This window comes from Dipodomys ordii, unplaced genomic scaffold (assembly GCF_000151885.1).
Source record: "Dipodomys ordii isolate 6190 unplaced genomic scaffold, Dord_2.0 Scaffold22, whole genome shotgun sequence".
NCBI lineage: Eukaryota > Metazoa > Chordata > Mammalia > Rodentia > Heteromyidae > Dipodomys > Dipodomys ordii.
Genome location: NW_012267238.1, coordinates 4,893,314 through 4,946,777, shown reverse-complemented (window position 1 = coordinate 4,946,777; position 53,464 = coordinate 4,893,314). Strand labels below are relative to the sequence as shown.

The 53,464-nt window shown below is 48.3% G+C and overlaps 1 protein-coding gene across 1 annotated transcript; it reads right to left on the bottom strand.

Annotated features, from left to right (window-relative positions):
- Positions 1–11,505: 11,505 nt before the first annotated feature.
- Dgat2 (diacylglycerol O-acyltransferase 2) lies at positions 11,506–46,372 on the bottom strand. The gene is made up of 8 exons (XM_013014204.1): positions 46,061–46,372; positions 31,940–32,068; positions 23,992–24,099; positions 23,584–23,654; positions 16,168–16,372; positions 15,496–15,670; positions 13,440–13,642; positions 11,506–11,815 (listed from the first exon to the last, which is right to left on the bottom strand). The coding sequence occupies exons 1-8, from the start codon at positions 46,179–46,181 to the stop codon at positions 11,661–11,663; spliced, it is 1,167 nt and encodes a 388-aa protein (XP_012869658.1). The 5' UTR covers positions 46,182–46,372; the 3' UTR covers positions 11,506–11,660.
- Positions 46,373–53,464: the final 7,092 nt, after the last annotated feature.

Genomic DNA, 53,464 nt, shown 5'->3' with positions numbered 1-53,464 from the left:
CGGGCCCCCGACCGACGCTGAGGCGCTCATCTCGACCCGGGAGCCGCCGAGCGGCGGGGCGGACCCTCCTCTGGCATCCGCCTCCGCTTCCGAGCCACGACCCGCCAAGCCCCAGCAGCCTAGAAACTCCCCGCCCGAGCGGCACGACCGCTCGGTCCCCGCGCTGGCCGTCGCCGCTGGCTAAGGAAGAGCCATATTACCGCAGTGCAACCCCCCTCCACCCGGCCGAGAATTAGCTCACTCATTGGCTCCTCTCATATAGGGGCGGGACCCAGAAGCAGCCAAGGGACACGCTATTGGGTAGTAGGTCAGTCCATCGCCACCCGCAATGGGCTGGAGGCGGAGGGACTGGAGGCTGGCCTCAATTGCGTCTGTCAAGCCGGGGTGAAACCTGGGGCGTTGCTTCTTTTTGTTCCAGCCTGATTGGTTCTTCCTCAATGAAGGGGCGGGGTCTTATGATGGAATCGCAAGGGCTATTGCTCGAGATCACTGTCAATTGTCAGTGATAGGAGGAGAGGTGGAGTCTTGATTAGACTGAGGCGCGCGCCTAGGCTCTCGTGTCACGTGCAGAAAGCTGGAGAGTCACCTGATTCGTGAGAATTAGTCTTCAGAGCCACTTCCGCCCTAACCTAGTTGCCTTGGTAACAGGCCTCCGGGGCAGGGCGGGGACCCCCTTGGCACCCACTGGGTCTGGATTGGTATAGTCTTCCCTTGCAAGCTCCGGGAGGAGTATTTTTCCCCCCGAACTGGTCTCCTCAACGAAACGAGCACTGAAAAGGAATGTTCTATGGCTCAGCAGAGAGCACCACGCAGGATGCACTGAGACCCGAGGACCTGTCGGACGGTCACGTCCGCTCTGCCGCCGCCACCTCCAACCCTCGAGTCCTCCCTGAACACTGACAGGCTGCGCACCAGGTGTGCGGGCGCCCGCGAGGGCGTCATCGCTGTGGGTGGGTTGCTTACACTAGTGTCTCTAGAAAGCCTTTCCATTCTCTCCTCCAGACTAATGCTTGCTTGTCCCATCAATCTCGGGCTAAGATATATCTATCTCTATCTCTCTCTTCCTCTCCTCTCCCCCTTACCTTCTCTTTCTCTCTCAAGCACAAGCATATAGACGGAATTCCTCAAGCAAAATGACCTGATCTGATTCATCACCATATCCCCACTGCCTGACTGAAGAAAATTTAAAAAAAAAATTGTCTTCATGAAAGACTTCTTTGATCATAATAATAGGATTGATAGCAGTTGCTTTTATTTCTTGTGCCAGTCAGTACTCAGGGCCTTGCTCTCTCACTTGGCTTTTTCCACTCGAGGCTGCTGCGCTACAAATTGAGCCACAGCTCCCCTTCCAAGCAGTTGCTTTTGTAAGTAGCACTAACTCTGAGTCATTTTGAAGGATATTGATCTGTGCGAGACACAGAGAGAGAGAGAGAGAATTCTCCACCACCAAAACTGATTTAACAGAACACAGCTTTCAGAGTCAGACACAGCAGGACTCAGGCATTTCTGTAATCTACCTACTCTGTCTCCTTTGGCTCTGTGTCTCTGCACAAATTAGCTCCCCACCCTCAGCTTTAGTTTCCCCATCTGTAAAATAGTAATAGCATTACTGTGGGAATTGAGTGAATCAACAGATATGCAGAATCGATGGATTAGAAACATTTTTAGTGGGCTGAGGGTATGGTTCACTGGTCATGTGGATGCTTAGCATTCACAAAACCTTGAGTCAATCCCTAACACAAAGAAAGAAAGAAAGAAAGAAAGAAAGAAAGAAAGAAAGAAAGAAAGAAAGAAAAGAAAGAGTGAGGGAAGGAAGGAAGGAAAGAACTGAACTAGAGCAGGAAGGTGGCTCAGTGGTAGAGTGGTTACCTTATATACATGAGGTGCTGGGTTCAATTCCTCAGACCACATAAGCAGAAAAAGTCAGAAGTGGTGCTGTGGCTCAAGTGGTAGAGCACTAGCCTTGAGCTGAAGAGTTGAGGGACAGCACCCAGGCCCAGAGTTCAGGCCCCACGACCAAGAAAAAAATCCTAGCTACTCAGGAGGCTGAGATCTAAGGATCGCAGTCCAAAGCCAGCCACCGAGGCAGGAAAGTCATAAGACTCTTAACTCCAATTAATCACCAGAAAACTGGAAGTGGTGCTGTGGCTCAAGTGGTTGCCTTGAGCTGAAGAGCTGAGGGACATCACACCAAAAAAAGTGCTATTTTTTTGCTGGTCCTGGGGCTTGAATTCAGTGCCTCGGCACTGTCCCTGACCCACAACTGACCCACTCCGCCCCCCAAAAAAAATTTATATATATATAGCCGGGCACTGGTGGCTCACACCTGTAATCCTAGCTACTCAAAAGGCTGACATCTGAAAATCCATGACACTCTTACCTCCAATTAACCACGAGAAAACGGGAAGTAGTGCTGTGGCTCAGTGGTAGAGGGCAGAGAGCTAGCTTTTAGCACAAAAGCTCAGGCCTGAGTTCAAGCCACATGACTGACAAAAAGAACAAAATCCTAAGTAGCACATAAGCATACTAGCTTTCAGAAAAGCACCAAAAGTTGGATCTGATTTCATAGCTGGATCATGTGAATTGTCTCGGGTTCTGGTTCTGAATGGCCCCTCCTGGCTGGCGCCCAGGAGGTGAGGTCAGGTGTTTTTGTTCAGACAGTAGCTGGGAAATCCCAAATCACCATCTAGCTCCATTCATGTGGTTCAGATCTAGTGGAATTTCACAGAAAACACCTTTCTGTGTTTAAAATGTCTTTGTTTCCTGAGACTGCCGAATCAAATTACCATGACCAAAGCAGCCTAATCCAGCATACTCTGGAGGCCAGGAGTCAGAGACCAAGGTTTCAAGAGAACACTTCCATAGGACACCAGTAGCTCCTGCCTGTAATCCGTGCTACTTAGGATGCTGAGGTCTGAGGACCAAAGTTCAAAGCCAGCTCAAGCAGGAAAAGTCTATGAGACTCTTCAATTAACCAGCAACAAGCTACAAGTGGAGCTGTGGCTCAAGCAGTAGAGCACTAGGCTCAAACAAAAAAATCTCAGGGACAGTGCCCAAGCCCTGAGTTAAAGCCTCAAGATCAACACACACACACACACACACACAACTTTTGGTTTTCCTACTAGTAGTGGCTTCCAGAGTTCCTTGACTTATGACTGCAGAAGTCAAGTGGTAGAGTGCTAGCCTTGAGCACAGAGAGGCTCAGAGACAGAGCCCAGGCCCTGAGTTCAGGACCACACACACACACACACAAAAAAAACTGTTTTTTCTTTGTCCGTCGTGGGGCTTGAACTCGGCTTGGGCGCTGTCCCTGTGCTCTTTAGCTCAAGGAGAGCACTCTACCACTAGTGTCACAGTGCCACTTCCGGTTTTCCAGAGGTTTATTGGAGATAAGAGCCTCAAGCACTTTCCTGCCCAGGCTGGCTTTGAACCACGATCCTCAAATCTCAGCCTCCTGAGTAGCTAGGATTACATGCTTGAGCCACCGGCACCCAGCTTTAGCCTCTGTTTTCACAGAGCCTTTTTCCTCCTCTTCCTGTGTCTTTTATTCCTCCTCTTATAAAGTCTTTTAACATTGGCTTTTAGAGCCTAGCCAGATAATCCAGATTTCATCTTAGGATCCTTCACTTAATTGCATTGACAAATGCCCTTTTTCCGAATAAGATCATCTTTACAAATCCCAGGGGCTAGAATTACAAACTGGTGGAACATTATTCAAGCCTCTATACAAGTTAAGAAAAAAGACCTAAAGAGAAAACAAGAAATCACTTCTCCCTCCTGTTTATCAGCCAAATTTATTACTTTATTCACAAATGTCCACTGAGGACTCCTTTATGTCTAGCTCCTTGCTAGACGCTAAGAAATTATACCAGATCATCCCTTCCATCCCCATTAAAGCTACCCACTCCTTGTCAGAGGACCCAAACAATCCTGTACCTCAATGCTGGGTCTGAAGGAAGCCCAGGGACTAGTGAAGCCAGAGAAAATAGCTGAGAGTCAGATTTCACAGTGTGACATTGAAACAGGATATTGAAGAAAGTTCACTGGGGGAGGGCATCAGCAGAGACAGCTGGACCCATTCTCACCACAGTTCAGTTCTTCAGAAAGTGACTGCTGCAAGCTGTGCTGAAAATGCAGACCTAAGTCCACACCCACCTTAGTCTTCTCTGACACAGTATAAACCCTAGGAGAACTGGAAATATGACCTCTTAGAGATAGGGGAAAACTCAGCCTGCTGTTTGTATTCAAGAAAATGTATGACAGGTTAGAATGTGGCTTAGTAGTAGATTGCTTGCCTAGCATGCATGAAGCCCAAGGTTCAATTCCTTAGTACCACATAAGCAGAAAAAAACCAGAAGTGGTGCTGTGGTTCAAGTGGTAGCTTGTTGGCCTTGAGCAAAAAAAGCTCAGGGACAGTGCCCAGGCCCTGAGTTCAAGCCCCAGGACTGGCAAAAAAAAAAAAGAAAAGAAAGAAAGTATATGTCATCAGGCTGCCCTGTCTCATACCTGTAATCCTAGCTACTCAGGAGGCTGAGAGCTTAGGATCAAGTTTTGAAGTCAGCCCAAACAGAAAAATCCAAGAGACCATCTTTTTTGTTTGTTTTTAAAATTTTTTGCCAGTTCTGGGCTTGAACTCAAGGCCAGGGCACTGTCCCTGGGCTTCTTTTGGTCAAGGTTACCACTCTACCACATAAGCCACAGCACCACTCCAGCTTTTTCTGTTTATGTGGTACTGAGGAACTGAACCCAGGGCTTCATGCATGCTAGGCAAGGACTCTACCACTAAGCCACATTCCCAGCCCCAAAACTTCATCTTAACCAAAAGCCAGGTATGGTGTTGTGGCCCTATTATCTCAACTCCATGGGAGGGTGAAATCGGAAGGCTCATAGTTCCATCTGCCAGCCCAGGTAAACTCCAGAAAGCAACATCTCAACAGAAGAAATTGGGTGTGCCAACACATACCTGTCAACCTACCTATAATGGGAAGATAGGCCCATGCCCCAGCAAAAAAAGCAAGACTCTAGTTTAAAAGTAACCAGTACAAAGCCACACACCAGTGACTAATGCCTGTAATCCTAGCAATTTAGGAGGCTAAGATCTAAGGATCAAGGTTCGAAGCCAGCCCAACCAGGAAAATCTGTGAATCTCCAATTAACTACCAGAAGAAGCCAGGAATGGAGCTATGGCTCAAGTGGTAGAGCACTAGCCTTGAGCAAAAATAAAAACAAAGCTTAGGGACAGTGCCCAGGCCCTGAGTTCAAGCCCTGGGACCAATACACATACATGTAAGTAACCAAAAAAACCAGGGTACCATGGGTCAGTCCTGTAATCTTAGCTAATCAGGAGGATGAGATCTGAGGATCCTGGCTCCAAGCCAACCTGGACAGGAAAATCTGTGAGACTTAGTGACTCATTTCTAATTAACCACCAAAAAGCCATAAGTGGGGCTATGGCTCAAGTGATACTACCCTTGAGCAAAATAAAGCTCAGAGACAACACCCAGGCCCTGAGTTCAAGCCCCAGAACTGGTGTGCGCGCATGTGTGCGTGCACACACGATTTCTTGGTGGGTTTTTGTTTTGTTTTGTTTTAATAAGCAGTCGGGGAAGAGGACTAGAAGCTGAACCAGTACCTGGCAGGGAATGTCAACCACAATGGAGTCTATATTTGTGATGGTATAGACATGAAATAATTTATGTTTTGGCTGCTGCATTGAGGGGATTCAGGGCCAGTGGGAGCAGAGAAAATGGAGTAATAAATCATGATGCTTCTCACTGAGTTTGAGGACAGTTGGAACAAAGAACTGGCTGAGTCCATAGGAGTGAAGGGGTAAATGGTTCCTGCTTTCCTTGGTTAGGCTGCATCGGTGACTGGGGTCTCTCTCAGGCAGGCCTGGCATTCCCAGGACCCAGAGAAGAAACACCTCAAATGTAAAATGGGGTGACTGGGGCAATCTAAACTGGGGTCAGACGTTCAGGAGCAGCCTAAACTGGCAGCTTAGGAGCTGCTGTGACTTTGGGCAAATTAATTCCTCTCTGAGCCTCCAGTTTTCAGGGGCAAGAGTGAACTAACATTTGCCAAGGACTTCCCGTACAAATGTCATCTGGCCAGTTCCCCTGGGACCTTGCAAAGCAGGTATTATCCTCTCTGTTTTATAAATGCCTGCAAAGGGACTCTGAAATGAACGTGACCTGGGGCTGGGAATGTGGCTTAGTGGTAGAGTGCTTGCCTAGCATGTATGAAGCCCTAGGTTCGAGTTTTCGGTATCACATAAACAGAAAAGGCTGGAAGTGGCGCTGTAGTTCAAGTGGTAGAGTGCTGGCCTTGAGCAAAAGAAGTCCAGGGACAGTGCCCAGACTCTGAATTCAAGCCCCAGAACTGGCAAAAACAAAACAAAATAAACAAGGAATGAACATGAAAGGGATTGGTGTATGTACATGGAGGATCTAGACATTCATGTCCGCCTGAACTGCTTGTGGCAGTAATATTTTGTACTTTGCGAATATGTTTTCTGTAACGCACATGTTAAATAAAGGTTATTAAAAAAAAAAAAAGAAATGAACATGACCGGCCCAAAGTCATGTGTTCTTAGTAGTAAATTGGTATTGTGAACCCAGGACTCTTGTCTCTCATGCACTAATTAGGATATGTCATTTAAGACTCAGCAGTTAAGAAAAGAATGAGTAACTGTAACCCCTCTTTACAGCACCTTTACAATAAAATTAATTTAAAAAGTTTTTAAAGAAAAGAATGAAGGCTGGGAAGGTGGCTCAGTGGTACAGTGCTTACCTTGCATGCATGAGGCCCTGGGTTAGATTCCTCAGCACCACATAAGCAGAAAAAGCCAGAAGTGGCACTGTGTCTCAAGTGATAGAGCACTAGCCTTGAGCCTTGAGCCTTGTGCCTTGAGCTGAGGGACAGGGCTCAGGCCCAGAGTTCGGGCCCCACAACAGACCAAAAGAAAAAAAAAAAGAAGAAGAAGAAAGAAAAGAATAAGAAACTCCCTCCCATCAACAGCAGAGGGTAACTGAAAAAACCCAAGTTTAAAACTATCTAAGCAGTGCTTCTTCCTCTTTCTCAACCTAAATAGTGAAGTCTAAAAATCTGAAGGGAAGGGCTAAGAATAAAGCAGTGTCAGCTCCAGGGCAGTGCAGGGAGGGCTTTATAGCAAAAAGAACCAGCACAGTGTGAGAGGCAAATCGAGTTGTCAGGAAGGGGGGTAGGAACTTGAGGAGAGGAGGATCTTGGGAGGGGTTGATTGGAAACAATTGGCAGAACTCAAGCAAGATGAGGAGCAAGACTGGCTGCATAATTTGTGGCCAGAGTCCATAAATGAAAATGAAAATTCACAGTCTACTCAAATATTATTAAAAGTCCAGCCAGGGGAGTAAGGTTTGGTAGTTCATGCCTATAATTTCAGCTACACAAGAGACTGCGAAAGGAGGATGGCTATCTGAGGTGGGCTCAAGGCAAAAGTGCAAGGCCCTCTCTGAAAAATAAACAAAAAAGGAATGGAGGTGTGGTTTTTGTTTGTGGTTTAAAGCCCACCTGGGCAAACCCACAAGACTCTGTCTGAAAAAACAACAACAATACAACAGCCAATTAAAAGCAGGACTGGAGGTGTGGCTAAAGTGGTAGATCACTTAGTAGATGCAAAGACCTAGTTTAAATCCCAATGCTAACAATAAAAAATGATGAATTCCAGCACTAGTGGCTCATGCCTCGAATTCTAGGTACCTAGGGGGCTAAGGTATGAGAATCATGGGTCAAAGCCAGCCCAGGCAGACAAATATGAGAAACTTTTATCTCCAATTAAACAGCAAAAAGCCTGATATAGAGCGAGCTTTGGCTCAAGTGGTAGAGCACTAGCTTTGAGGATAAAAAGCAAAACGCTTCCTAATCACATTGCAAACACCTAGGAACAAGGAGTATCAGGTTTGAAGAAAGCATGCAGTGAGCTGTGTAGCTAAAAGCAAATCCCATGGCTTTTGTGTGTGTTGTGTGTGCCAGTTCTGGGCTTGAACTCAGGACCTGGGCACTGTTCCTGAGCTTCTGCTTCTTTTTTTGGGGGGGGAGGCCCGGAAGCATTTATTATTATTATTATTATTATTATTATTATTTGGGTCCGTTCATGGGGCCTGAACTCTGGGCTTGGGCGCTGTCCCTCAGCTCTTTAGCTCAAGGCTAGCTCTCTACCACCTGAGCCACGATGCCACTTCGGGCTTTTTTCTTTTTTTCTCATGTGGTGCTGAGGAATTGAACCCAGGGCCTCAGGCATGCAAGGCAAGCACTCTACCACTAAGCCACCTTCCCAGCCCCATGAATGCATTTATTATTATAACATCATTAGCACATTTGTGTTCTAGGCCCAAGTCCCACAAATTGAACAAGGCAGTTCCTTCAAGCAGGTGCTGACACCTTCCGACCTGGTTCTCCTGAGCTTCTTTTGCTTAAGGCTAGCACTCTACCATTTGAGCCACAGTGCCACTTCCAGCTTTTTCTGTTTATGTGGTACTGAGGAGTCAAACCCTGGACTTCATGCATGCTAGGCAAACAATCTACACTAAACCACATTCCTAGCCCATCCCATGGTCTCTCTCTGCCAAGTTTCCTAAATATTTGATCTAGATTATTTCTAAGTTTCTGTCTAGTCCTGAGCACTTATGAGTTTGCAATTTTTATCCTAGCTGCTAGTCCAGGGCCAGAATGGATAAAGGTCAAAATGTGAGAAGGCTCTTGGAAGCCTTATGACATCTGCCTAAGAACCATCCTCAGTGCCCCCTTGTGGTCATGTCTGGGAACAATAGGCAGAATCATGTAAATGATAATCAGTGGGAACCACCCCATCCCTAGAAGTAAAGTCTTTTAGTAAGAAAGTTCTAGTTCCCTCTCCAATGTAACCCCTCCTCCGCCAGCATCCTCTAAAGTCCTTCAGGCAACACTTAAAAGAAAAGTTGGTTCACTGTTGTGGTGGGGGTATCCTCTAGAATTTGGGCCCCAGTTATTAGTGATGCTTTCCACGTTCACATAAAATTAACGATGGAGAATAATGGCCTCCCTTGATGGGATGACCTAGGTTAGGGTCAGGGCTCGGCCTGAAGCCAATGGCAGAAGCTGCTATCAAATATGGGATCAGCCTCAGACTTGGGAGCTAAGAGTGGGTATGGGGCTGAGCTTCTCTTTAAAAGAAAACAAAAACCAGGCTTTACCTCTACTCTAAAAGAAATGAGCAACTGACCTGAGCTCTCCTTCCTGAGGCTTGTCTGCTTCACAGTGTGACAGAAGCCAGGTCCTGTCAAATCCTATAGAACATTTTCCTTTAAGCCCAGCATGGTGGGGCATGCCTGTAATCCCAGCATTCCAGGTGATGAGGTAGGAGGATTGAGTTCCAGTGCAACCTGGGCATGTATGAGATTGTCTCCAAAACAGACCCTCGCAGCACTTTTTCTCTCACTGCTTTGCTTTCCTCATTACCTAGCAACTCTGAAGAAACCAAACCCCTGCTCTTCCAAGCCAAGCTGCACTACAGACCCTGCCTCTACCACCACTTGTTCTTTCAAATCAGCAGTGCTGATCCAGGAGGATCTTTGCACCTGCCTCTCTGCCCTGGCAAGCTTCCAGCTACCCTTATCTCCTCAATGAGGCACTCCAGATCAAACTCGAGGTATCTCTGTCACAGCTTCTACCACCCTGAGTATTCTCAGCTGTTTCCAGCATTTGTCTCCGCAGCCCACTCCCAGTTTCTGGCATGGAGGAGCTATTCCTAAGGCAAAATGGCAAGGATAGACAGTGGACATTGGAAGGAAGTTGGTGGTCCTTTGGTCTTAGGTGGGAAGTGGTTCAAGCTTAGTACTTAATGTTCTTAGAACCCACCAAACTGAGTAGAACAAGAACAGACCAGCATGCTGGGTGCTGGTGGCTCATATCTGTAATCCTAGCTACTGAGGAGGATGAGATCAGAGGACTGCATTTCAAAACCAGCCTGGGCAGAAAAGTCCTCATGAGACTCTTATCTCCAATAAAACACACAAAAACCATAAATGGTGCTGTGGCTCAAGTGGTAGAGTGCTAGCCTTGAGCACAGAGGCTCAGGGACAGTGCCCAGGCCCTGAGTTCAAGCCCCACAACCACCACCACCACCAACAACAACAAAAACCCAGAGCAGTAGTGTCTCATAACTTTGTGTCTAGGGTGACAGTAGTCTAGGTGGTCCCTTTTTGCTACAGCTGTGGTAGGGAACATGGTTTGGGTAGCCCCTCTGCCATTCTGCAGAGCCATCCTTTGAGAGCTTGCCTTTTAGCATTCATCCCCTCCTCTTTTGTGTGGGATGGACCTACACACTCCAGGCCCTGCCTGAGACATCACTCCTGGAGGCTAGTTACAAAAGGCTGTGTCCTAGAATCACTTCACCCTGGCTTTTCTCATCTATCCTCATGAAGCCTGTTTTCACTCCACCTCTGTGGGAGTGCACTCATGACAAGGAACCCAGAATGGCCTCTGGTTGATAGCCCAGGAGGAAGAGATAATCTCACCACTCACATGAGTATCTTGGGAAGTGGTTTGGGCTTGAGCCACCTGTGGCCTGGGCCAACACTGGGACTGCAGACTTGGGCAGAGACCGAGCAGAGGACTCTGTCTCAGGGCTGGGAGAATAAATGTAAAAAGCTCCTAAGTTTTGAAGCCACCTGTTACACAATAGACAAGCAGAACCCCAGAGGGTCCTGCAGGCAGCCCCAGCCCCAACGATGACTCATGGAGGGTTCTAGTTTCTGTTTATTTGTCTAGGAATATACAAAAGTCTGACATGGTACAGCAATCTCATAGAGAGAAAACACACAGGAGGGACCCCAATACTCTGAGGAAGGCACACATATGGAAAGCTAAGGATTGGGGGCCTCCTGTCCTGGACCCAGTTTATGAACAGAACAGGGGCCGGTCCTCTCACCAGACTTTGGGAGGCTCAGGAAAACCAAGGCATCTGGGAAGTATGTGCTTCTCCAGGCCAAGGCTGAGCTGGGCGAAGTCCAGGCTGTCAGCCTCTGGAGCAAAACCAGTCACTTCCAGTCTGTGGTGAGTGAACAGTGCCTCGGGGAGAGAGCCCCGTCCCCAGCACAATATCGCAGGGGGCCTGTTCGATTTGGACAGACTTGTGGGAAAGGTGAGGAGGCAGAAAGAACACCCAAGCTGGAACATTCAAGATGCTTCCACTGTCCTCCCCAAGTGGGAGAGGTGTGTCCTTTGTGTCCTCCCCCGAGTCCTGCAACCCCATGAGGGGGGTAGGAATGGAGGTGTTTATGGCTTCTACCTTGCAGCTCTGAGGAAAAGAGTGGATCATTTAACCAGCTTGGGTTTCTAAGGGCCCAATCAGGGCGAGCTTTCTCTATCATTTTGGGGAGGAGGAATCATAAAGGGGCTGTGTGCTCATCACCACCAGGAACAGGACACACTGAAAGTGAGAGAGCTGGAGATAGTGACTTGTTCCTTCTGAAAAAAGACCTAACATTGTAATGGTTTAACAAATTATAATTTCTTTTAAATAACCCACAGACACCCATCACGCTTCCAAATTTACAGAACAAAAAGCACTTGAGAATGCTCGGTAGAAAACGATTTTGCCCGCTGGTTCCTTCCAGGAGCTGACTTCTCAAGGGCTGGATTGGTTAGTTCACCTCCAGGACCTCTGTCTCTGGGAGGCCGAACTTGGTCTTGTGCCTGTCGAAGAGCTTCACCAGGGCCTCCATGTACATGGTGTGGTATAGGTCAATGTCCTGCTGGGTTGGGTGCTCCAGTTTGGGGATGGTGATGGGCTCACCCACTGTTGAGGAAGGATGGAAAAGGCATGAGGTCAGTAAATGCCATCAGCTATCCCAGGGTCCAGGGTGATGCTAATCACTTGGCAGGGACTATGCTTCATCCCAGACCATCTCCTTCTATGATTGAGAAGACTGAGGCTCCAGAGCATGAGAAGGAAGCAGCCTAAGATCACACAGCAGAGAAATTAAGAGAAGATGAAATCAACTCACTGTACCCAGCCAGAAGCTACCGTGCAAGGCATGGAATCAAGTGAACCACTCTACTTTGGCTCTGCTCAGGGAAAGCTATGTTTCCTCATCTGTCATCTGGGGAATCCTCCTCATAGGGCTTAACTAAGGATTGTCTGAAGAATGGAATGTGCTTTGAACAGTAGGGAAGGACAGAAGTATGTGTGGGGGGGGGGGGGAGACCAACTCTCCCCTTCTATGCCTGTTTCTGTTCTCTTATCCTGCTTATCTCCAAACCAGCCCATCTCTAGGTCAAATGCTCTTTGTGAGGTTTCTCCTCCAGCTCCCCTGTCACTCTATCCATCCAAGATACAGGCCACCACCACCAAGAAAGCCTGGAGACTGGTTCTGTGGCTTCCCATCAGGCCTGTTCTAACTCATTTGCTGTTCAGCAGCCCCAGGGGTCACTTTAAAATGTCCACCAGAACCAGTCTTCCCAGCTTTATACCAGATGAGAAGCCAAGGCCTTCCTCTGCCCCAGGACCTGTCCCCTCTCCAGCCACACCTGTGCTGTGGGGGAAGTGTGTGCGGCTGCCTCCACTCTGTCTAGGAGAGCTTTGGTCTTTGAAGTGCACTATTCTGATCCACAAGCTCTACTGACATGATCTCTGGCCTGTGATCTTCAACCCATGACTACATACACGTGCCCAGCAGGTGATAAGACTGAAATTCTCTAATATGTCCCAAACACACCCAAAACAGCACAGCCAGTGTTTTGCCACACTTCTAATGGGTCTATGCTCCAGTTGTTTTTTTCTTTCTTTTCCTCAAAAAGCCACAGAATCCTGTTACTGGGACTTCTTTTAGGCTACTTTTCTTTTCTTTTTCTTTTTTCAATTTTTTTGTAGTATTAGAGTTTGAACTCATAGTTTCACTTGAACCAGTCCTTTTTTGTTGTAATTTTTCTTTTCAGATAGGGTTTCTAATTTTTCCCTAAGACCAGCCTGGACATGATCTTCCTACCTATGACTCCTAGATTTACAACACCAGCTTACTGGCTGACATAGAGGGGGAGGGATGTCTCCCTTTTTGCCAGGGCCAGCTTCAACCTATGATCCTCTTAATTTGTGCCTTCTAAGTTTCAGAGATCACCACAGTGTATGTAGCCCAGCTTCCTCTAGGTCATTCTTTTTGATAGCACTCTCTTCTGCCCTTTTGTGAGTACATAAATCCTATTATTACCTAATAATGCCAGAGTCACCTCCTTGATAGGAGCTACTGCAACACCCCCTCAACTTGCCTGCAGGGCTTTCCTCATGTGACTTTATGCTTTTCACTCCCCACTCCCACTGGCCACCTCCTACCTCCACTCCTAGTACCTAAGCGGTCAGAGCCAGGTAGCCTCCCAGCCACCCTGCTGTGCATTGGATGGCCTTCTGTGTGTGGGCTGGGACTCACCTACAGTGGTGATGGGCTTGGAGTAGGGCACTAGCCCCCAAGTATCAGATGAGAAGAGGCCTCGGCCATGGAAGATGCATGGGGCAAAGCCAATATACTTCTGGAACTTCTTCTGGACCCACCGTCCCCAGGAGCCCTCCTCGAAGATCACCTGCTTGTACACCTCATTCTCCCCGAAGGAGTAAGTAGGAACCAGGTCAGCTCTGCAAGAGAGAGGTCAGGGTCTGTCACACCGAAGAAACTGGCTTTAGTTCCTATGGTCACCCTAGAGGACCTGGACACCAGGCAAGCTGTCCCTTGATTCTTAGGGTAGATCAGAACCTCTGGTCCTTCATTCCAGATTAATTTTCTTGCCAGTCCTGGGGCTTGAACTCAGGGCCTGGTGCTGTCCCTGACCTTGCTCTAGGACATCTCTCTATAACTTGAGCCACAGCTCTACTTCTGGCTTTTTTTTTGGTAGTTTGTTGGAGATAAGAATCTCAGGGGTATGCCAGGTGGTAGTGGCTCACACCTATAAACCTAGCTACTCAGAAGGCTGAGATATGAGGATCTTGGTTTGAAGCAAGTCTAAGCAGGAAAGTCCACTCATCTCCAAGTGCCAAGTGGCAACTATGGCTCAAGTGGTACAGCACTAGCTTTGAGCAAAAGCTCAGGAATAGCACCCAGGCCCTGAGTTCAAGCCTCAGATCAGAGAAGAAGAAGGAGGAGGAGGAGGGAGGAGGAAGAGGGAGGGATGAAGAAGGAAGAGGAGGAGGGAGGAGGAGGAGGAGGAGGAGGAGGACAGGAGAAGGAGGAGGAGGGAGGAAGGAGGAGGAAGAGGGAGGGATGAAGAAGGAGGAGGAGGAGGACGACGAGGAGGGAAGAGGAGGAGGAGGAAGAAGAATCATCATCTCATGGGCTTTCCTGCCTGGACAGGCTTGGAACTAGGATTACAGGTATAGGCCCCCAGCGCCCAGCGTCTTCACTCCAGATTCTTATGCCTCTCTGCTCATCACACAGGGATACCTGCTCTGGAAGGCCACACTTGCCCCCATCAGTCAGGGCCTGATTCCTTGTCCCAGCCTACCTCAGGCAAATCTGAAGTCACCCTGGAGCCACCCTGTGTCACAGACTCAGCACACTGTGTTTTCTCCATGTGTCCCTCCACTCCCACAGCTGCTGCTGTTCCCTAAAGGCAGAGACTGGTCGGCCAAGGGCAGACTTAGGGCTAAGTTCTGCAGAGAAGCCTCTTCTAAAGTCCGAGATGTGTCCTGGGAGGGCAGAGAAGAGATGCTCTGCCTTGACCACACTCCTACACAGCTGGAGCCTCCTTGGCATGGCCAAGTGTCCTCTCTAACTTGTGACTGTAGGCTACATCCCAGCCTTTGCATAGCTGCAGGTCCATCATCCTAAGAACTGATTTGGGCCCAAAGCCCCAAATCTGGGAGGAAAGCAGTAGATATGGACAGCAAACACTACTCTGAACTGGCTCTGCCCCCCACAGACTAAGCAGGTGGGGATGCAGTCTCCTTGTACAGGCAGTCAAAGAGAGCCACAGCAGCAGATGTGTTTGTCAGAGGGTAACAGGGGATAATGCCAATGTGTCACAGTTCAGCTCCTCCCCTGACCTCCAAGTTACCCTCCTATGAACCTTCCCTCTCATTTCTAACCATGCCAGCTCCTTTTGGCCTTAGGTGTTTTTTCTTTCTTTTTCCTTTTTTTTTGGGGGGGAAGGGGAGTGTTAGGGTCTAAAGCCACTGACAAAACATGCTAGGCACTTGCTCTCCCACTGAGCCACAGCCTGGCCCCTAAGTTCAGGTTGTAAGTCTTTACACACCCTACTTATGAGCCTGGCCACTCGCTCTACCTACAAGAACCCAAGGGTCACAGGCTAAACCTTTTCTTCACCTGTACTTGAGCACACTTGGCCCACATTACGCAGGCCAGCTTCCAACTTTCCCTCCCTTCTTTGCTTTCTTAGAGCACGTACCCTCCTCCCTTCCAGAGGCCTAAAGGCCTGTTGCCTAGCCTGAGGAGATCACTGGAGGTGCGTGCTTGCATGCACAGGCGCGCTTACCCATGGCGCAGGGCCAGTTTCACAAAGCCCTTGCGGTTCCGCAGAGTGACTGCATTCTTGCCAGGCATGGAACTCAAAGACTCAGCTGCACCCCCTACTACGATGATGATGGCATTGCCACTCCCATTCTTTGAAAGCAGGTAGTCTATGGTGTCCCGGTTGACAGGACAGATGCCTGGAAGGGCAACAGGGACACAGATCAGGATTGCACATGGATGCACTCACTACCCACGTGCACAAATAGAAAACAAAACCTATCCTTGAACTCCATACCTGTATGACCCTATGATAATTACCTTTTGAGCCTCAGCTTATCTGTAAAATGAGGAAAATGATAGGAGGTAGGTGGGGAATTCAACTGAACAAACTTTCTCTGGGGTCCTAACTCTGTCAGGCTGGTGCTTGGTGCTGAAGCTCTCATGAGTCAGGCAGTTGTGGATCATGGCAGGTAGACAACGACCAGGTTGTAAAACACACAGTACAAGGGTTGGTATGTTCAGAAAAGGGAGCCAGCATGACTCCTAAAGACCCCATGAGCCGATCTCCCTAACCTAGGTGTCTGTAGTAACTTGCATCTCCCCACAAGGCACCAGCACCAGTGGAACAGTGTTTGTTTCTGTGTGCCATCCTGCTTGTAGGCTTTGGCAAGGGTGAGCAGGGTGAGAGTCTCACCTCCTGACATCAAGTACTCCCGCAACACAGGCATCCGGAAGTTGCCAGCCAGTGTGGCCAGGTAGGGCCTTATGCCAGGGAATTTCTTGCTCACTTCGGTGGCCTCTGTGCTGAAGTTGCAGAAGGCTCCTAGGCCCATGATGCCATGAGGGTGGTACCCAAAGATGTAGTTCCTGGTCGTTACTAGGTTGTGCGTCTTCACCAGCTGCAAAGAAAGCCATGGGTCAGAGACCAATGTCCAGGAAAAGGGTACCGACCAAGGCATGTCTAAAAGGTGGGGAAGGGACTCTGTGGGCCCAACAGGCTGTAGTGGCTATGCAAACTTAACCTCAGACTCTCATCATTGGGGCCATTATGGGGACTCTCATTCCCCTGTGCTTCCCAGCCCGCCCCCCACTCCCACCCCCCTGCCCCAACACAGGGATCATTTATTCACATCTGGCCATCCTCCTGCCTTCTTGTCTCTGGATTCATCTTCCCCACCTCAACCAGAGTGATTTGCTCTAAAATTCAAATCCAACTTGGCCCACTCAGACTAAAAAGGGTATCCGCTCAGGGGAAGAGTCTTGTTTAGCAAGAGGGGACTCAGCGGCAGTTCTGTCAGCCACAGTCAGCCTTCCCTGCCTGGGAGCTCCCTGGAAGAAGGGTCTGTCTGGCTTGGTACCCTAAAGACTCATCAGTAGCTTACAGGACAACAGTGACTAGTAGCCCACCTCCTACTTCTCCAGTAGCCAAGGAACAAAACAGCTGGCCTGACGGAAACTTCCTGTCAGGCAGCCAGGCTCTGCTCAGGTTCTGAGGCAAGAAAGACAGGACAGAGCAAATGTCAGCCCTGTACCAGCCAGTCCTAGGGGGTGGGGGATGGGGGGGAAGGTGCATAGCTGCAGCAGCTGACAACCTGACCTGTGCCACTGTCAACACAGTTGTCCTGGGATGCTCCAAAGAACAGTGGGCTTCCTCAGGACCCATGGCATGCCCTGAGGCCCCTGGGGCAGTACAAAGTATCCCTGACCAAGCAAAGGCTAGACACGGGACTGGGCTGAGGAGGGAGGGGTGCCAAGTGGAAGGGACAGTAAGAGTGCTCAACACCCATCTCCTTCTGATTAGAAAAATAATACTCAGGAAGAACACATAGACCACAGGAAAATAAAGCACGACATGACCTCCCTCATTTCTACCAGATACAGCCTTGTACCTATCAGACAAAGCTATGCCAGTGTAGCAGCACTGCCTCATGTCCAGATTGATGGCCATTTTTAGTGTTCAAATTTCCTATGTGAAGCTATGCTTCAATAAATACCTTCTCTTTGTGCTCATTCCTGTTTTCATGAGATAAACTTCCAGAAATCTAACTTTCCTGAGCCAAAGCAGTGCATGTGGGTCTGGGCTGCTTGTTTAGAGATATTTGGGAACTTTTGGGGCCAAAAGTGAAAGCTCTTGCACTCAATTTGGGGAGCAGAGTGCCTGGTGATAGCCTCAGAAAAATGAAATGCAGGTGCTGGTGGCACTTGCCAGTAATCTGAGCCACTCAAAAGGCTGAGATCTGAAGAGCAGAGGTTTGAGACTTTTCTGAATACATAAATCCAAGAGAGTCATATTTCTAATTAACAAGCGAAAAGCCTGTCTGAAATAGAAGTATGGCTCAACTGGTAAGAGTGTCAGCTTTGCCGGGCGCTGGTGGCTCACGCCTGTAATCCTAGCTACTCAGGAGGCTGAGATCTGAGGATCACGGTCCAAAGCCAGCCCGGGCAGGAGAGACCGTGAGACTCCTATCTCCAATAAACCACCAGAAAACCGGAAGTGGTGCTATAGCTCAAGTGGTAGAGCGCTCGCCTTGAGCAGAAGAGCTGAGAGACAGTACCCAGGCCCAGAGTTCAAGTCCCACGACCGACAAAAAAAAAAAAAAAGAGTGTCAGTTTTCTGCAAAAAAGTCAAGCAAGAGCAAGAGGTCCTGAGTTCAAGCTCCATTACTGGCACACAGAAAGAAAAGAAAGAAAAAAGAGAGAGAGGGAGGGAAAGAAGGAAAGGAAGGAAGGAAGGGAGAGAGAGAAAAAAAGAGAGGGGAGGGAGGGAGGGAAAAGAAGGAAAAAAAGGAAGGAAGGAAGGAAGGAAGAGAGAAAGGAGGGAAGGAGGGAGGGAAGGAAGGAGGGAAGGAAAAGAAGGAGGGAGGGAAGGAAGGAAGAAAGGGAAAGAAAGCAAGTGCAGCTATTTTTCTTTTTGTCCTGTTTGTTCATTTATCTGTCTTTGGGAGGGTAAGAGGGACCACAGAAATGAAGGGACAAAGGGTGAACAAATGTAGCAGTGGTACTCACTAGACACTATATACTAAACACTATACAATTCATGGGTGGGGATGGGAGGGGAAAGGTGACATTGTCCAAAAGTAAATTTTTTGTGCTGGTCCTGGGGCTTGAACTCAAGACCTGGTGCTCAGGACCTAAGCCTCTCTGTGCTAAAGGCTAGCGCTCTCTACTACTTGAGCCACAGCGCCACTTCCAACTTTTTCTGAGTAGTTTATTGGAGTTAAGAGTCTCATGGACTTTCCTGCCCCAGCTGGCTTCAAACCATGATCCTTATATCTCAGCCTTCTGAGTAGCTAGGATTATAGGCATGAGCCACCAGTGCCTGACTATAAATGTATTCTTTACCTGACTTCTGTAACTGTAACCTCTGTATATCACCTTTATAATAACAATAAAGAGGAAGGAAGGGAAGGAAGGAGGGAGAGAAGAAGGGAGGGGAAAATGAAAATGGAATGGAGTGGTAGATACCCCTCCCAGCTCTGCTGAGACCTGTATTATGAATGTAAACCAGGAAGTGGTGGTGTGGCTCAAAGTGGTAGAGCACTAGCCTAGAGAAGAAAAAGCTCAAGGACAGTGCCTACACCCTGAGTTCAAGCCCCATGACTGACAAAATAAAAAAATAAAATTAAAAATATTCAAAAATGAATGTAAACCAGATTCCCTTAGTGTCACCCCTAGTGTAAGGTATTCCATCTCTTTTGGAGGTGAGGGCAATCCTAGGACTTGAACTCCGTAACTGAGTGCTGTCCTGTCCTATCCTTGATCTTTTTTTTTTTTTTGTTGTTGTTGTTCAAGGCTAGTATTCTACCATTTTAGCTACAGCACCAATTTCAACTTTTTGGTGGTTAATTGGAGATAAGAGTCTCATAGACTTTCCTGCCAAGGCTGGCTTTGAACCTGACTCTCTTATCTCAGACTCCTGAGTAGCTCAGATTACATAGGCATGAGCCTGGGACTTCCCGTCTTAACCTGCCTTTGGCAAACAGATCGAAGCTGCTTGAGAACTCTGATAGCTCTCTGCTGTCCACTCAATGACTATGGAAGGCCAGGGCTGGAAGCAATGAGGGCTCTACAAGGCTGTGTAAAGCTAGGGGTGTTGCCTTTGCCAGACAGGGCTGCCCACCTACCTAGTCCTCAATAAAGTCAGAATTAAAAGGCACCTTGGGACAGTTCCCACAGGAAGGAAAGCATGAAGAGAAGAGCCCAAATGCCTCTTCTTCCTAGAAGAAACCCAAGTCTGGAAACTTGTTCCTGATTGACAGCCAGACCCAGCCCTGTTACCTGTAGCTGAAGCAAAGAATGGACCACAAAGCCTATAGATCTGGCCATTCCTTGGATGCCAAGGTTGACACTGTGGCCTACAGAGAGGTACTGCAACTGACCCCAGGAGGTCACCTCACTGTACTTCTTCCTGACCTCTGTGATGAAAATGTGTTACCTGGTGGGCTCTATCTGATGGGCCAGGTGGCTCCATGAGGCTCTGCATGATGCCCAATAGGTTAATGCCCTTGGTACCACTCCCAGAAGAATGGAAACATCTGATAGAGCTCTCATCTGTGGCCTGGTCACACTCCCCTCACGTAGCAGTGGACAGAACGTCCACTCCAGAGGGAGGAAGGGCACTGCTGCTGAGTTCTGTTGACAAGCCTGTTCTCATGGCCAAGTCCCAGCCTAACAGGGTGTCCATGCCAAGCCTACTGGCCAATGTGAGACTGGGATACATTCCTGGCAGGTCACATACCCTGCCTCCTAGGACAGAAAAGGTGCTCAGGGAGGCTTGTCCTTCCCCAGCTCCACACCAAGGAAGGCTCTGAGCCTCACATGGGGAGAGGCAGGGAGAGGCAGAACACAGAAGTGGAGCAGCCTGAAGCAGGCAGCCCTGGCTCCTAAGCCATTTGCCATTGATTGGTTTCATGACTGTGCAGGCAAGTCCTTCCTCTCTGAGCCTCAGAGTGCCCATCTGTGAAATAAAGCAGTTGGACAGACAAATGATTTGAAACTTAAGAGTCTTTCCAAGCCTGCTCTCCAAAGGTCCTTCATATATCTCAAGGAGGGGTGATCCAGGACACCTCTTCCAGGTGGCTGCTGCTGACACTTGAGCACTAATCTATGCCAGGAAAAGTGTTCTCCAGGCCAGCTGGGCTGCTTTGGAGGCAGAGAGCCAGAGCCTCACCAGGAAGGAGTGGGGAGGGTGAGGAGGTAAGTGACAGATCACTATACGAGCATAGGACGACAGGATCACACTTGGTTTTTGTCCTGGTGCCAGCTTGCGCATACCCTGGCTTCAATCCCAGCTGGCTTCTCAGAACACAGAAGGGACAGAGGACATGGGGTGTGTCTAGGTTCTTTTTTTTTTTTTGGTCAGTCGTGGGGCTTGAACTCCAGGCCTGGATGCTGTCCCTCAGCTCTTCAGCTCAAGGCTAGTGCTCACTGGGAAGTGGCTCAGTGGTAGAGCACTTGCCTTGCATGCATGAGGCCCTGGGGATTCCTCAGCACCACATAAGCAAAAAGAAAAAAGCCGGAAGTGGTGCTGTGGCTCAAGTGGTAGAGCGCTAGCCTTGAGCTGAAGAGCTGAGGGACAGCGCCCAGGCCCAGAGTTCAGGCCCCATGACCGGACCCAAAAAAAAAAAAAAAGGCTTGTGCTCTACCACTTAAGCCACAGCACCACTTCCAGTTTTCTGGTGGTTAATTGGAGATAAGAGTCTCACAGACTTTCTTGCCTGGGCTGGCTTTGAACTGCGATCCTCAGATCTCAGCCTCCTGAGTAGCTAGGATTACAGGTGTGAGCCACCAGCACCTGCGTGTCTGGGTTCTTTTGGAAGGGTAGAGATGGCGGGGGGGGGGGGGAAGGACAACTGACTAACCATCAGGTCTGACCAATGGCCATCAAGTCACCCTGATCTGGGTAAGAGGGCTTCCAGCCTCCAGGAAATCTTCTGGGGATGAAGCTACAGCCACAAGAGAGAACACTGTAGCCTGACTCCTAGGGCAGGAAAGAAAGAGACAAAAGAATGGAACCCATTATTGTCCCTCTCAACTGTGACACAAGGGTATGTCACTTAACAGCTCCATTGAGCAGAGGAAGCAAGTGACTCTCAGTGAGCTTGAGAAAGTCTGTACAAAAAGAGACAGTCTAGAAGGATTCATCAGACAGTGAGCCCATCCCAAAGGCAGGCACAGGGCTCATTCTTCTGTGTCTGCAGGGCTAGCACAAAGCCAACAACAGACAAACTCAATGGCTTGTCAGTGAATAGGAGGACAACTAACTCAGGGACTTAGACCCATGTCTTCAACAGCAGAGGGAAAGAAGGCAGTGGAGATCTAGGGACTGAGTCTCTCTTGGGTGGGAAACAGGTGATGGGAGCTGGATTCAGGAGCCTGGACTCCAACATTCCTGCTGTATAGAATGGATAAGTCCTGACCCTCTGGGACTCAGAGGCTTAACCTCCAAAATGAGAGGCTTCCTCCAGCTATAGCAATCTCAGACCATTCAGACATGGGTGTCAGAACAGGGAGGAGAGGGAACTGTGACCCTGAGAGACAGGAAGGGCCTGGTCAGGACCAGGTGGGCAGAGGGAGTGACCCTAGAGGGCCACCCCAAAATTGCAAGCAGTGCAGGAATGCACCTCCAGGCAGCAGGACAGGAGGTCTCTGTGTTGACTCACAACCCTGGTACACCTCCCTGCATCATGCATAGGACACTTTCAGGTTCACATGCTACCTCCACCTTTAGGCCCCTGCTTTCTGCTGGGCAGCTTTGGGGCTTGGGTGTGCCAGGGCTGGGTGCTGAGGGAGGCTCTGCCACGACAGTCCACAATCCTCCACTTGTGTCAGGGCCAGGCAGCTCTGCTTTATCCCTCAGCTTGCAAACCCAGCAGGGGAACAGATAGAGCCAAGGCATTCAAGTGCTCAGAGGAGCACCATGGAGGCCCTCAAGCAGCCTAGGGTGTCACAAGAAGGAAATTCAAGGACCATTTGGGTCTAAACTTGCTTCCTGGGGTGGGGGTGGGGGCTGCTGTGTCCTGAAAGACAGGCTCCCACTCTAGCCATAATAGGCTCATCCTGTATCCTGTCTCCATACCCCCAGTGTGGGAAGCCCAAGTCACTCCTCCAGCCGACCTCTCACAGCTCTGATGTACAGAGAGGCCTCGTCCTAGGCTGGGAGAAGCCCAGGCTTTCAAGCAAGATGGCAATTGTAATCTCAGGAAATCTTGGCGACTCTCTGACCCTGCGGCTCTTCTTCAGGAGAAAAGGACAGAGTTCAGGGCTGCCTTCTAGGCTGCCATGAGAAAAAGTGCTGGCTCCTAATAAACAAACTCTCCATCTTCTCTGTTGTCTTTACCAACCAACACCCCCACCCTGTTTTTCAAACCCAAGACCTCTGTTCTCAGTTTCCCCTGGCTCCTCAGTACCACACATCCTCAAAGCAACTCTAGACCAAACCCTTCCAAAACTACTTTCCAACCTTGGAGGCTTGTCCTTTGTTCACTGCTCATCCCCATGGCTATGACCCCAGTGAATGAAAGAGAGAAGTGACAGTTCTCTAAGACCTTTGGAAGGAAACAAAACCTCTCACACCACATATGTAACTTCTAGACCTAGTTCAGGCTAGATAAACTTGACATACCTTGATACTGCTGCTCGGGATAAACCACCCTCATTGTAAACTATGTTCTGAAGTCACAGAAAAGCAAACAATGCCCATAATATATGCAGCTGTATCACCCCGCTGGATCTCTCAGATCCAAAAGCTAAAACAAGTCTTGTTTCCCCAACAATAACAACAACTAGAAACTTGCCTTCCCCAAACAAAGTCAATGACTATTATGTTTCTCTTTTGCCTTGACTGCCAGGAAGCTCAAAGCTGAATGTGAAGTTCAACTGAAGGAACTTACTTATAGCTGACATACTAGAATCCTCCTGCTCCAAGTCTTTCTCCTTATCTAGTATGGCACTACGTAACTCAAAAGGCAGGAATAACATAACCTGATGCTCATAGGGGAAAAGCTCACTTCAACACCCAGATATGGTCATTGTACAGGGGTGGATTAAGTCCTGAGTTCAAGTTTCCTTCCATTCCCACCCTCCCAAGTTACCACCCACAAGTCTTTACCTGGATGGGAAAGTAGTCACGAAAGTAGCGCCACACAGCCCAGTTCCGTACCCACTGTGATCTCCTGCCACCTTCCAGGGAACAAAACACAGTGTTAGTAAGAAGTGAAGGTGTGGGACATTTGGGTAATGCAGACAAGAGAGAGCTAGTGTGAGCCCCTGCAGGAGGCACCCCTCAGGCCCATGCTGCATCTTCCTCCCTGCCCAACAGGCTCCTTCCCACACACATTCCCAGGATTATGAAAGCCTTGATGGAAGGTGCTAACTGGACCTCTGAACCCCCACCCAAGGCTGCACACTGCCCTGCCCTGTGCTGTCCGTAAAATAGGTGTGTTACATAAAACAAGGCTGCACCCATGAGGAAATGAGGAGGACTAGATGTGGCTACGCAGGGGGAGTAGGAGCTTACCTTTCTTGGGTGTGTTCCAGTCAAATGCCAGCCAGGTGAAGTAGAGCACAGAGATGAGCCAGCAATCGGTACAGAAGGTGTACATGAGGATGAGGCTGCAGGCCACTCCTGGGGGGGGTGGGGGGCAGCCACAGGTGAGGCTCAGTCCTCCTACTGTTTCCTGGAGCACTTAGCCTGGGGAGGAGGCAAGGCCATGGACTCCAGCGTGATCTAGATTCTGCCAGGCAGTCTTGGTGCTGAGGGGGGGAATGGGCTCCGTGGTGTGTGGGCAGCAGTATCAGAGGAGGGAACAGCCTCCTGTAGAGTTGTGCCCATGGTCCCTCCCCACAGCTCTCCCTGTGTTGCTGGCTCAGCAAAATCACTGTGGATCAAGGGAGGAGACAGCTCCCAAGTGCCTCTGTACTTCTCAGGCCTGGGTTAAGCCAGTGACCTTTATTCTCATTTTAGAGATGAGAATATTGAGGCTGAAGGGGAGGTGACTTGCTCAGGTCCCGCAAGAGGACAGCAGCAGAGCTAGCATTCAAACTGGGATCTGATTCTGAAGTGCACACTCTGCGGTAGGCTTCAGAAGTTCACAAAAGACGAGATGTCTCAGAGATGCGCCAGAGGGACCCCAATAGGAACTTGTGAAACAGGAAGAGAGCTGGCTCTGTCCAACACAAGGGAGGGCCAGGCAATCCCAGGCCAAAGCCGGAAGTCTGCTTCCCCTCCAATCCCAGCAGAATGCTTGAAAGACTCTTCTGCAGATCTCTGGGTCCTGGGCCTGCTGGCCATGGGCTGAACCCAACACCAGAGGGAAGGGAAGTGTGAACCTGCATGGTTTATCTCATGGTGTGCCTGCCCCTAGTTGCCCTTGTCAGGGCTGCTTTCTCTCCAGTGTTTGCTTTGCCTTTCAGGCCTAGCTCAGGATCAATCTATCCCTCAGAGGGGATCTGGCCCCTCTGAGTTCTTCATACTGGGGTGGGGAGAATCTTTGTCCTCTGAAACTCAGCGGAGACCAAGGGACAGCAGGACCCATGCTTGGTAGAAGAGGTGTGGGAGAGGCCTGGCCCAGGAATTCAGTGCCCTCTTTTACCATAATGAGCAGTTCCTCTAGAAGGCCGGGGAGAGGACAGGCTCTGTGAGCCTAAGGGCAGAGAAATGGCACCCTTGTCGCATCTCTTCCCAAAGCCAGTGCTATTCTGGATGTAAGAGCCATGCTAAAACCCAGAACCATCTGGATAGAGTGACCAAGTATCTGGTTCTGGGGGCAGTATGGAAGGGACATCACACATGGGGAAGGTGAGTCCTGGAAAATATCTGCAGGTCACATCCCCTGGTACAGGCAACTGTGGCATTCCTCAGGCAGCTGGGCAAAATGCCACATCTATGTTTAGGCTGCTTACAAAGTCACATTGTTCAGCAGCTTGCCTCAGGTCCCCTTGCTTGGGGCTGGCAAGGCTCCACACCATAGCCCCACACCCTGCAGGGACTGCAATCCCTGTGGCAATTGGTGAGTGCAGAAGGAGGACCAGAACAGGGTCTGTGTGGTTCACACTGGAGTGTGAGCAGCATGAAGACCTAAATGCCAGTAAACCCCAGCTCTCTTAGAGGTAGCAGGCTGACGGGGCCTATGCATGGAGGGCTGGTATCCCTGAGAGGGAGCTATTCTTACTATGTAGCTAAAGCAACCTAGACAAAGAATGAAAAGATGGATGAGGCCAGGAACCAGTGTCTCATACCTGTCAGTCTAGCTACTCAGGAGGCTGAGAGTTCAGGATTGAGATTCAAGGACAGCCTTGGCAGGAAAGTCCATGAAACTCTTTCCTCCAATGAAATACCAAAAAAGCTGGAAGTAGAGTTGTAGTTCAAGTGGTAGAGCATTAGCCCTGAGTACAAAGGGTCAGGGACAGTGCCCAGGCTGTGAGTTAATGCCCCAGAGATGGCACACATTAAAAAAAAGATAGGATCCCAAGGAAAGCATTTCAGTTTCAGCCCTTCTCATTTCTCTTATCATCTGCCCCTCTTATCAGATTCCCTGTAGTAAAAGCTTCCCTGAACTCCTTGGGAGGAAGAACCCAGCCACCAACATGGAAAGTTTTATTGGACAAAATGATCAGATCTGGGGGTGGGAGTGTGGCTCAGGTGGTAGAGCGCTGGCCAATGACTGAAAGCCTCAGATACCAAGTTCAAGTTCGGGTCTCTGACAAAAAAAATTAAATAAAGTAAAATAAAATCCATCAAATCTTTCTTTCTCAGTGTCTAGTCCTTGTTCTCCTTTGGAAAGGCTGTCCCTTATTCTGCTTTCTTAGGCTGCAGTGGGAACTGAAGTCATGAGACCCATGAGACGTAAACACTCTCAATGCAGTGAAGAGCCCACTCACTTCACAGCCTGTCTTCCTGTACAGCATGGGATCACAAAGCACCTCGTGTAGTGAGGCCTGTGGTGCAGGGCAATCTGTGATGCTCAGTGTCCATGCAGACAGGACAATAGTGAGCACTGTGGTCCTGTCACAGACTGCCACTGCTCAGACCTGAGCTCTACTTCCTTCCAGGATGTTGAGAAAACAAAATGAGTGTAATGTACAGTCTGGCAACACAGTATTGATGGCCAGGGCTAGGGTAGCAAGTGACATGTAAATCTGCACTCATCTCTCATGGAGGCTTAGCCCTTATGGGTATAACAAACTGCAGAAGTCTCAGCACTGTCTGTTGACAGGAACACCAATGGATGACAAAAGTTTTTTCACATCATGTTATAGTTGTTGCAGATATGTTGGGAACTCATTTTGCATCACTACTTAAACCATTAGACTTGTGTGCATGCACGCATGTATCTGCATGTGCGTGTGTGTGCACATGGGTCAGTACTGGGACTTGAATTCGGGGTTTCTCACTTTAAAATTTTTTCATTTGTGTGTCTGTAGGTCCTAAGGCTTAAACTCAAGGCCTGAGCACTATCCCTGAGCTTTTTTGCTCCAGGCTAGCACTCTACCACTTTTGAGCCTGAGCTCCACTACTAGCTTTTTGGTGGTTAACTGGAGATAAGAGTCTCATCAACTTTCCTGCCTGGGCTGGCTTCAAACCACAGGTCCCAGGCTCCCGAGTAGCTAGGATTACAGGCATGAGTCTCTGGAACCCAGCAAAGCCATCAGAACTTATATACGAATACATGCACATAGTGCTTAAGTGCATATGCTTTCAACTTAAAACAAAAAAGTCTATGAGCTGGGTGCTGATGGCTCATGCCTGTAATCTTAGCTACTCAGGAGGTTGAGATCTAGGATCATAGTTTGAAGCCAGCCCAGGCAGAAAAGTCTGTAAGACTCTTATCTCCAATCAACCTCCAGAAGTGGCACTGTAGCTCTAAGTGGTAGAGTGCTAGCCTTGAGCAAAAATGCTCAGGGACAGTGCCCAGGTCCTGATTTCAAGCCCCATGACTGACAAAAAAATTCTGTAAATAGATGAAACACTAGAATAAGGAGGAAGCTAATGCTTCAGAGGTGGTTTCTTTGCTTCCTTACATTCTTCAGAGATAATTACAGAAATTTGTAGGTTTGGAGGGGAAATGAAAATACCTGGTACTGGGTAGAGAAGCTTCCTGTTTTTGTAACATGGTGATTGGGTTGAACACAATCAAAGGACAGTGATAACTGTTCTCCCTTTTCCTGAATACATGTGCTGGTGATTAATGTCAGCATCCTTGAACACATCTAAACGAGTGGTGTTTGACTGGTGCTTTGATTGTGGTCTGAGGTGTTTTTTTTGTTGTTGTTGTTGTTTTTTGGGTCCAGTCATGGGGCCTGAACTTTGGGCCTGGGTGCTGTCCCTCAGCTCTTCAGCTCAAGGCTAGAACTCTACCACTTGAGCCACAGCGCCACTTCCAGCTTTTTTCTTTTTGCTTATGTGGTGCTGAGGAATCGAACCCAGGGCCTTGAGCATGCAAGGCAAGCGCTCTACCACTGAGCCACCTTCCCAGCCCTGGTCTGAGGTTTTGAAGCGCTACTTGGCATCTCCTTTTACAAAACCCTTACCATTCAAAGATTCCCCATGATTGATTTGGTAAAATACAGTTATGTTGAATCCTACTTGCCTTCATTTGGCTATGTATGAAATTCAGTTGTGGGTTTTTGTTTTGCTTTTGGGTTTGTTTCTTTTGGGGAGGGTTCCTGGCTTTTAATTTTTTTTTAATGTTTCTTAGCTGGTGTTCATGAAGAACGTGAGAATTGGGTGGCTAATGAAAGGAAATCTTATCTAAGAACATGACATTTTTTGGGCCCTCCGCTAGAAAAGGAGAGTCAAGTTTCAATCAGTGCCTTTTTCATTGTTTCCCCTAGTATTAGAGATGTAGGAAAGGGCTATATCATACCTCTGTACTAGGAAAATACCCTGTACTAGCTTTATGATACCCACTAGTGACTATACCTTATCACAGTTATTTGTTTATTTTCCAGTCCTGGAGCTTGAACTCAGGGTCTGGGCACTGTCCCCGAGCTTCTTTTGCTCAAGGCTAGCACTCTATCACTTGAGCCACTGTGCCACTTCTGGCTTTTTCTGTTTATGTGGTACTGAGGAATCGAACCCAGGTCTTTCTGCATACTAGGCAAGCACTCTACCACTAAGCCACATTCCCAGCCACAGTCATTTTTTAAAAAATAATGTTACACTAGAATGTTTCTTTCCAGAAGATGATTGAAAAGCTAATTAAAAAATGCTTCCAGGTCTCACAACAGTTTAATAAAAAGAATTAGTAAGTATTGGGCTGGAAGGTGGCTCAGTGGTAGAGTGCTTGCCTCGCATGCATGAGGCCTTGGGTTTGATTCCTCAGCACCACATAAACAGAAAAGCTGGAACTGGTGGTAGAGTGCTAGCCTTAAGTTGAAGAGCTGAGGAACAGCACCCAGGCCCAGAGTTCAAGCCTCACAACAACAAGAAGGAAAAGAATTACTAAGTATTATACTTGTTGTTAGATTTTTTTAAACTATGAATGCCTATAAGTTTAATACTTTTTTGGGTGGCAATACTATGGCTTGAACTCAGGGCCTCATGCTTGCTAGGCAGGTACTTTTACCACTTGAGCCAAGCCCTGGCCCTTTTTCCTTCAGTTCTGCTTTTTTTTTTCTTTTTCTGCTAGTCCTGGGGTTTGAATTCAAGGTCTGGGCAATGTCCCTGAGCTTCTTTTGCTCAAGGATAGCACTCTACCATTTGAGCCATAGCACCACTTCTGGCCTTTTCTGTGTATGTGCTACTGAGGAATTGAACCCACTAAACCACATTCCCAGCCCCCTCAGTTATGTTTCATATAGGATCTTGCAGGTTTTTTTTTTTATTGAAATGGCCTGAACAATGATCCTCTTACTTATTCCTTGTTTGTAGCTCAGATTACAGAAATGACCACCACATCTAGCTTACTTGTTGATATGGAATCTCAGTAACTTTGTTGACCAGGCAGGCCTTGAATCTCCATCCTCATTTCCTTTCCTTTAATATCTGCACTACAGGCACAAGCCACACTCTCAGGCCTACTAACTCCATTAGATCCTTATTTCCACATCACTTGTTTCCTTTGAAACCCAATGTTCTTTGTACAGTATTATTACAAATTTAAAAGCAAAAAGAAAGAACTGGATGTGTGGCTTAGTGGAGTGCCTGCCTGGCAAGTGTAAGTAAAGTCCTAGGTTCAAACTCCAGCACCAGCAAATAAAAATAAATAAAACAAAGTAAAGCCTAGCCTTAGTGACTCACACCTCTAATCTTAGCTACTCAGGAGGCTGAGATTTGAGGGTCACAGTTGGAAGACAGGCCAGATAGCAAAGTCTATGAGACACTTATTGCCAATTAATCACCAAAAAGCTAGAAGTGGAGCTGTGGCTCAAGTGGTAGAACAGCAGCCTTAAGCAAAAATAGCTTGAATTCAAGCCCCAATAGTGGCACAAAGGAGGAGGGGGAGGAGGGAGAGAGAGAGAGAGAGAGAGAGAGAGAGAGAGAGCACACAGCATTCACTGAAATATCAGAGTGCTCCACGCACAACAAATAGTAAAACCTCTGGTCCAGCCAGAGGGAGGCTAGGGATAGATGGGGCAGCCTTTTCAATACCAGGTAAGCCTCTGCAGGCAGGTGTGGGATGCTCCTGGTGGATAGTAATTAGCAGCAGCTTAGCAGACATGCCCATCCCCACCTAGGCCTGACTCCCACTTGCATAATGATGTTGAGAAGACTCGCTCAGGCAGGTTTCTAGGCTGTGGTTGGGCATGATTGTTAACCTACAGCTTGGGGCCAGACCCCATTGGGTGCTGCTGCGTGGGTTGAGGCTATACATGCTACTGAAAACCTGACCCACTAAGACGGAGAGAATGGTGGCTTCTGAGTGCAAGTGGGGACAAAGGGGAGCTGGTAGAGCAGTCTAGTCAGGGGGCTGGGAAGCTGGGGTCCTAGATTTAAGTTGCTCTATTCTCTAAATCTCTGTTCCTTCTTTTTCTGAGGCTGTGTGTCCCTCTAAGAGTCTTAGGACAGCTATGGACTTTCTCCACAAAAAATATCGAGATGATTTTGCATATAATCTGGCATCTAGGAAGTGAAGCTGTGGCTCAAAGTGGTAGAGTCCTAGTGTTGAGCACAAAAGCTCAAGGACAGCACCCAGGCACTGAGTTCAAGCCCCACAACCGATAAAATAGATATATTAAATCTTGCATCTAACTTTGGGGGTTCAATGACTCTCTAAAGAGTCATTGGGAGCTGGGTACCAGTGGCTCATGCCTGTAATCCTAGCTACTCAGGAGGCTGAGGCCTGAGGATCATGGTTCAAAGCCAGCCTAGGCAGGAAAGTCCATGAGACTCTTACTTCCTATTAACTACCAGAAAACCATAAGTGGCACTGTGGCTCAAGTGGTACAGCACTCGCCTTGAGCTGAAGAACTCAGGGACAGCACCCAGGTCCAGCCCCATGACTGACAAAAAAATAAATAGTCATTGGGTTTCCATTCAAACCTCCATTCATCATTTAATGAGTATCAGCCTTGGGCTGCCACTGAACCTCTATGAGTTTCCCTTTAGAGGGGACACATCCAGGGCCTGGCACACTGTAGGATTTGTCTTTCCCACTGTAGTGTGTTTACCGAGTGTCCACGCCTGCTGTGCATTAACACAACTGAGCATCAGTAGCCTGGATAGCAGGAAGAGCAAGTGGCCCAGAGGGCCTGGCCACAGACACAGGGATACACTGGAGGCAGTGTGGCAAGGCTGCCTGTACTGACATGTTCACGAAGCGACCTGTTGTGCTGGGTACACAGGCCTGGGAAGAAGTTTCCAGGAGAGCAAGGCATGCCCTCCTCCTAGATCCTATCTGCCCCTGGCTGACATGGCAGCCAGGCAGTGAGGCTCGTGGCTAGAGTGAATTCAACAGAAAGGATGAGGACTGGGGCTGTGGTCTCAGGTTGTTTCCTTAACACAGCTCTCCTGCAATGGGAACTACACTACCATACTCTCCTCCCTTTACCTTCATACTCCACAGCTTCTACAAAAGCCACAAGAAATAAGCAATATGTTCCCAGAGTCAGAAGGAGAATGTTCAGGACACAAGACTCCTGTATAAGATCTCAGAGCAGTCAAGCCTCAAATCAGGCCTCAGATACCCCAAAGGCAAAAAGCAATGTACCTCACGGAAAATTCTGTGGGTGGCAGGCTAACAATATAGGAAGGGCACAGGGTTTAGGGGTCCTACAAGCCCTGATTCCAGTGACTTTGGACAAGCTGCCTACTTCTCTGAGCTGAAAGGTTTCCCATCTGCAAAATGGACTGCACCACCTCCTCCCACACTCTCCTCAGGCATGCTTAGGAATGGAGCACTTAAATTAGAGATAAAGGTGGAAGAAAGTAAGAAGAGGCTGTAGGAAGGTTGCTTCTACTCTAACCTCTGCTAGAGACAGGGTCCTGTCCACACACCCATGTGCTCCCTCCTTGCCACACTTACCCAGCACGAGGAAGGACAGGACCCACTGTAGTACCGAGATGACCTGTAGCTGCTTTTCCACTTTGGACCTGTTGAGCCAGGTGATGGAGAAGAGGTCCTGGAGGGCAGAGAGGATGCTGGAGCCAGTACCTGTGGCAGAGGGAGATGACAGTTAAATGCCACCCTTTCCTGCAGTTTCAGGGGTTCCAATACCAGCCCAACATTTTGCAGGTACCTTCACAAACATGAGAACATGGGTCACAGAACCAGACACTGTCCCTGGTCTCTGTACATGTACCATGAGCATGGCCCTCTCAGGGTCACTGGGAGATCACACAGACAAGTTCTGGAGTTGAGCTTTGGTTAATCCCTCTGTAATAGCAGTTCTATGCGCTCAGCTCTGCTCCCAACTCCTGTCTCTACCCTTTTATCTGCACCAGCAAAAATATTTAACCTTTGCTACCTGGGAGGCCAAGGACAAAGGTTCAACATCTGATTTGCAATTTTTTGTATGTGTGTCTAACTGTATCAGTTGAGCATCAGTAACCCCTGTTCTGTCCCCTCTATCCAGGGACTGATGCTCCTTTGCCAAGGAGTTGGAACTCCTGCTTCCCCCTCAATACCACCAGTCCCCCTCACCTCACAACAAGCAGAGAGATTTCCTTTTAACATCAGTACAGTACTAACAGAGGAGCCAAGTGCGGACCTTTGCTTCACTAATGTACCTGGGGGCAGAGAACTTCAGGCAGCCTGGAGCTATTCTTTGCTACCAAGCAAGTGCAAGGTCTGGAGGTCAGGACAAGATGTGCCCACTTAATTGCCATTGTGGTTGTACCTCTCCAGGATGATGCCCTGCTGGAACGTACTGAGGAAGAACACAGAAAGGCCTCTAGGCCATGGCCAATCCCTCTAGCCCTAGACTAAAGTAAGGCCAATTCACGCTCTGCCCTGGCTGAGCCAAGCTGTGAGCCCTTTGCTAAACATAGCTTCACTGAGAGCCTGTTGTGTGCCCAAGCATTCTCCCACCACACACTGCTCAAAACTCAGGACAGTTGATTCAGCCATAGCCTTGTCCTTGAGGGTCTTGCAACCTTTCACCTTAACCTGCAAGCAAATAAAGAGGCTAGATTCCTATCCACTCCAGAGGGTTCATCTGTAATCTGATCCTTTGACCCTTCTATCAAAATTCCATTTTGAGATTGGCCCAACAGCATACTCTGGAGCCTGAGGGCCCTTTACATTCAACCAGCAGAGCTTAATAGATACCAAAGCCCAGATATGGGACCTGCCCACTTTAAGGTCATCCAGGTAGTAGTAGGTATTAGGTATAGTGAGTGTGAGAAGAGACATGGGTAAGTATATAAGGGAGGGAAATGAGGCTCAAACATAGGCTTGAGCTGCCAAGTGGCCATGTCACCTGCCAGCAGCCATAGCTATCAGCAGTAGATTAATGGTAGGCAAGTCAATGGTTGGCCAGTGTCCTCTCTGGAGAGGGGACGAAAAGCACTTTCTACTCAATGTGGTCTAGGAACACAGCATCAGTATTACTTGTGCTGCCTGGATCTAATCAGGCAAAGTGGTTTTATTTTTTATTGTGAGAATACCATACAGAGGAGTTACAATTACATGGGCAAGATAAAGAGTACATTTCTTATCAAGCATTGTTGCCTCCTCTTTGTTTCCCCTTCCCATCCCTTCCCATCCTGCCCCCTCCCCCAACCCGGTTCTCCCCCCCCCAAAGTTGTAAAGTTCGTTTTCAACATAACGACTTGTACATCTCATTGTTGCAATGGGTCCACCTGTATCCCTAGTTAAACGATTTGTTTTTGCCCTTCCCCTCCACAAATTATACCAACATCAAACACAGTGAAAGCATGGGTTATACTTTGGGGGTGGGACATACAAAGCAACATAGAAATCATCTTATAAATGTGTTAGAAACTGTTGCATGAAAGGAACAAAAACCAAAAAAAATTTGAATACTTATCTTGGGGTTCATTCCCCTAACATCAACTTACCTGACCTTTTTTACGACTCAGACATATACTAGTTATTGCAAATAAGGGAACCCATGGGACCTATGTTTCTTTGGGCCTGGCTTAAAAGAGTTTTGACAAGTCCTGGGGATCAGGACTTTAAAGGTCTCAATCCAAAGTGTTAGGCAGAACAAGATTGGGAGAAGGGAGAGAGTTTGGAGCCTTCCTTCTGCTGAGCAGAAAGCAGAGGTCAGGGAGGGCAGGGGATTGGCTGTCTTCTCATGGCTGCCTGCTTTCCACTGCAGGCAAGACCCCAAAGGCCAGCACTAGAGGCTCACTTCTGGGAAGGCAAGCCAGGCTGCATCTTATGTAGGCCCCTGCCTTTGGGTCAGAGCCAGCCAACTGTGTCTGGTGGCAGCACTTTGGCTCAGGGGTATCCATGCAGAACTTTACCAGTGACACACCCCACCTGGAACAACTGAGAAAACCTAAAAGTTCTTTCTTTGCCTCATCTCAATCTCCATGCTAAGTTTAATAGAGTCAGAGGGAAAGAACTCACAGCCCATGTTGTCCCACTTTCATCCCATTTTACCAAGGAAACCCAGGAGCCAGAGAACGGTGTCCCAAGTCCAGAGCCAGAGCTCAGGCAGACTCTGCCATCAGTCCATTCTATTCTTACACTAACATACCCAGTCTCAACCACTGCCCGGCATTCACTGTGCCAACAAGGTGAGAATGCAAACTGGGAAGGGGAGGGGGAGGGCGTGCTAGGATTTCTGTAGGAGGCAGTGATGGCTGCCTGGAGAAGGAAGCTGGAGGAGGCTGTGGCTTTGCGTGGTTCAGGTCCCAGCCCGTTTTAGCCTATCTACAGATGCTGAGCCCCAGGCCCCAGTGGAAGCCCCCAGTGGGCCTAAGTGAGTCACTGCTCCACTCTGTTGTGTCCACTGATGATGAACAATGACATAAAGTTCATCTTTCTAAATCACAAGTGGCCAGTATTTCTTCCAAGAAGCCACCAGAGGTAGAGGATCAGTCCTTCTCTGAGAACTCTAAGGGCCACCTTAAAGCAATGAAGTCAGGAGGGACTAGCACAAGGCCTCTTCTTTTGTGCTCATTGCCTAGTCCAAGTTGATTCCATGAGATCCAGAGCTGCCTAAGCCCAGGACTTTGTCTGATGCATATCTGGGTCTGCAGTGACCTGCCAGAGCTTGACATGGAACAGGTGCTCATAAAGTTTGCTGAGAGAGGAGAAAAGAAAGGCTGCTTTGGACATTCCTATGGACTCTATGCAGGGCTAAGTCCAAGGGGCCCACAGAGCTTTGGGCCTCCAAAGCCCTTGCACAGGCACGCAGACTCCTGCATTTGAATATCCTCACACCTGTTTTGATGGTGACCCAAATCCAAGTCATCTCAGCAAGACAGTGCCAGAGCTTGACTCTTCCCAAAGGTGCCTGATCTCAAGAGAGACCCATTCATTGGACACAGCTCATTTGCTCTCTAATTTAGGAAGGGTAGAGGGAGGGGAGATATAGAACAGCCCCAAGAAACTTCCTTGTCATCCAGAAAGCAGTTTCCTCCCTCTTAGTGGTACAGTGTGTCCCACAGCTGTGCCCCACAGCTCTCCCTGGAAGGGTGGAGAAGGCAGAGGACTAACAACCTCACTTTAGAGAGAGGAAAACTGAAGCAAGGTAAAGCAAAAGAAGTTAAGCTTGTAAGCAGGAATCTGGTACAGGTTTCTCAACATTTCTACCATATCATGTCACTGAGGGATGATCCTTACTACACCTGTGTCTACACCCAGGTTCTAGAAAGAGACCAGCTAAGGAGGGATGCTCACTCTGCCTCACACAGGATAACATGCATTGATAATATGCACTGTGAAGTCTTGTGCAACTGATTGTGGGGGCATTGTGAACCCCACCTAGGTTTTCCCACCACAGATAACCTGCTGCTAGATGACACTAGAGCCACCGGTAGCACTAGACCAAATAGCTGTGGATTACCTGCTGCCAGGTGACACTAGAGCTGTTTGCGGCACTAGATCAAATAGCTGCAAACAGGCCAGGCAAGACTGAGGTAGGCAGGTGTGTTGCAACCTCCTTGCTTTACATCTGATAATCAGAGTGACCAGGGAGGCCACACCCCCATGCTGATGAAACCAGAGTTTCCCAGGCTCTCCCTACACTTGCCTAAGAGTGGCAGAGTCTGAACAGCCCCTTAGACCCTGGGTCAGTCTTCCCTGCCTGACTATCTAGGTCACCTAACCTTCCCTTCACTTCAGTTATCGTCTTCTCCTCATATAAAGGAAAGGAAACCCTGCAGGACTACAAGGGAGAAGAAGGGAGGAAGTGTGTGCAGGACACCTGGGATTTGGTAGGTGAGACTGGTACCTGAGTACCCTGTATCTGAGTGGGAAGGGTATAAATAGTGAGCAATCAGCTTGTCAAGAGCTGCATGGAGTCAAAGCCTCCCGTTAAGAGAAGAGGTAGGAGAGTGAAGGCAGCAACAGAGAGGCATCAAGGAGGCCCTGAGGCTTCTCCAAGAGCAAGTCTAGAAAGAAACGAGGGGAGAGGACACTGTGGCTAAGGGAACTGCTCCAAAAATAGGTGCCCAAAAGGCCAAGAAAGGGGAGGAGGTAGTCAGGCTTACATAGAAGAAAAGCTGAGAATAGAGAAATAGGACTGAGTAATCCAGGGTGGTTTCCTGGAAGAGGTAAGGTGGGCGGGGCCAGAAACAAAGTGCTTAGAAGGTGCCAAGGACTAATGGTAGCCACTAAGGAAAGAAAGAACAGGGAAGCAGCAGATAATGTTCTGCCTGTGAAGAAGCTTAGACTGGGCTGAGTGAGAGAGAAAGCAGCTATATATCAACGTGTGATGTGTAACATGAAGTGGGGATGAGAGATAGGAAGAAAAGGAATTTGGAGCAAGACAGAGGCAGAGGGTCCCTGGAATGAGAAAGAAGGAACTCAGCACATGGGGAAACATTGCCCTACACAGTGCATAATGTGCATGTCCGTTTCCTTTGCCACCTCCACTACCAGCAGCTAAGGAGGGAAGAGACACACGATCCCAAAGAAGATGCAAGGGCAGGAGCCAGGAAAATTGGCCCCTACTGTGCAGGAAGTATGGCCTGGATGAGTCACTTCCTATGCAAGCCTCAGTTTCCTCATCTGTACAATGGGACTAATATCTACCTGGACAGATTATGAAGGGAATTAAATGACATAATGTACAGGAAAAAGCATCATAAAAAAGTAAAGATCTCTGTGAATGCCAGTTAATTATCAAGTGAGCTTCTGTGTCCTCTCAGGTCTAATGTGTAGAACACCTGCCCTGCCTTGGAGCAGAGGTATGGGCAAGAGACTGCATTCAAACCCTGGCTCTGATGCTTCTTGCTATGGGGTCTTGAAAATCACTTCTCTCAAGACTCACTGTCCTCCTTACTTACCACTCAGGATCCTTGTGAGAAACCCAAAGCACTGAAGGAAAAAGGCCAAACAGTGTCTAGCCAGGGAGGCAGCAGAGGTGGGAATGGCCCTTTGGGTTCCCTAAGTAGTGTGGCATCCTGCTCATACCTCAAGCCAAGGGATGATATATTTGGACTCATCTGTTTTTTTTTGTTTTTGTTTTTTTTTTGGTCCGGTCGTGGAGCCTGAACTCTGGGCCTAGGTGCTGTCCCTCAGCTCTTCAGCTCTAGGCTAGTGCTCTACCACTTGAGCCACAGCGCCACTTCCAGCTTTTTTTCTTTTTGCTTATGTGGTGCTGAGGAATCGAACCCAGGGCCTCAGGCATGCAAGGTAAGCGCTCTACCACTGAGCCACCTTCCCAGCCCTTGGACTCATCTGTACCCAAGCACTGCCTGGGCTTGAGAGGTAAAGACATTACCTCCAAACTACTCCAAAGAGCTAGAGGTAAGTTGCACGAGACAGGGAGTCAATATACCAAGTGCCTTAGGCATACCCCAGAGTAGCCACTTTCAGTGAAAACCTATACAGGATGGAAGACAGGGGCAGATGTGGCAGAACTGCCCATTGTGGAGGGTTATACTTGCTGTTATTAGGGTCTTAGGCCATAGCAGACCTGTTCAGAACCTCACCACATGCTAGGCCAGAGGCTTCTTCCTAGGAGTCCCTTGCTCTCTTGGGTCTACCCTGCGCAGTACCCCTAGAAAAAGTACTCTCACCTCGAAGTCTAGTTTGACCAGTCATTCTGCATGTACTTAACCAGGTCTCTGCCAGGAGCACAGAGTCCTTCTTGCCCAGGTTGGACTGGCTATGCTCAGCAGGAGCCCCACCTCACTCCTATATCCAATCTTTCTCACCATAGGAGAGGGTGTGTTTGTTTGCATGAAGCTATGTCTCTTTCACCTGGGAGATCTGACAGGGAGTAAGTACAGGGTCATGTTTGCCAAATGAATGCTTCAAGATGCTGTCTTGAACAGAGATAAGCCTACTTATTGGTAGATTGAACTGGGGAATTAGGAAAGAAGGGTCTCTCCTAGCTGGAGGGGTGGACTCAAGTGAAGGCTGGAGCAAAATGAGAGAAGGGTGGACCCCAATACTCTGTCCATTCTAAGTGCTCTTTACATGCTGTACTCTGCTCTGGGTGCAGAGCCTCCTAACCCTGCCTCTTCTCTGCTTCTTAGGCACCTGCTATCAAGGATGGGGAACCTTTCTTTCTCCAAGGGCTATTTGGATTTTTTTAAACATCATTCATAAGTCATATAAAATTGTTAATACAGGCAGGTTGTGGCAGGCAGCTGATGAGAAGCCTGTTGTGTACCAAATGACTTGATTGGTCTTATACAACCTGGGGACCATCCACAAATTGAGATCTGTTCGTGTGTGTGTGTGCGTGTGTGTGTCTGTGTGTGTGTCTGTGTCTGTGTCTGTGTGTCTGTCTGTCTGTACTGGGGCTTGAACTCAGAGCCTGGGCACCATCCCTGAGCTTTTTTGTTCAAGGTGCTCATTTTTATCACTTGAGCCACAGCTCTACTTCTAACTCTTTGGTGATTAACTGGAGATAAAGGTTTGACGGACTTTCCTACCTCTGCTGGCTTTAAACGTCCAAGTTCAGATCTCAGGCTCCTGAATAGTTAGGATTACAGGTGTAAGCCACCAGCACCCAATTGAGATCAGTTCTTAAATCTTTCCACCCCATGATTGCTGGGGAAGCAAGATGGTGAAGTATTATACATCTAGGGCCAGCCAGGGTGAGGCACCAAGGGAAGGACCCTAATCTAGCCAGGGAGATTTCTTTTTTTTTCTTTCTTTTTTTTTTTTTTTTTCTGTTGGTCATGGGGCTTAAACTCTCGGCCTGGGCACTGTCTCTCAGCTCTTCAGCTCAAGGTGAGTGCTCCACCACTTGAGCCACAGCCCCACTTGTAGTTTTCTGGTGGTTAATTGGCGATAAGAGTCTCATGGTCTTTCCTGCTAAGGCTGGCTTTGAACCATGATCTTCAGCTCTCAGCCTCCTAAGTAGCTAGCATTATAGGCATGAGCCGCTGGCTTAGCCTGGAAGATTTCTTAGGGGTGCTTTCCCAGCTATTAAATCTAATTTCCCAGCTATAAGATTTAATAGCTCAGGAGAGAAGCCAGACTGACAAGAGGAATGCAAGGAATTAAGAGTCCAGGTCGTAGAGTCCTGTCCATGGTGCAGACAAAGACCTGGAGAGGGAACACATGTTTAAGAACTGACGTGTAAGAGTTTCAGTCACCTGAAAAACAGACTATGAGAATGGAGAGGGGGCCATGGGGACTGGAAGGCCAGAGAGTGCTGACCTCCACCCTGAAGACCAGGAGGACAGTCAGTCACTGCCCCATTCCCTCCAACTTCAGATGGAACAGAGAGCTAATCATTCATCTGGTCATAACACATTGTTGAATCCTTTTCTGCAAAGACTAGCAATTTCCTTTGAGGACTCTGTTTTGGAAATTAGGTGTCATTAAACAGAGTCCACTGGGACATCTGGCCTAAAGGAAAAACCAAAATACTAGACATCCAACCTACAGGCGGTCTTCAGGCTTAACTTTTCAAGGCCTGTTGCAGGAAACTAGAAATCCTGCATCTCCACAGACTTGCTGGGGACCTGGGCCTCTTCCTCTTCTCTCTACATCTCTTTCTCCTTGGCACTAAATTAGTGGAACAGCTGAAGTCTGAGGCTTTGCCAAGTTGAACCTTCTGTGATCTGCTAGAATTTATCAATTATTATTTTTAATCCATAAAAGATCTTCCTAAATAAAGAGAACACTAACCCTTCTTGGACTACTACAGTTCTGTCTTCATAAAGAAAGGTAGAGTTTGAGATGGTGAGGCCAAGGAAAAAGGCTTTGTAGAATGCTATGTTCTGGACACCCTAGAGCTATAGCTAGGACTGTGATACAACTGCTGAGGACCACAATGGTCCGCCTTCTCCACCCCTACTTTCTGATCCAGAACATTCAAGAATACTGGAGTAGGAGGGGGTACCATGGTAACACTGTTAGCTGGCATATGCGTCACCAAGCAGTCCTCAAAATAGGCCCCTGTGACAATCTACAGCAAGTGTGGGGAGGCAGGTTCTTCTAGAGTGCCTACCTGGGCCCCAAGCAAGAACAAACTCCATTTCCACAAGTGACCCAGAGACAAGAATGAGGAAGAGTCTAGCCCAGAGCATCTGAGGCAGGACTGGCATCACACTCCTCCAGCAGAGTGAGTAGGAACACCAGAGGACAGCATGCAGTAGGATGGGGCTGAGGGTCTCACCCAAGGCCACACAGGAAGTAGATGCATGCAGAGCAAGAGGCTCCTGATCTAGACTTCTGCTGGGAACTTGTAAAGGCTCTAAAAACAGGAGCTTAAGCTTTATAAAGCTTAAGCTTTATATAAAGCTCATATAAAGCTCTTAGGTTCAACATCATAACTATACCGCTGTCTATTTTGCACAGCAAAAAGACAGTGGCCTGCTGAGGATTCAGGATAGCTCAGTGGCAGAATAGGGATGCATGTACCCTAGATCCAAGTACCGGAAGTACTAGAGGCCAGTCAACTCTTACTTCTACAGGCTCCTTCCCAGGAAAAGTCATTGTAGAACTGTACATTGTAGCATCCTGTCTCCCTTGTCTCTGCCTTTCTACACCAGGACCATAGCCCAAATTGGTCAATCGAGGCCTGTAGTCAGTCTGCACATGCTTTATTTATACTCTCCTGTACTTGGATGTTCTTATTTGTCTTTCTAAGGTTAAAGATCCCTAAGTATCTTTCAAGACCCAGACTAAAGATCACCACTTTCAGGAACTCTCTCTTAATCTCTGATTTAGTTCCTTCACCCCCTAGACTTTCCAGTTGCCACTTCTTCCTTCTTTGATAGTGCTTGGCTCACACTGTACACATCCCCCCCCTCCAATTATCTTTCTCAAAGGCTGGTATTTTGATAGACATATAGAAATTTTTCTCAATGAACTGAGGATATGTTCCCACCTCGACAAAGATATAGATTCTCAGAGCATAAGTGTCCACAGGTGATCTGGGACTGCTGCACATATCAGAGAACAAATGGTGAGGAATCATTCACACAAAACTATTCCGTTAGTTTACAAAGCACTTTCCCACTCTCATTCTGAGAGCCTAGGATTTTTAACTATTTTGGAGATGGGAAATGAGATCTACAGAAAGGCAGTGAGTTACCCAGCCATGTGTCAGAGAAAAAGCAGGGCAAGGATCTTGGATCTCTCTGGGCTTCTAAGTGCTAGAAACCATGAGGTAAACCATGATGAGTATGGTTTCACCCACCAGGTGCTTATCCCTGTGGCTAGCTCACCAGAGTGTGAGGGTCTCTGGGGAAGCAACTAGCTTCAAGCCTCAGCCACCAGCATAGGCAGGCAGAGAGGAGGGCTGGGAAAAGCTCAGAATCACCTAGAAGCTAACAGCAAGGCTTACTGCCAAGACGGCCAGGAAATCCCATTAATGATTCATTCGTTTTAACAAATATTTACTGAGCACCTACTACCTGTGGCAGAGTGTTAGATGCTAGAAACACAAGATTGAGGAAGACAGACAAGAGTTGACATTCTTATGGTAGAGACAAATACCTAAACAGATACACAAGATATTTAGGCAATAGTAAGGGCTATGTAACTACAAGATGTGGTGAGATGGGGAGGGGGAAGGGAAGGGCTTCTTCCGGTGGGGTGGCTAGGGAAAGTTTCTGAAAGAAGTCTGAATGCCCAGAAGGCAGACCTGAAGGAGGCAGGAGGCAGCAGGTGCATAGACCCTGAGATGGTCTGGAGGACAGGAGGCTGGGAGATAGTGGTAGTTGCTCATGTAGCCTCAGAGGTCCTGAGGAAGAATTTAGGACTGAAGTATGGGGAGAGTAGGTAGCAGCAAGCAGTTCATCTGTTCTAAGGGAAAGGGGAGAAAGGGGGCTGCTGGTGCCTCCATCCACCAGAGCTCAAGCTTGGGAAGGAGGAGCTGCCTGCCATCAACAACTCATTCATGCCACTCATTCAGCAAATTGCAGAACTCCCACACTGAGCAGTGCTTAGCCCTTCCCGGACCCGGCTACAATTCATTGGTATAGGGAGGCTAACCACATACTTGGGCTCTAGGCTGGCTTTCCCACCTCTGAATAAGTCTCTTCTCTCTGGGGACTTCAGCATTCCCATCTGTGCCATGAGGGTTGGGCCGGATCCAGCAACAACAGATGCCTATGTTTTATGACTCAAACACTTGCTGCAGAATTTAAGGGCAGGTGAGTGAGGATAAGGCAAGATTTCCACACTGACTATGGAGTCATCGGCCTGCTAATAAAACTGTTGGCCCTCTTTTCCCCACCCTTGGCACTACAGGTAACTCCAAAGTGTGTAGCTGGGAAGGGAGGGGGTAAGTGATGAAGGGAGGGGGTAAAAGCTATCTAGAATTGAGGGAGGGGGAACATGAGAGTGACGTTTCACTCCCTCTCTGAAGTCTCCATTGCAGACCCTCAGGGATGGAAGGTTGGGAAGCTCCTTCCCATCCTCCTGGTTTATGTATGAGCCCACGCAACAGCTGTTAGAAAGGATTCCTCTACTGTATCCATATCTGACCCCTATAATACATCCTTATTCCCAGCTTGGCTCTTTGGAGCCCTGCAGACATCAGCTTAAGAATTTTACCACCACCATGTGCAGGATCCTGTGTTGAATCCCGAGGATACAGGCAAGCACCCAAGGGGTTATGGCCCAAAGAGTGTGAATACATATACAACCAACTACAGCTCCCATACCTGGCCCAGGGAAGTACTGCAGGTATTAGGAGATACCAAGACAAATTAACCCTATTACAGTCCCCAATACATACCCATCACCCACTCTCCTACAAAGAAACCAGACACCAAGTTATCTTTTATTATCACTCACCCAGCTCTGCACTTCCCTTCATAGAATCCATGGGCTCTCCTTGAATACTGTCACCAACAAAGTGTTTACACTATGTCAAAGCAGTGGGAAATTATCTGCAGAGGCAAACTAGGCCACTAGGGAGTGTCTTCAAAGACACTGGGTGCAACAGAGATGTCAAGATTACCCAAATGTGCTTCAGCACCCTCCCCTACCCCACCTAGTCTGTTACCAAAGTAAATCTCAGAGCTGAACTGACTGGTTTACATTTCATATTAGCCCTTGCTACATTCCATGATGGATTCTTGTGCCTGGTTTTTATAATTCATATTTCCAAGATCTGATAACAACATGGGAAATTCTTCTGGTATGATATGAAATGACTTGGTCAAAAACATCTTCTGAACTATAAATTCTCTTTAGTAACAAACTCTAAAATATGAGAACTGAGGGTCATGGGCTCCTGGACAGCTCACAGCCTGTGGACAGCAGAGTATAGGAAGGGATCCCCGGGAAGAATCACCACAGAGAAAATGTCCTAATCCATTAGCCAAAGACAAAAACATTGTAAACACATGAACATGGGCAAGTCCTTTCTTTCCCTGGTAAGTGCATCAAAGGGCACAGTGAATAGGGCACACTGAGTGGGAAAAGAGGCTGTCAGAGATTATTGGCTGGTGGGTGGGACAGATAGATGAGGCTCTCACTCTAGGATAGAGAAAGAAGTTCAGTACCTTTCCAAGGGCAATGTGAAGCACCCAGACTAAGAAGAAGGTCAGATAACCACAAGGAATAATGTCAATGTTAAATGGAGACTGGTCACTCCAGCCAGCATATTAGAAATGATTTTGATTAACAGTAAGAAATATTCATGATATAACCTTAAGGAGAAAACATAATTCAGAACTATATCTACAACAGGTCCTCAAGGTTTTGTGTATAACCTGTATAGAGAAAATACTAATGCTAATAGAAAACTATCATTGGATAGTTTATTTTTTCCTTTGGTGCCAGTCCTGGGGCTTGAACTCAGGGCATTTATGTGCAAGGCTAGCACAGTGTCACTTGCACCACAGCTTTTTGGTGGTTAATTGGAGCTAAGTCTCATGGACTTTCCTGCCCAGGCTGGATTCAAACCATGATGCTCAAATCTCAGCCTGCTGAGTAGCTTGGATTACAGATATGAGTTACTAGTGCCTGGCTCTACCAGTAATTTTTATTTTCTTCTTATCTGACTATATATTAAGATTTTCAAGCAGGGTGCTGGGCCTGTAATCCTAGCTACTCAGGAGGCTAAAATCTGAGGACCACCGTTCAAAGCCAGATCAGGCAGGAAAGTCCTTGAAACTCTCATCTCCAACTAACGACCAGGATATCGGAAGTGGCACTGTGGCTCAAGTGATAGAGCACTAGCCTTGAGCTGAAGGGCTGAAGGACAACTCTCATGCCCAGAGTTCAAGCCCCATGACCAAAAAAAATTTTTTTTTCACTAAAAGATTATTTTTCATTATGAAGGTGAGCGAGCAGGCAGTTAACTACTAAAGAAAAACACCGCCTTAGAGAAGTTCAGCAAGCAGAATACTGGCTTAGGAGGAGAGTTTTTTGTTGTTGTTGTTTTGGTTGGTCATGGGGCTTGAACTTCTGGGCCTGGGCACTGTCCCCCAGCTCCTCAGCTCAAGGTGAGCACTCTACTACTTGAGCCACTGCGCCACTTTCCATTTTCTGAGTGGCTTATTGGAGATAAGAGTCTCACAGACTTTCCTGCTGGCCTTGAACTGTGATCCTCAGATCTCAGCTTCCTGAGTGGCATGAGTCACTGATGCCTGGCAGGAGGAGAGTGTTCATGCAAAATGGACCAAGACAATTGAGATGACTTCCCAGGGTCTCCTAGATTTGTATTTAATCCCCCACTCAAGGGAGGGGGGAACTGCCTCAGTTTCTCTAAGTGTAGGTAAAGAGAGTGGGAGCGAAAGGAATGCTTTTTCTTGCACAGGAAAAACAGGCATTTGATTTCAACTCTGCCCCTAATTCACTGAGGACCTCAGTGCTACCCTGGAGGACAACCAGCCCCCTCCTTCTAAGTATATCCAGAGTACACCATGCTCAGAGTTGTTACTGAATGGGCTTTGCAGCCTGGGCTGGCAGATGGGAGTGGGACCGAAGACAGTATGGGTACACCCTTTTTAGCCAGGCATGTACCCCATCCAGTGGCTGCTTTAGGAGATTACAAAACCCTTTCTATTCGGCTGCATCCTGTCTCTCAAGCCAAAGTTTGTTCCACCTGGTGAAGGAGAGAAGGGAGGGAACTGCCAGGGGTCAGAAACAGTATGGGGGTGGAGGGAGGGGGGTGATGTTGGGGAGGAGCTAAATATCCTGAATAACTGAAAAGGGTGGATGGTGTCGCCCTTATCATAAGCTGGGGGACTGGAAGTGATGTAACCCATGTTGCAAAAATCAATGTGTGCCAGAATGGGGAGAGAATGAACCTAGACTTGTCTAGGTTGCCTGGCTGCCTGGATCAGATGAACAAGATGATGGGAGCCGGGAGAGTCTCCCCTCCAACCACCCCCCCCTCCCAAAGGAAGATTTGGGACATGGTGGAGAATGCTTGCAATGCTGGCGCCCAGGAGGCATCAGCAAGGGGAGATCGTGAGTTCGAACTCAGTCCAGGATACACAGACCCAGTCCCAGAAAAGAGGGAAGAGGAAAGGAGAGGAGAGGAGCTGGGACCTCATCTTCACTGGTCAGCCCTCCAGCACAGGTATGCAGTTTCATGTCCCCAGGATGAAAGAAAGCCCCCGGTGTGACACTCACCCCATTTCCCAGATCTCTCTGGGGACAGCTCGCCTCCTCCATTCGAGCTTTCGCCCCGGGCAGCGCCGGTCCGGCGCTCGCCTCGCAGGACCCCTGAGTAGGCAGCTATGAGGGTCTTCATGCTGAAGCCAGTGCAGCTCACAGCCCGGAGGGAAGCCGCTTCACGCCGCGCCCCTGGCCCATGCCCTGGCCACCGGGGCCAGGGCTTCGCGCAGAGCACGGGAGCCTGGGGACGGTGCCTAAGCCTTGGCGGCCTCGGCACCGGAGCTGGGACGAGTGGCCGGCGGCGGTGCGCCGAGCAGCCAGAAAGCGAGCGAGGCGCGGCCACTGAGCCCGCGGCGGGCTCGGAGCGCGCTTTATAACCTCACAACGGGGCGGGGCGCGACGCGGAGGGGCGGGGCGCGATGCGGGGGGCGGGGCGCGACGCGGGGAGGCGGGGCGGGCCGTTCCACCCCCGCGGCTCACCCCACGTCCTCGCGGGGGGTGGCGCGCCTCGGTCTTGGCTTGGTACCCTTCGTTCTCCGGCCCTGCCTGGGCCTGCCCTGCCCCAGCTGGACAGAACATAGTCCAAACCTGGAGCTTGACCGCCCGTCTCAAGGGGAGCGCCTGGTTACTCCAGATGCCTTCTCAGCTCGCGCCCTCGGCCTCCCCCAGAGACTTTGGTACGGCCCGGCAGCTAGAACGTGGGCCGGGAAATTGAGCACGTGCCGGACGGTCTGAGGCGCTTGTGTTCTTTTCCTTCGGCTGAGTCTCCTTTGGCTGCACATGCAAAGGCGCCTTGGCCAGTGGTGCTGGGATTAGCTGGGTTAAGGCTGGGATTAGCTGGGCTAAGGCTGAGCTTCCTGCTTACCTAAAATGCTACCTACCCTTCCATTTATTAAGAGGCATCAGAAACCATCTGTATACACTGTTGGGTACTGAAGACCCTGTCCTCTGCTGGCGTAGGTGAGCGGGTGGCAGGAAGGAACACTCACTGATACTGGCAACAGTCCTGGGACAGGAGTGAAGCCAGGGCCCGCTGGAGCCACAGACAGGGGACCCTGCCTCCCCCTGGGGGAGGGTACACTGCTCAGAAAGGTCTATATAGGACAGATGTGGAATCCTACCTGGCGTTCAGCTCTGGTCCTGCCATTCTAGAGCCTCAGTGTTCGTGTCTGTAAAGTGAGAAAAATTATGGTGAGGTACTTGGAGAGCTAAGGAGGTGAGTCATGAAAGATGCTTAACTTGCACCTACAAATGGTTTGAATTTTTTAATTGCCCACGGATGAATAGTTTTGCACACGAAGGATGTGAGTGCAAGGCTGGACAGGCATATAGTTTTAGGGAAGTCCGCATGTTTGGGTGTGGAATATGTGGAACCCAGGCAGTAGGGGCAAGATCTTGTGTATTGTTCTTCGACGCTGAAGTGGGAGTGGGATTTAGAGAGAGCTTTAAATATTGTAGCAACAGTATGGGAGACAGATAAGAAGGTCTGTAAGCCTGGAGGGCTGTGGGAAAGACTGTGAGACCGAGCTGGGCATGAGTGGATGAGGCTCAAGACAGAGTAGTGGTCAATGGATTGGAGGGAAGGCCTGGTATCAAGAAAAGCATTGGGAGTGATTTATCAGATGTGGGGGGCAACCAACATGTTTGTGAAAAGACTGTTTGGGGGCACAGCATGAGCAGGCTGCCTGCCTTATTAATTGCACTACGAAAAGAGAGTGAGTCTTTGGTTTTGAATCTCTTCTTTTCACAGGTAAAGGGGGAAATTCAAGAGTCACAGTCCCAAGGCAGCATGTGACAAATGCTACCGGTGAGACCTAGGAACATATCCATTTATTTCGCTCCCTCAAAGCCACAAAAGTAAATATCGTTGAGAAAATAGAACCCGGAGGCTGATGCAGTGGCTCAAGCCTACAATCCTACTTGGGAAGCAGGGATAGAGAATGGTGGTTCAAGGCCCCCACCCCCAAATTATTGAGATTCCATTGTAACCAATGGCTGTGTGGTGATGATCAGAGCCTGTTATCACAGCGATGGGGAAAGCACAACAGCTGGATGAAGTGATGCATGCCTGTCACTCCAGCACATAGGAGAAGTGAAGTCCAGTCCAGCTGTACATAAATGGAGGCCTTATCTGAAAAAGGAACCAATTCAAAAAGGGATGGCAGGGTAGTTCTGGGTGACAGAGTGCCTGCCTAGCAATTTTGAGGCCCTGAGTTCAAACTCTAGTACTAGCAAAAATAGAAAGATAAAAAAAGAAAATGGAAACCTGAACTTGTAAAGAGAGGAAGAGAAAGTATACCAGGCAAGAGAGGCCAGCATGTGGTAAGGACTTGAGGCTAGATGAGCTTGATGCCTTTTGGGAAACTGAGGGAAGGCTAGTGGCATGCTACATCAGCATGGTGTGTACAAAGGTGTGAGTTGGGGATAGGGTAGTATATTTTTGGGCAAAGAAGGATGCAGACAGGTAAATGCTGAAGGTATCAGTAGATTCTTGGAGGTAAGATGCCTATAGGCCTGGAAGACCACTGTGTGGCTTGTGCCTGATCTACAAGAGTCTCTTGTGGAGGTGGCCTTGGACTAGAACCCATGATCCACCCACTCAGCTTAGTGTGATCTAAAGGGTAGTGCTTGAGTTGGGGGCAAGATGCCTGGGTTTTAGCCTATTTTTAACCTACCTAATTCACCAGGTGTCCTTAGGCATCTTTTTTTTTGAGGGGGGGGTCTAGTCGTGAGGCCTGAACTCTAGGCCTGGGTGCTGTCCCTCAGCTCTTCAGCTCAAAGCTAGCACTCTACCACTTGAGCCACAGCACCACTTCCGGCTTTTTTCTTTTTGCTTATGTGGTGCTGAGGAATCGAACCCAGGGCCTCAGGCATGCAAGGCAAGCGCTCTACCACTGAGCCACCTTCCCAGCCCCTCCTTAGGCATCTTGTCTAGGCTTGTCTAGGCTTGTCTAGGCTTCTCTGGGTTTCCGTTTCTACATTGTAAAATGGGAGTGACAAGTTCTGGTCTTACCAATTTCACTGGAGAAGTCATCAGATGTAAAGGGTGTTACCACTATGCCAGGACAAAATAACATCTCACTATCTTAATGATAATAAGTAGCAAGGTTTCAGGTAAAGGAGGATCATTTGAAACATTCAGATCCCAAGTCAACCTACTTCAGCACATTTTTCTGTGCACCCTTTTTGGGTCTAGTGCTGATTAGGCTATAGGAAATCAGACTTAGCACCTGCTTTTTTTTTTTTTTTTGGTCTGTCATGGATCTTGAACTCAGGGCCTGTGTACTGTCCCTCAGCATTTTAGCTCAAGGCTAGTGCTCTACCACTTGAGCCACAGTGCCACTTCCAGTTTTCTTGTGGTTTATTGGAAAGTTTCACAGCTCTTCCTGCCCCGGCTGGCTTTGAACCATGACCCTCAGATCTCAGCTTCCTGGGTAGCTAGGATTACAGGCCTGGTAGCACCTGCTTGTGTGGAGACCTAACCAAGCGATGGTCACTCAATGGTAGCCAATGGTCACAGGACATCTAGGATGTGATACAGAGAAACATGGAGGCCGTGACAAGGCTTCCTATGCTGTCACTATCTAGGGTGTTTGCTTCTCCACTGGGCCAGGGGCTACTCAAGGGCAGGGGCTTCATCCCTCTGTGGTCAAGTGTGGTTTGTCAGAGAGGCTCAGCCCACAGTGAACGAGCCAATGAGGATAGTAGTTAGAGACAAGCAGGAAATGGTAAATTGGAAAGTCAAAGGGATCAGAGGATGAGTCTTATTGTGTCAGAGGAAGGGATTGTATATATACAAGCTTTAGGTTAGATTTCGGTGAGGCATAGACTTAGGATGGGATCTCCAGGTGTGTCTAGAAGGATTTAGGCACAGGGTAGGTAGGTAGGGTTGCAAAGGGGAGGGGAACCAAATGAGAGAGGCTGATGCCAGACTAGAACTAAAGGGTTCTGTGGTCCTGCTATGAAGCTCAAGCTTCATCCTCTTTGGGGTGGACCAAGGGAAAGTATGAGCTTCAGGGATCAGATGGTGGGTTAGAAAGATAGGTTGGGCTGTAGTATGGAGGTAGGGGCTTAGAGAACCTGGCTGTAAAAATCTGACCCAATGGTTGCACCCTTCATATGCGGAAACATCTGCATTCAGATGAAGGCCAAAGGCTGAGAAGCAAAGTCCATTGCTTCTGGGTCACCTCTCAGAGCATCAGTCTCTGGCATCCTGACTAGTAGAATGCTCTCTGCCATCTTCTGTACCCATGACTACTGCTTAAACACGTTGGTCCAGAATGGAAAACCAGACCCAGAGTTAGAACTACCCAAAGCGGACATTTCTTAGAAGCATTCTGTATCCTGGGCCTATTTTCTGCATGGGCTGTTCCCAGCAAGCCCTGGTATCTGGTTCTGTCTCCACACATCCTAGCATGCCTAGGTTTCCTATAACAACCTGTCTTGAGTTCCCATGGGTAAGCCTGTGTGCTAGGACTTGGTCTACCTCTCCTTCATCACCTGCCAATCCAAACCACAGGGGTTCTGGTCAAACTAGAGAGATAAGTCACACTTCCAAGAAGGCTTCACCAGAGTGGGCTTTTACCAAAGGTGGTATGTCCTAGCGCTCCTTGCAGTCACCAGAGCTCAGCTGCCACTAGGAAATATGTGTGTGGCCTTGCAGTTCCAAAAGTGTTTGATACATGTAGGCTGAGACACACTACAATGGATGGGAGCCCTAGCCCTCCACCACCCAGAGAAGGCCAGTGACTATAAAATCTATCCACAAGGAGGAAGATGCTTCCCTCCAGACACAGGGAGAATGCAACAAATGTCTGCCAAAATCCTGCTCTGGGCTTACATAGGCTTACCCAGTCCTCATGTCCATTCTGCAAGAGTAATTCTCACTTCTTTGTAGATAGAGTGCTGAGAGGTGCAGAGACCATAAAGTAGCACATACTGAGCAGCTCTAATCAGAAACCTGACTTCTAAAGTACTTGTAGATCCAAGCATGTTGGATAAAGGATGTATACAGTCTGTCATAAAGCCCAGGTCCTCACAGCATGTAACCCATGGATTCTTCTCTGCCCCACAGGGCTGTAGGAAGGGGCTACCAGTCTTGTGCTAGTGGCTCATGCCTGTAATCCTACTCAGGAGACTGGGATCTTTGGATTGTGGTTCAAAGCCAGCCTAGGCAGGAAAGCCCGTGAGACTCTAACCTCCAATCAACAACCAGAAAACTGGGAGTGGCACTGTGGTTCAAAGTAGTAGAGCACTTGCTTTGAGCAAAAAAGCTCAGGGACAGTGCCCTGGTCCTGAGTTCAAACTTCACAACTGACAAAAAAAACAAACAAAACCCCCAAAACAAAAACAACTTAAACCAAAGGGCATTCCATCACAGCTTTGTGAGGTCATTCCCATTTTCCAATTAGGAAAACAAGTTTGGGGAATCAAGAGCTTGCTAGATATCAGGGATGGAGTAAAACAAGCCAGTCTCATGGCCACAGTTAGGATCTGTTGGGGTTAACCTCATGGGGCTCACCTCACTTGGAGAGGAGGAGGGCAGAGGTTCAGACAAGGGGAGGGTGGCTAGCAGGACTGGCTCCTGTCTCTTCTGTGGGACTTTCCCACAGAAGTGGGAACTTGAACTTTATTTGAACTTTATTTTCAGAGCAGTGGGGAGCCATAGTCCCCCACTCCTGCCATGCCCAAGGGTAAGTTATTCAGTTTTGTGTTTTACAAAGATCATTGTCAAGCAATGACTACCTCTGCTTTTGTTTGTTTGCAGGATTAGGGTTTGAACTCATGGCCTCACGCTTGCTAAGCAGGTGGGTATTCAACCACTTGAGCATGCTCCCAACCATTTTTTGAGTTATTTTTCAAATAGGATCTCATATTTTTGTCCAGACCAGCCTTGACCCACAATCCTCTGACCTATTCCTCCTCATAGCTGGGACCACACGATGGCCTGGAGAGCCTATTTCAACTTCCAGAATAGCTAGTGTTACAGGCTTATCTCAGCCTTTTGTTGGGCTCTCTGTAGGATACAGCCTACTCTAAAGAGTAACTTGAGAAAAGTATAATGTAAAATCTATTTATCAATCCAATTAAAAATGGGCTAAAGACTTAAAGAGAGACTTCTCTGAAGAAGAAATAAGAATAGCCAATAGACACATGAAGAGATGTTCAACATAACTGGCCATAAAATAAATACAAATAATTGAGATTTCACCTTACCCCAGTTAGAACGGCCATTATCAAAAACAACTAACAGGGCTGCGAAGGTGGCTCAGTGGTAGAGCACTTGCCTTGCATGCATGAGGCCTTGGGTTCGATTCCTCAGCATCACATAAGCAGAAAAAAAAGCCGGAAGTGGCACTGTGGCTCAAGTGGTAGAGCAGTAGCCTTGAGCTGAAGAGCTGAGGGACAGTGCCCAGGCCAAGAGTTCAGGCCCACGACTGGACCCAAACAAACAAACAAACAAACAAACAAAAACTAACTAACAATAACGGATGCTGGCCAGGATGTGGCCAAAAGGGAGCCCTACTGCACTGTTGGTGAGAATGTAAACTTGTTTGACCACTCTGGAAAGCAGTATGGAGGTTCCTCAAAAGACTAAACATAGAGTTTCCCTAAGACCCAACAATCCCACTCCTGGGTATTTATCCAAAGTACCACAAACCAGGCCCCACTAAAGCCACAGCACAACCATGTTCATTGCAGTATTGTTTATCATAGCTAAGATTTGGAATCAACCCAGATGACCCTCAGTGGATGAATGGATCAAGGAAATGTCATATATATACACAATGGAATTCTATGTTTCCATCCAAAAGAATGACATTGCCCCATTCATCAGGAACCAGAAAGACTTGGAAAAAATTATAAGTGAAGTAAGACAGACCCAAAGAAACATAGGCTGCATGTTTCCCTTCATTTGTAATAATTAGAATGTGCCTATAAATCTACAATTAGGCCCAATGATAGTAAAAGACAAAAAAATTACACTTGGGCATGATTAATTAAACAGGACTCTAAACATTCACCCAGACCAAATGAAGATATTCTTAGGAGAGGATCACAAGGGCTCAATAGTTATGTGCATATGACCATATAAAATGAAGCTTATCAAAATGAACTCCAAGAAATGGAGACAAGAGGTGTTTTTTGTTGTTGTTGTTGGTTGTGGGGCCTGAATTCTGGGCCTGGGAACTGTCCCTCAGCTTTTCAGCTCAAGACTAGCACCCTACCACTTGAGCCACAGCGCCACTTCCGGCTTTTTTCTGCTTATGTGGTGCTGAGGAATCGAACCCAGGGCTTCATGCATGAGAGGCAAGCACTCTACCATTGAGCCAGCTTCCCAGCCCTACAAGAGGTTTTTTATTGTACTGTTTGTGGTTCTTATTTTCCTTCTTTCCCTCCTTCCTTCCTTCCTTCCTT

What these genes read in the sequence shown, in the direction of transcription:
- Dgat2 (XM_013014204.1), bottom strand. Translation starts at nt 46,181, where the DNA reads ATGAAGACCCTCATAGCTGCCTACTCAGGGGTCCTGCGAGGCGAGCGC. An exon ending in GGAGTACTTGATGTCAGGAG is followed by an intron (nt 15,671 to 16,167) that starts GTGAGACTCTCA and finishes TTGCCCTTCCAG; the next exon opens with GCATCTGTCCTGTCAACCGG. An exon ending in AAACTGGCCCTGCGCCATGG is followed by an intron (nt 13,643 to 15,495) that starts GTAAGCGCGCCT and finishes TCTCTCTTGCAG; the next exon opens with AGCTGACCTGGTTCCTACTT.